The sequence below is a fragment of the Bufo bufo genome, chromosome 6 (assembly GCF_905171765.1).
Source record: "Bufo bufo chromosome 6, aBufBuf1.1, whole genome shotgun sequence".
Classification (NCBI taxonomy): domain Eukaryota; kingdom Metazoa; phylum Chordata; class Amphibia; order Anura; family Bufonidae; genus Bufo; species Bufo bufo.
This window is the reverse complement of record NC_053394.1, coordinates 122,497,794-122,569,882: the sequence shown is the minus strand read 5'-3', so window position 1 is coordinate 122,569,882 and position 72,089 is coordinate 122,497,794. Positions and strand designations below refer to the sequence as shown.

Genomic DNA, 72,089 nt, shown 5'->3' with positions numbered 1-72,089 from the left:
GCAACGCCATCTGTGGCAAGGTCCACCTAACCACAGATACGTGGACCAGTAAGCACGGCCAGGGACGCTATATCTCCCTAACTGCACACTGGGTAAATGTAGTGGCGGCTGGGCCCCAGGCGGAGAGCTGTTTGGCGCACGTCCTTCTGCCGCCAAGAATCGCAGAGCAACATTCTTTGCCTCCTGTCTCCTCCTCCTCCTACTCAGCTTCCTCCTCCTCTTCTTCCACCTGCTCATCCAGTCAGCCACACACCTTCACCACCAACTTCAGCACAGCCCGGGGTAAACGTCAGCAGGCCATTCTGAAACTCATATGTTTGGGGGACAGGCCCCACACCGCACAGGAGTTGTGGCGGGGTATAGAACAACAGACCGACGAGTGGTTGCTGCCGGTGAGCCTCAAGCCCGGCCTGGTGGTGTGCGATAATGGGCAAAATCTCGTTGCAGCTCTGGGACTAGCCGGTTTGACGCACATCCCTTGCCTGGCGCATGTGCTGAATTTGGTGGTGCAGAAGTTCATTCGCAACTACCCCGACATGTCAGAGATGCTGCATAAAGTGCGGGCCGTCTGTTCGCGCTTCCGGCGTTCACACCCTGCCGCTGCTCGCCTGTCTGCGTAACTTCGGCCTTCCCGCTCACCGCCTCATATGCGACGTACCCACCAGGTGGAACTCCACCTTGCATATGCTGGACAGACTGTGCGAGCAGCAGCAGGCCATAGTGGAGTTTCAGCTGCAGCACGCACGGGTCAGTCGCACTGCGGATCAGACACACTTCACCACCAATGACTGGGCCTCCATGCGAGACCTGTGTGCCCTGTTGCGCTGTTTCGAGTACTCCACCAACATGGCCAGTGGCGATGACGCCATTATCAGCGTTACAATACCACTTCTATGTCTACTTGAGAAAACACTTAGGGCGATGATGGAAGAGGAGGTGGCCCAGGAGGAAGAGGAGGAAGAGGGGTCATTTTTAGCACTTTCAGGCCAGTCTCTTCGAAGTGACTCAGAGGGAGGTTTTTTGCAACACCAGAGGCCAGGTACAAATGTGGCCAGACAGGGCCCACTACTGGAGGACGAGGAGGACGAGGATGAGGAGGAGGTGGAGGAGGATGAGGATGAAGCATATTCACAGCGGGGTGGCACCCAAAGCAGCTCGGGCCCATCACTGGTGCGTGGCTGGGGGGGAACACAGGACGATGACGATACGCCTCCCACAGAGGACAGCTTGTCCTTACCTCTGGGCAGCCTGGCACACATGAGCGACTACATGCTGCAGTGCCTGCGCAACGACAGCAGAGTTGCCCACATTTTAACGTGTGAGGACTACTGGGTTGCCACCCTGCTGGATCCCCGGTACAAAGACAATGTGCCCACCTTACTTCCTACACTGGAGCGTGATAGGAAGATGCGCGAGTACAAGCGCACGTTGGTAGACGCGCTACTGAGAGCATTCCCAAATGTCACAGGGGAACCAGTGGAAGCCCAAGGCGAAGGCAGAGGAGGAGCAAGAGGTCGCCAACACAGCTGTGTCACGGCCAGCTCCTCTGAGGGCAGGGTTAGCATGGCAGAGATGTGGAAAAGTTTTGTCACCACGCCACAGCTAACTGCACCACCACCTGATACGGAACGTGTTAGCAGGAGGCAACATTTCACTAACATGGTGGAACAGTACCTGTGCACACCCCTCCACGTACTGACTGATGGTTCGGCCCCATTCAACTTCTGGGTCTCCAAATTGTCCACGTGGCCAGAGCTAGCCTTTTTTGCCTTGGAGGTGCTGGCCTGCCCGGCGGCCAGCGTTTTGTCTGAACGTGTATTCAGCACGGCAGGGGGCGTCATTACAGACAAACGCAGCCGCCTGTCTACAGCCAATGTGGACAAGCTGACGTTCATAAAAATGAACCAGGCATGGATCCCACAGGACCTGTCTATCCCTTGTGCAGATTAGATATTAACTACCTCCCCTTAACAATATATTATTCTACTCCAGGGCACTTCCTCATTCAATCCTATTTTTATTTTCATTTTACCATTATATTGCGGGGCAACCCAAAGTTGAATGAACCTCTCCTCTGTCTGGGTGCCGGGGCCTAAATGTGTGACAGTGGCCTGTTCCAGTGGTGGGTGACGTGAAGCCTGATTCTCTGCTATGACATGAAGACTGATTCTGCGCTGACATAAGGCCAGATTCTCTGTTACGGGACCTCTCTCCTCTGCCTGGGTGCCTGGGCCTAAATGTGTGACAGTGGCCTGTTCCAGTGGTGGGTGACATGAAGCCTGATTCTCTGCTATGACATGAAGACTGATTCTGCGCTGACATAAGGCCAGATTCTCTGTTACGGGACCTCTCTCCTCTGCCTGGGTGCCTGGGCCTAAATGTGTGACAGTGGCCTGTTCCAGTGGTGGGTGACGTGAAGCCTGATTCTCTGCTATGACATGAAGACAGATTCTGTGCTGACATAAGGCCAGATTCTCTGTTACGGGACCTCTCTCCTCTGTCTGGGTGCCGGGGCCTAAATATGTGACAGTGGCCTGTTCCAGTGGTGGGTGACATGAAGCCAGATTCTCTGCTATGGCATGAAGAGACTGATTCTCTGATGACATGATGCCAGATTCTTTGCTATGGCATGAAGAGACTGATTCTCTGCTGACGTGAAGCCAGATTCTCTGCTATGGGACCTCTGTCCAATTGATATTGGGTCATTTTTATTTTTTTAATTTTAATTTTAATTCATTTCCCTATCCACATTTGTTTGCAGGGGATTTACCTACAAGTTGCTGCCTTTTGCAGCCCTCTAGCTCTTTCCTGGACTGTTTTACAGCCTTTTTAGTGCCCAAAAGTTCGGGTCCCCATTGACTTCAATGGGGTTCGGGACGAAGTTCGGTTCAGGTTCGGATCCCGAACCCGAACATTTCCGGGAAGTTCGGCCGAACTTCTCGAACCCGAACATCCAGGTGTTCGCTCAACTCTACTGCCGAGCACTTGTTATTGCCTACCACATCTATGCTTTTTGCTTAACTTTAATAATTTAATTTATTTTAATTTTGAGGGATATCTTTTCCATTCCATTCCATTCAGTTTTGCGGAACTGGTGCAGACCCATTCATTTTCAATCGTGCCGGAATGTTCTGTCCGCATCCACATTTGTGGATCCACATCCGTGCTTCTGTTTCAGCAATTGCAGACAAGATTAGGCATTTTCTATTATAGTGCCCGCGATGTGCGGTCCTCAAATTGCGGAATGCACATTGCCGCTGTCCGTGTTTTGCGGATCCGCAAAACACTTAAGGACATGTGAATGGACCCTCATTGTAACATTATTAAAAGTTACATTTTATCTTTATGTATATTCTAATGGATTGCCTTCCTTGTACAATGTTATAATATACTTTCTACGTTAGAAAGTATATTATAGTGCATTTGTATAGAGTTGTGTGCAGTTCTGCTGCGATACTGCAGGTAAATAGAGGGACAAGCGTTTTTGGAACAAATAATTTCTACTGGTGTGATATACCAGTCCCCCCCAAAACAAAAAAAACTGATTGAAGCGGGGTGTTATATACCAATATACTTTCTTTATAGTGCATTTGGGTACTGTATAGTGCATTTGGGCATGCGCGTACGCAAAAATTATATTGCCTATATTTCGCATTGAAAAAAATAATGAATGGAGATCGCAAATTCGAATAATACATCTGGTATGTCACTGTCTATGTTGTGGGACTATTTGTGCAGTTCTAGTAATTATTTCTTGGCTGCAAATATGAGCTGAAGGTTTTTCAGGTTCACCTGCCATTAAAATGAATAGGACCCGCAGCGAACTTGTGGTTCGCGAACATTTGATCGCGTTTGCGAACCGTCCCGGCAGATGTTCGTCCATCACTACGCCACACTATGTCACCTTGCTACTCTGTGGCCTCCTGATGCTGTTGCCACCTTCAGATTATGTCACCTTGCCACTCTGTTGCCTCCGGATGCTGGTGCATTCTCCAAACTATGTCACCTTACCACTCTGTGGCCTGCAGAGGTTGCTGCTACCTCCAAGCTATGTCACCTTGCCACTCTGTGGTCTCCTCATGCGGCTGCCACCTCCACACTATGTCACTTTGCCACTCTGTGGCCTCCTGATGCTGCCACCACCTCCAAACTATGTAATCTTGCCACTCTGTGGCCTCTTGATGCTGCTGCCACCTCTACACTATGCCACCTTGCCACTCTGTGGCCTCCTGATGCTGCTGCCACCTCAAAACTATGTCACCTTGGCACTCTGTGGTCTCCTCATGCTGCTGCCACCTCCACACTATGTCACCTTGCCACTCCAGGTGGATGGGAGCTGTCATGCCCTGCTCAGGCTATGTGCGGAGGTCTGCCAGAGTAGCAGCACGTGTATAGCCTTTTGTTTTGTTTTGGAATCAAGCTAGATCCGTTTCCCTTCAGGTGCACTGGGTGGGGTCGTTGGTTTCAGTTTAAATCACACCCACTCGCAGTGTTCCCTGCGGGTTATAGCTTCTGTCTGGATCTGTGTATGCAAGGAAGGAAGGATTGGCTGTTCCTGCTCAGAAAGATAAGTTGTTTTTTTGTTCTATTGTGGTTTGCTGTCTAGGCTGTTAGAGAGACGCCTGCCCCTCCAGGTTCTGAGGGAGCAGGCTGCCTCTATTCCCCTTTCACCATCTCAGGGATTTTAGGGTATTCTCAGTCCAGGCACGAGGACACGTTATTCCCAAAGGGTCTGAACGTGGGCATAGCAGTATAGGGAGAGCTGGTAGGGATTTGTCAGGAGGTGACCTTGATCCCCAGCTTCTCGCCTAGAGACTTGTTTGTTTATCTTTCTGTGTATCTTATACCCTGTCCGCCGTGACATTATAACCCGCCAATACTTTGACTGCCATTGCTCAGCGGTTTTTAGATGGAGTCAATTGATGTGCTAGTTGATCTCATGCAGGGATTATCCCTAGAGGTTGCGGATCTGCGTAATTCGGTCACACGGTGTCAGAATGCTCTGGCATCAGGTGCAAGTCAAATTTATGGGGAGCCTCAAGTCGCTCTCCCTGATAGATTTGCAGGGGGTGTGGATGACTTTATCCGCTTTAAAGAATCATGCAAGTTGTATTTTCGGCTGCGTCCATGTTCCTCTGGTGATGAGAGTCAGAGGGTTGGTATAATCATTTCTCTGCTTAAAGGGGACGCGCAATCCTGGGCCTTTTCTCTGCCGCCCGGTTCTCTGGCCCTTTGGTCGGTGGAAGAATTTTTTAAAGCCTTGGGATTAATATATGATGATCCAGATCGGGTCTCGATGGCGGAATCTAAATTGCGCAATTTATTACAAGGTGAACATACTGCAGAGGCTTACTGCGTTGGGTTTAGGAGATGGGCTACCGAGTGAGAGTGGGCTGACCCCGCGTTACATAGTCAGTTTTGTCAGGGGTTATCTGAGAGATTGAAAGATGCCCTTGCCTTTCATGAATACCCAGATACAGTACAGACCAAAAGTTTGGACACACCTTCTCATTCAAAGAGTTTTCTTTATTTTCATGACTATGAAAATTGTAGATTCACACTGAAGGCATCAAAACTATGAATTAACACATGTGGAATTATATACATAACAAACAAGTGTGAAACAACTGAAAATATGTCATATTCTAGGTTCTTCTAAGTAGCCACCTTTTGCTTTGATTACTGCTTTGCACACTCTTGGCATTCTCTTGATGAGCTTCAAGAGGTAGTCCCCTGAAATGGTTTTCACTTCACAGGTGTGCCCTGTCAGGTTTAATAAGTGGGATTTCTTGCCTTATAAATGGGGTTGGGACCATCAGTTGCGTTGAGGAGAAGTCAGGTGGATACACAGCTGATAGTCCTACTGAATAGACTGTTAGAATTTGTATTATGGCAAGAAAAAAGCAGCTAAGTAAAGAAAAACGAGTGGCCATCATTACTTTAAGAAATGAAGGTCAGTCAGTCAGCTGAAAAATTGGAAAAACTTTGAAAGTAAGGGCTATTTGACCATGAAGGAGAGTGATGGGGTGCTGCGCCAGATGACCTGGCCTCTACAGTCACCAGACCTGAACCCAATCGAGATGGTTTGGGGTGAGCTGGACCGCAGAATGAAGGCAAAAGGGCCAACAAGTGCTAAGCATCTCTGGGAACACCTTCAAGACTGTTGGAAGACCATTTCAGGCGACTACCTCTTGAATCTCATCAAGAGAATGCCAAGAGTGTGCAAAGCATTAATCAAAGCAAAAGGTGGCTACTTTGAAGAACCAAGAATATGACATATTTTCAGTTGTTTCACACTTGTTTGTTATGTATATAATTCCACATGTGTTAATTCATAGTTTTGATGCCTTCATAGTCATGAAAATAAAGAAAACTCTTTGAATGAGAAGGTGTGTTCAAACTTTTGGTCTGTACTGTACATTGGAGAATGCAATGTCTTTGGCAGTACGGTTAGATAGACGTATTAGAGAGAGGTGTAAAGCTCCCTCCGCGCAAGGGATCCCTCCTGTTAGTGGTTTCGTCTCACCTGTTCCCCAGGGTGATATTACATGTAACTCTGGGGTAGGGGAGGAACCCATGCAGCTGGGTCAGGTATCTTTCCGTTCTGGTAGTAGAGACTTTAGGAGGTTTCATAAACTATGTTATTACTGTGGAAAAAGTGGTCATTTTATTTTTGCTTGTCCTTTTGTTAAACCGCATGTTGATGAGAAAGAATCACAAAGAGGTTTACTTAAAGAGAAAAAGAAAACATGCCTGACTCTTGGGAGTGTGAATGGAATAGGTGGAGCAAGTAGGTATGCAAGCTCCCTGTAGTACTCGTTTTCTCCTTCCAGCTATGGTGGCGCTAGACTAAATAAAAATTTTTGTTGAAGTATTCATTGACTGTGGTGCAATTGATTCTTCCCCTCTTTCTCAAAGAAATCTCAGTCATATTGCTCATGGTATTCTGTTAAGAGTGGGTGATTCACATGTTGAGATTATGTCTTGTTTTGTCATGAAGGACTTGCCCGCTCCTATAGTCTTAGGGTTACCATGGTTGACAAAACATAACCCAATTATAGATTGGCAACCAAGACAGATCATTGGTTGGAGTGAGTTTTGTTCGGATAATTGTCTTGGCACATCTATCTCTGGTGTGTCTACTACGGCTCTACCTCAGTATCTCTCAGATTTTGCGGATGTCTTTTCGGAGGGTGGGGCTCAGGAATTGCCCCCTCATCGTGACTATGATTGTCCAGTTAATCTCATCCCAGGGGCTAAGTTGCCAAAGTCTCGGCTTTACAATCTTTCTCAACCTGAAAGAGAGGTCATGCGGAAGTATATTGCCGAGAGTTTGGCAAAAGGTCATATTAGGCCATCTAAGTCTCCAGTGGCAGGGGGTTTATTCTTTGTAAAGAAAAAGGATGGATCGCTGAGACCTTGTTTGGATTTCCGGGAATTGAACTGTATTACTGTCCGTGATCCGTATCCCCTTCCTTTAATCTCCGATCTTTTTGATCAGATTGTTGGAGCCAAGGTGTTCTCCAAGTTGGATTTAAGAGGGGCCTACAATCTGATCAGAATCAAGGAAGGGGATGAGTGGAAAACGGCCTTCAACACGCATGAGGGTCATTTCGAGAACCTGGTTATGCCTTTTGGGTTAACGAACGCGCCAGCGGTATTTCAGCGATTCGTCAATTATATTTTCCATCATTTTGTGGGGAGGTTTGTTGCAGTTTACTTGGATGACATTTTAATTTACTCTCCTGATCTGAAGACCCATCAGGATCACGTGAGACAGGTTTTGACGATCCTTCGGGAGAATAAATTATGTGCCAAATTGGAGAAATGTGTGTTTTCTGTGCAGGAGCTTCCGTTTCTGGGATTTCTGCTTTCTGACTGTGGTTTTCGTATGGACCCCGAAAAGGTCCGGGCGGTTCTGGAATGGGACCGACCGGAGAATCAGAAAGCTTTGATGCGGTTTTTGGGGTTTACTAATTATTATAGAAATTTTTTTTCGAACTATTCTACCATTGTAAGACCTCTGACCGATATGACTACCGTAAGAAGGGCGCCTTTGTCTCTGTCTGGTCGGATGAGGCATTGAAGGCTTTTTTGACTATTAAGGAATGTTTTGCGTCTGCTCCCATTCTGGTGCAGCCCGATGTGTCTCAACCATTCGTGGTGGAGGTGGATGCATCAGAAGTGGGGATGGGAGTGGTGCTGTCGCAGGGTTCATCTCCTGGCAAATGGGTTCCGTGTGCTTTTTTTTCCAAGAAGCTCTCGGTCGCCGAGAGGAATTATGATGTAGGAGATAGAAAATTGCTGGCCATCAAATTGGCCTTTGAGGAATGGCGTCACTGGTTGGCGGGGGCATCTCACCCCGTTATAGTATATACGGATCATAAGAATTTGGCTTACCTACAATCTGCCAAGCGTCTGAACCCTAGACAAACCAGATGGTCACTGTTTTTTACCAGGTTCAATTTTGTGGTTACTTTTCGCCCGGGGGTTAAAAACGTTAAGGCAGATGCGTTGTCTCGCAGTTTTCCTGGGGGATGTGATTCAGAGGATCCTGCTCCGATTTTGGCTGATGGGGTGGTGGTCTCCGCTCTGTACCCCGAATTGGAGATGGAGGTGTTGGGAGCCCAGGAGGGGGCTCCTGGTTCTTGTCCCCCAGGGAGGTTGTTTGTTCCTGATGGACTTCGATACAAGGTATTCAAGGAACATCACGATACTGTCCTTGCTGGACATCCTGGTGGTAAGTCCACCTTTGATCTTATGTCTTGGAGGTTCTGGTGGCCCGGGTTACGTAAGAGCGTTGAGGATTACGTGGCAGTTTGTGAAACCTGTGCACGGTCAAAGGTTGCTCATACTCGACCTGCTGGTTCACTTCTTCCTTTGTCTATTCCGTCTCGTCCTTGGACACACTTGTCTATGGACTTTATTACGGATCTGCCGAGTTCCTCCGGGAAGACAGTAATTTTGGTGGTTGTTGATCGTTTTAGTAAAATGGCTCACTTTATATCGTTAGCTAGTCTGCCCAATGCCAAGACTCTTGCGCAGATTTTTGTGGATAATATCGTGAAATTGCATGCTATTCCTTCGGATGTGGTTTCTGATAGGGCACACAGTTTGTCTCCAGGCTTTGGAGGGCGTTCTGCTCTCGGCTTGGCATTCAACTTTCGTTCTCTTCGGCTTTTCATCCGCAGTCGAATGGGCAGACAGAGCGTACTAATCAAAACCTGGAGACCTACTTGAGGTGCTTTGTGGCTGAGAATCAGGAAGACTGGTCCTCATTCTTATCCCTAGCAGAGTTTGCTTTGAATAACCGTAGGCAGGAGTCCACGGGTAAGTCGCCATGTTTTGGCGCATACGGTTTTCATCCTCAGTTTGGTACCTTTTCTGGGACTAGTTCCTCTGGGATGCCAGAGGAGGAGAGATTTTCTTCTGCCTTGTCTTCTATCTGGCGGAGGATCCAAGTGAATTTGGAGAAGATGGGTGAGAGGTATAAGCGAATGGCTGACAAGAGACGTATGACTGGTCCGGACCTGTGTGTGGGTGATCTGATGTGGTTGTCTACTAAAAATATTAAATTGAGAGTACCATCTTGGAAACTGGGTCCAAGATTTATTGGACCGTACAAAATATCTGCGGTGGTCAATCCAGTAGCGTTTCGGCTGGATCTTCCGCAGACTTGGAGGATCCATGATGTGTTCCGCAGGTCTTTACTGAAAAAATATGTGAAACCGGTGGAACCATTGCCTCCTCCTCCTGTTCTGGTTGATGGAAATTTAGAGTTCGAGATCTCCAGGGTTCTTTACTCAAGAGTTCTTCGGGGTTCCCTTCAGTACCTGGTACACTAGAGGGGATACGGCCCTGAGGAAAGGATGTGGGTTCCGGCTCTGGATGTTAGTGCCAGCCGACTGGTGAAGGCTTTTCACAGATCCCACCCGGATAAGGTTGGGCCGGGGTGTCTGGAGGTCACCCGTAGAAGGGGGGCACTGTCATGCCCTGCTCAGGCTATGTGCGGAGGTCTGGCAGAGTAGCAGCACGTGTCTAGCCTTTTGTTTTGGAATCAAGCTAGATCCGTTTCCCTTCAGGTGCGCTGGGTGGGGTAGTTGGTTTCAGTTTAAATCACACCCACTCGCAGTGTTCCCTGCGGGTTATAACTTCTGTCTGGATCTGTGTATGCAAGGAAGTAAGAATTGGCTGTTCCTGCTCAGAAAGATAAGTTGGTTTTTTGTTCTATTGTGGTTTGCTGTCTAGGCTGTTAGAGAGACGACTGCCCCTCCAGGTTCTGAGGGAGCAGGCTGCCTCTATTCCCCTTTCACCATCTCAGGGATTTTAGGTTATTCTCAGCCCAGGGACAAGGACATGTTAATCCCACCTTAAGGGTCTGAACGTGGGCATAGCAGTATAGGGAGAGCTGGTAGGGATTTGTCAGGAGGTGACCTTGATCCCCAGCTTCTCGCCTAGAGACTTGTTTGTTTATCTTTCTGTGTATCTTATACCCTGTCCGCCGTGACAGGAACACTCCAAATTGCTATATGTAATTTCATTTCATTTTGCACTATTTATTGTATTTTCCTGTTAAATTCCCATTTCAGGCTGGTTTAATGCACTACACATAACCACCACTAGGTTTCACTTCAACATCATTTATATAGGTCAGACTCAGGAAGTTAGAGATTAGATTAGGAGTGAGGAGTTAGGAGAGAAGAGGAGCCAGACTTGTCTCTGTCCTCCTGGGCCTAGCCCAGGGAGTGAAGCTGCTTCAACCTTTGTAGTCCAAGACTAGGACTTATTGATCCTTTACTGTAATACCCCTTCCAGGGACCCTTCTGGGGTTTAAAATCATAATTGCTGTATCTTGTGCAACCTTTTCAACGAATGGAGCAGAGAGTTTGCCTGCCATGAGGCAGACCGCCCTTGGGTTGCTGAATCACTGAAGCACTGAATATTGCTGAATTGCTAAGTGCAGAATAGAATTTACAGAGGATCCAAACTATTTTTGAAAGGCTGAGTAACCAGAGCAAGATCAGGAACCAAGTACAAGTAATATCATCATTTTTATACAGTTGAGCTGTAACCTACATGCACCACCTCACTGAACCTGTTATTGGGATTTACAGCTTTACCATCTGTATTTATGACAAAGTGCTGCTGCTTTTAAATGATACTTATTGCAAGTACTTACTGCTCCCCCGGTTATAGACACGCTACAGTGTTTGGGTTTGGAGCATTTCCATCCATTTAATTTTTTTCTTTCTGTATGAAATGTGCCACTTAATTTTGTTGGTAACGTTCTTTTGGTAGCTTCTGTGTCACATGGCCTGTTGTGGGTGCGGCTCACAGCTTTATTCTACCTCAGTGCATTGGTGATACTACTATGGAGACATGTGAGAGTCTGGCTATGAGTTGGATTCTAGCACTGTTCGGACACTGTTCACACACCACGGGTAGTTTAGTGGTAGGACCCCATGCTTGATGAGACACTGTGACGTGGTGCATGAGGGGCTCTGATATGTTCCTGACTGGAAGATATTGTCAAAGTTCTCAGCTTTTAACATCGACTCGAGGTATTAGCTAGTATTGTCAGTTGTGAATCATTTTGGTGCATTTTCTGCAGTGATTTTTGTATTTATATTTTTTCATCTGCACAATGTATCATTTTGTGTAAGATGTCCTTGTGGTGCATGTGGTCTGCCCCGGCATCCTCCATTGTACGCATTATTTGCTGGGTATTGCCATTATCTCCGGACCACATGCGGAGGAACTGCTCCCCCGGTTATAGTCACGCTACAGTGTTTGAGTTTGGAGCATTTTCACCCGTTTAGGCCACTTTTTTTCAGTGAGTTTTTTATTTATTTTTATATACTTATTGATAGACTACAATTTACAAGTAAAGTTCCTGTCCTGTTTGGTTCAACTACTGCCTCTCTCATCATTCTACTCTATCTCCTAATTGCACCTTGCGGTGCTGGCGTCATTAACACAGGGGCCCAGCCATCAAAGCACCTTAAACACCTACACCATCAAGGGCAACTCAACTTCCATCTGGCTGGTGTGCCCTGCAACAGAGAGTGCCGCGGAGGATTTAGTGCGGTCTTCCTCAAAAAAGTGAGTACAACTACTTCCTGAAAAGTGAGTACAACTACTGCACCCATTCGGCACACCACCACTATCTCTCACTCACTACACCCCTGTGGCCTGGTGGCTGCTGACACCTCCACACTTTGTCACCTTGCCACTCTGTGGTCTTCTGATGCTGCCGCCACCTCCACACTCTGTCATTGTGCCACTCTGTGGCCTCCTGATGCTGCCGCCACCTCCAGACTCTGTCATTGGGCCACTCTGTGGTGTCCTCATGCTGCTTCCACTTCACCACTATGTCATAGGGCCACTCTGTGGACTTCTCAAGCTGTTCTCACCCTAACCACTTCATGACTCGGCCACTATTTAGCCTTTTTGGCTTGGCTGACATCATCATTTATTTGACCCTTCTTCTGATCTGTCAGAAGGAAGGAAAAATGAGACGCACAATGGATCCTAACTGTGTAGCAGCTGTAAGGCCTATATGGTCCCATCAGAATTGGCTTGTGATTTGGTAGCCAAAAGCAGGAGTGGGTACAAAACACAGAAGACATGCAAATATTCCGTTCACGTGTCATCTCTGTTTTCGGATCCACTCCTGTTTTTTTTGGCATTAGCAATACTGATGGATTATTGACCAAATGCTGACTGAGTGAAGGCGGATGCTCCAAAGACAGGATCCGTTTTTTGTGGGTTATTGTTCTGACGGATCAGAGGAAGGGCAAATTAATCAGTGACGTCTGCACAAACATACTGCTGACACCCTCTTCACTCGGTCGGGGGGGGAGTATACTGTGAAAAAAGGGTTTTAAAAGGCTTACATTTTTTTTTATATATTTACCTCATCCTAATTGTTCGCAAAACAGACAACAATAGGATATGTTGTTTTTTTTGCTGTCCACATTTTTTGAGACCATATTGAAATGAATGTGTCTGCATCAGATCCGTGGATGCGAACTGGAAATACACTAGTGTGCATGAGGCCTAAGAGGTACCTTGCTACCAGTACTTCTTTTTGTATCCTATAGGCATCAGCCAGGTGCCACGTTGGGAACTGGTTGATAGGGAGTTCTCTCATTTGTTCATTTCATTGGTGGATTTTACTTTTATACTTATTTTACTCTAGACTTAACATTCAAGTCTATGTTAAATCTATTTTTCCCCGAATCATAGAATTCATGAGTCAAAGATAAATATACTGTAGGTAGGATAAAGAGACCAGTGTTTTTACACATCAATAAACTGGCTTAGGCTACTTTCAAACCTGCGTTAGGTGCAGATCCGTCTGGTATCTGCACAGACGGATCCGCACCTATAATGCAAACGCTTGTATCCGTTCAGAACGGATCCGTTTGCATTATTCCATATTGTGTCAGTGAAAACGGATCAGTCCCCATTGACTTACATTGTAAGTCAGGATGGATCCGTTTGGCTCTGCATCGCCAGGCGGACACCAAAACGCTGCAAGCAGCGTTTTGGTGTCCGCATCCAGAGCGGAATGGAGGCGGAACGGAGCCAAACTGATGCATTCTGAACGGATCCTTATACATTCAGAATACATTGGGGCTGAACTGATCCTTTTTGAACCGTTTGTGAGATCCCTGAAACGGATCTCACAAATGGAATTCAAAACGCCAGTGTGAAAGTAGCCTAAGGCTAATGTCACATTCTAAAGCAGAAAGATGGCTAGTGACCAAGTAAAATTTTGTGGTCAGATGACAGACAAATGGGCAAAAAAGCTATGTATGGTGCAAATGCTGCCTATTCCTCAGCAAAAACCATCCCAACAGTGAAGTAAAGGAGCTAGAGACAAGCAAATATATTCTAATTGTATTGGTTTAAACCCAAATTGTGTAAAAATTATAATTGCATCCGAATCTGAATTTTAACTGATTTTATACTGGTGAATTTCAGGGAGAAAGAGAGAGAGAAATAATAATAATACAAAAAATAAAGTCCTAGGACACCTAAGTGTCATAAACAAATTTTGAGAGATGGAGAGAGATCAGAATGACAGCACAGCTTTTCATGGAGACTTTCAATTCGAGTATAATCGATTTGAGTCTGAATTGAAACACACCACCGATTTAGACGAATATGGTCTAAAAGAAATGTTCAGAAATGCCTTAATTATCATTAGTCATCCTATATGTTGACTAAGTAGATAATTGCAACATGTTTAATAGGTGGTATAAGGAAGAGAGAAGTACATTTACATTTCCCCTGTAGCCTCAATGTGAATTTACATGAGTAACAATAGGAAATTCAAATACAGACTTGCCATTATGAAATTATTTCTTACCTTTCTTATTGCACAACACATGGCATGTTGCATACAATGCCACATTAAATTAATTATAGACTTTGCCTAACTAATTATTGTTGTCATGTATAGTATAATAACCCACATAAATAAGAATGGATGTTCTTTGAAATTACATTATATGGAAATATTAAACAAGATTTTAACCCGTTCAGGACCCTGCCATTTTTCACCTTAAGGACCAGGCCGTTTTTTGGAAATTTGACATGTGTTACTTTATGTGGTAATAACTAGGGATGAGCAAACCCCTGGAAGTTCGGGGTTCGCCGGGTTCTGCTGAACTTCAGATCAAAGTTCGGGTTTGGGACCCGAACTTGACCCAAACTACACCCCGGACCCCATTTAAGTCAATGGGGACCGGAACATCACTTTATTATTTTCCATTATAACATGGCTATAACGGAAAATAATAGCATTCTTAAAACAGAATGCTAAATAAAATTTCTGTTGAGGGGTTAAAAAAAAACCTCACCTCATCCAATTGATCGCGCAGCCGGTATCTTCTTTTCTTTAGGACCTGCAAAAGGACCTTCTATCTTCATTCAGCAGGACCTGCGATGACGTCACCGCAGGTCCTTTTTCAGGTCAAGTGGATGAGGTGATTTGAATTTTTTTTTTTTAACACTCAATAGACATTTTACTTAGAATTCTGTTTTAAGAATGCTATTATTTTCCGTTATAACCATGTTATAAGGGAAAATAATAAAATCACCAGAACACCGAACCCAAACCTGAAATTCAGTGAAAAAGTGTGGGTTCGGGTCCGGGTACCCGAACTTGCAAAGTTCGGTACAACCCTGAACTTTGAATCTGAACTCTAGTAATAACTTTTGAACGCTTTTACTTATCCAAGCCATTCTGAGATTGTTTTCTCGTGACACATTGTACTTCATGATAGTGGTAAATGTAAGTCAATATTTTTCATTTTTATTTGTGAAAAAATAGCAAATTTACCAAAAAATTTGAAATATTTGCAACTTTCTAAATTTCAATTTCTCTGCTTTTAAAACAGATAGTGATACCTCATATAGTAGTTATTACTTTACATTTATCATATGTCTACTTGACGAGGGTATTGGTTATCCATGTTCGCCTCGACCACTACTTTCATACCCACCTTACTCACCTCTAACCACCATTACACTTTTCCACCCCAGAGCCCTAATCCCAATAAAACTCGGACCACCAATTGGAAATGTAATGGCCACAGCAGCCGTTTATTAAATAACATTACAACCATAACATAACATAATACAGTATAAAACCCCCATGGGGGGAGGTCCTTGAAGCCCCAAAACATCGAGCTGTCAAACCAGGGTGAGCCATTCTTGCCTCCAGCCGTACCGCCCAGCTCAAAGGCACCATCGAATGACCCCCCCTCGATTCACCACAACCGCTCGGTCCACCTGGGAGTCCAGCCCCCACCGTGGGGCCCCCCCAATTGTCCTCAGATTCCACCGTGCCCAACTCCAAGGACCCCCCCCACCGCCACAAGCCACCGTGACAAAAACCCACTCCCCACAATAAATCCCAGCACCACAACCCCGCTCCCCTCCATTCCAAAACTGCCCAACAAAAAAGGGAAGGGTGGGTGGGAGCTTTTCTTTCTACCTAAAATGGCCCCTAGCCTTCTTCTTCCCTGCCTATTTAACCCCTTAACTCCACCCCCTCACACCCCTAACCTATCCTAACCTATTCTCCCTGCCAAAGCCCCCTCCCTCTCCCCTAGCCCGACCACTCCCCCCCCCCCCCGCTCACTGAAACCAAACCCCCGTCATGGGGGCCTCCCCTAAAGGGGGCTCCGCCCCCCCCTCAGTCCGGCCACTGCTTGACGAGGGTATTGGTTATCCATGTTCGCCTCGACCACTACTTTCATACCCACCTTACTCACCTCTAACCACCATTACACTTTTCCACCCCAGAGCCCTAATCCCAATAAAACTCGGACCACCAATTGGAAATGTAATGGCCACAGCAGCCGTTTATTAAATAACATTACAACCATAACATAACATAATACAGTATAAAACCCCCATGGGGGGAGGTCCTTGAAGCCTCAAAACATCGAGCTGTCAAACCAGGGTGAGCCATTCTTGCCTCCAGCTGTACCGCCCAGCTCAAAGGCACCATCGAATGACCCCCCCTCGATTCACCACAACCGCTCGGTCCACCTGGGAGTCCAGCCTCCACCGTGGGGCCCCCCCAATTGTCCTCAGATTCCACCGTGCCCAACTCCAAGGACCCCCCCCACCGCCACCAACGACCGGACTTGACCACCTCAACTCCGGGCGTTCCTCCACAACCTGAGGGCCACCTCAATGCCTTCCTGCAACGCCAAACTCCACATATCCAACCCCACCGCATTCAAATGCACTCCGTCCGATCTCCAAAAAGCCCCCGTTCCCGCCTCCAAATCCCTATGCCTGACTACCACTGCCCCGTTCCTAGCCATAAAACGCCCAACTGCCCTGTTCACCTTTACCCTCGCCTTATTCACCGCATCCACAGACCTAGCCTCCCTCCACACCTGCCGGGGGACAATATCCGACCATATGGTCACCATATCCGAAAATAACGACCACAACCGTAAGAAATCCCACTTGATCTCCTTAATCAACTCCCGGATAGGCTTCGCCGCCAAATCATTGCCCCCCGCATGTACCACCAAAACCTCCGGTGCCCTATCCATCCTCACGAACCTATGAATTTCAGGCAGCACCCCTTTCCAAACCATACCCCGCCTCCCAATCCACCTTACCACCGCAGACTCCCTGTCAAATCCTAGCTGTTGACCGTCCGGCCGAACCGCTGCCCGGACGGCCCCCCAGAAGACATAGGAATGCCCCACAATCCACACCAGAGCGGGCGCTGTATCTGTAACGAGAGAACAAAAAAGAACAATACCGCAGCTTTGCACCAACACAATAAACCTAACACCAACCAACCCTCCACACTTTACAAGCGATCCAAACGCACATAAGATTTAAACCTCGCCGATTCCCAACGGCCAATCCTTTTAATAACGTCTTCACCCATACCCCATCTAGCCGCTTCTGTCGCTGCCCCGATTCTAAAGGAGTGGCTAGAATACCCCACCTTATCCACCCCCACCCGGCTCAAACACCTCGAAAAAATAGCAGAAAACTGAAAGCGAGACAAAAAGGTGCCATCCATATGAACCAACAATGGGGACCCGTCCCCCCCCCTTAACCCATAATCCTGCAAACATTGAACCGGGCACATGTCACAATCCTCCACCCGGAAAAGCACCACCTTCTTCCCTTTACCCAACGTATCCGTTTTTGACCGCCGAATAATAAACTCTACCCTATCATCAAACAGCTCAACATCCCTCCTCAAAAGTCCCCCAACCCGACTCACCGACGGACAAACCAACTCCCCCACCCGCATAGCCCCAAAAAAGGCCAGCGAAAAAGCCAACCTAAACAACCTCGTCTCCCCCTCTGATCGACAAACCGTCCGCAACTGCCCCCCCAACTTAAGCAACAACCCAAACGAGACTGGCCTCCTCCCGTCCACCCCAGCACCCATCCTCCTCCAACCTTTTAATGCCTGCACCACCAAAAATGACTTTGTCACATCCACCATCCGCCGAGCCTTAAAACCAAAAGCCAACCCGGCCATGTAACTGTTTATCTTGCTAACCTACCAACCCTGCTCCCTACCATGACCCAAAAACATTAGCAAAACCAACTCCGGCTCCTCAATCCCTCCTCCCAAAGCGGCACACCAGTCCTCCCACACCCTCCAAGCCCTCATATACGCATCCCACGTACCCGGAGCTAAGGACGCCCGAATAAGCCCCATCAATGCTCCTCCAGCAGCTCCCACAGGCAACCCGGACACTCCAATCCAATCACCTCCGCCTCCGGAGCCAACTGCCGAAAACGATTCCACTGCGAACGAGAAAGGGCGTCAGCAATACAATTGTCAACCCCCGGCACATGCACCGCCACAACCCAAGCATTAAGTGACAAGCACTCTAACACTAACCGCTGCAGCAGCCGCACCACCAATGGCGACGATGCCGACAGCCCATTTATCGCTTGAACCACCCCCATGTTGTCGCAGTGAAAACGAACCTTTTTATCCCGGAACCGCTCTCCCCACAACACAACCGCCAGCACAATAGGGAACAACTCCAACAAAGCCAGATTCTTCACCCAGCCCCGTTCCACCCAAACAGCTGGCCACACTCCAGCGCACCATTGACCTCCACAAAAAACCCCAAAACCTGAACCCCCCGCCGCATCCGTGAATAATTCAAAATCAAACGACTCAACAACTTCCCCCATGAACAGCGAGCGACCATTGTACTGGTCCAGAAAAGAACTCCAAACCTGTAAGTCCGCCCGCAGCTCCCTACCCAACCGAATATAATGATGCGGAGCCACCACCCCCCCAGTTGCCTGCGCCAACCGCCTACAAAACACTCGCCCCATGGGCATTATCCGGCAAGCGAAATTAAGCTTCCCCAACAGCGACTGAAGCTCCCTCAACTGCAACTTTTTTGCCCAAATCACCCTAGCCACCAAGCCTTTCAGATCTACCAGCTTATCGCCCGGCAACCGACACTCCATCCTCACCGAGTCAATCACTATGCCCAGGAAACTCAATTCTGACACTGGCCCCACTGTCTTACCCTCCGCCAGAGGGACCCCAAACCTCTCAAAAACCGAACTCAACGTTGCCAACAATAATGCGCAAATCGGCGACCCCGGGGGGCCTATACACAAAAAATCATCCAGGTAATGAATCAGCGATTCACAACCCGACGAGTCCACCACTGCCCACTCCAAAAACGAGCTGAAAGTTTCAAAGTAAGCGCACGACAATGAACACCCCATGGGTAAACACCGATCCACAAAGAACCCCCCATCCCAAAAACATCCCAACAAATGCTGACAATCCGGATGAACCGGCAACAACCGAAACGCCGCCTCAATATCCGTCTTTGCCATCAACGCTCCCGCCCCAAAACGCCTCACCCAACCGACCGCCGCGTCAAACGATGTATATACTACAGAACAAACCGCCGGGTCAATACCATCTTTGACCGAGGAGCCCCTCGGGAACGACAGGTGATGAATCAAGCGAAACTTATTCGCCTCTTTCTTAGGTACAACCCCCAGCGGTGACACCCGCAAATTGTAAACCGGTGGCTCTAAAAACGGACCCGCCATCCGCCCCAGCATCACCTCCTTCCCCAACTTCTCCCCCACCACCTCTGGATGCTCCCTAGCAGACCGCAAATTCTTCCTGAGCAACACCGCCTCACCCGGAACAAACGGAATTCGAAAACCTTCCGCAAAACCCAAAACCAACAAACCCGCCGCCTCCCTATTGGGGTACCTATCTAAGTACGGTTGCATCCTTTCCAGCCGAACCGGCGTCACCCCCTTTACCAAAACCATCCCCCCCTCTCTGCTTGCTTCCCTTAAAACACTGCGCTGCCCCGTGATTCCCTCCGCAGCCTGAGCATTCGTGCTTAAATTTACATTTAGGCCCGAACCTACAGGTGCCTTCATTGAAGGCAAAACACAGTCCCCTCGCTGAGGCAACCGCTGTATTGCCCGACCCCCCACTACTACCTTCCCCACGAAAGGGCTGCCCCGAACGCACTGGGGCCGTAACCTTCAGCCATAAAGCAATATCCTTATGGTCCCACCGCATCTCAGGGCGAACCGCCTTCCTCTGCCGGAACTGTTCGTCATACCGCAACCACGCTACTCCCCCATACACCCGATACGCCTCCCCGATTGCGTCCAAATAACAAAACAACCCCGAACAAGCCTCCGGCGTCTTCTCCCCAATCACACTCGCCAATATCGCAAACGCCTGCAACCAGTTTGCAAACGTCCTCGGTATTAACCTATACCGGCGCTTCTCCTCCTCCTCCCGCTTACCATCTTCCCTCCGCACCCTATCCAGATTGAAGCGTTCCAAAGGAAGCAAGGAAAATATCTCCACATATTCCCCCTTCCAAATCCTCTCCCTCACCTCCGACTTCAAATGCGCCCCCAACGGACCCTCAAAGCAAACATAAACCTCCCCTTTTGCTTTATCGTCAACCCGCACAGAATCCTCGTCCCCCTCCGTTCCCGCCTGCGTCTGTACCGACACCCCCACTCCCGGCAACCCCCGCTGCGGCTCCACCGACGACCCTGCGCTCGCAGCCAAACCTTGCACGCCCCAGGCCTACAACGGTGTCTCCCCACTCAACCCCCAACTAGCAACCAACCCCGCCAGACCCCCCAACAATTGCCCCAGGCCCTTACTCAACTCTAACTGGGAAACACCCCCCACCCCAGCCCCCACACCCTGCACTACCTGCGCAAGTGGACCCCATGCAATCTCACCTGGCTGCCTGGGCGCTGTGTTCCCATCAGCCGCAAGTCCTGACTCCTGAAGATCCCTCCTCTGCGTCACGCTGTCGCCGTCTCTCTGTCCCCTGGACCCGCTGGGACCAGGGACGTCATCTCCCGGATAGACCATGCCGCTGGAACCTTCATCCTCACCCTGCCTCCTGGCAGGGCAGGAACGCGCGTTGCAACAGGATCCCTCCACGGTCCGGACCTCCTCACATCTCCTGGGCTCGGTCGGCTCCTGTCCCCTGGCTCTATGCAAACCAGGGACACCGGGGTTAACGATGTCATCATAGCTGCTCCTGGGGGCGGAGCCTCTCGAGCTGTCTGCAACCTGGGGCCTGCTGCTACCACCGGATCCACATGCAGCAGCCCCGCGCTGAATGCCTGACCTCCCACGCCGAGGGGCCGCCCCTGTGCCAGGAGTTACAGGGGCGCCCGCAGTACCCGGTCCCACTCCCACGCCGTCGCCGCTTGCAGGAGTGGACGGCCGGGCCCGGCCGCCCACAAGGCTCCGCCTACATTGAGGATTCCTCCCACGCCTGGGCCTAGTAGAAGCTGGTGTCGGCGGCACCCGACGTGGAGGGTCCCGAGAGGGGCTCCTAATACGGCGCTGAGCACTAGGGGGGGAAGTCGATGGGGAAAGGCGCGCCGGCGGCCTGGCCCGCCGCGGCCGTAATACCGGTGAGTGAGGCAAGACAGGCACCTCACTCGGCCCCCCCAGCAGCAGCTGGATCTGCTCCTGAACCCACGCTGGGCCTCTCACCTCAGCCGCTGCCTGCAACTCGCCGATCATGGCCTCCAGACTTTCCATCTCTCAGGTGATGTACCAGCTTTTCTTTCTACCTAAAATGGCCCCTAGCCTTCTTCTTCCCTGCCTATTTAACCCCTTAACTCCACCCCCTCACACCCCTAACCTATCCTAACCTATTCTCCCTGCCAAAGCCCCCTCCCTCTCCCCTAGCCCGACCACTCCCCCCCCCAGCTCACTGAAACCAAACCCCCGTCATGGGGGCCTCCCCTAAAGGGGGCTCCGCCCCCCCCCCTCAGTCCGGCCACTACTTTATGTTTGGATCATTTTGTGATTGCCATTTTATTTTTTGGGAACGTTAGAAGGCTTAGAAGTTTAGAAGCAAATCTTGAAATTTTTCAGAAAATTTCCAAAACCCACTTTTTAAGGACCAGTTCAGGTCTGAAGTCACTTTGTGGGGCTTACATAATAGAACCCCCCATAAATGGCCCCATTTTGGAAACTACACCCTTCAAGGTATTCAAAACTGATTTTACAAACGTTGTTAACCCTTTAGGAGTTCCACAAGAATTAAAGGAAATGTAAATGAAATTTCAGAATTTCACTTTTTTGGCAGATTTACCATTTAAATTTTCTGGTAATAAAGCAAGGGTTAACAGCCAAACAAAACTCAATATATATCACCCTGATTCTGTAGTTTACAGAAACACCCCATTTGTTATTGTAAACTACTGTACGGGCACGCGGCAAGGTGCAGAAGGAAAGGAGCGCCATGTGGTTTTTGAAGGGCAGATTTCACTGGGATAATTTTAAGTTGCCATGTCACATTTGAAGACCTCCTTATGCACCCCTAGAGTAGAAACTCCAAAAAAGTGACCCGATTTTGGAAACTACGGGATAAGGTGGCAGTTTTTTGGGTACTATTTTAGGGTACATATGATTTTTGATTGCTCTATATTACACTTTTTGCGAAGCACGGTAACAAAAAATAGCTGTTTTGGCACTGTTTTTATTTTTTATTATTTACAGTGTTCATCTGATAGGTTAGATCATGTGGTATTTTTATAGAGCAGATTGTTGCGGACGCGGCAGTACCTAATATGTATACTTTTTTTATTTTATTTAGGTTTTACACAATAAAAGCATTTTTGAAACAAAAAAAAAACATGTTTAAGTGTCTCCATAGTCTGAGAGCCATATTTTTTTTTATTTTTTTGGGAGATTGTCTTAGTTAGCATCTCAGTTTTTGCGGGAGGAGATGACGGTTTGATTAGTACTATTTGGGGTGTGTATGGATTTTTGATCGCTTGGTATTACACTTTTTGTGATGTAATGTTTTTTATTTTTTTACAGTGTTATGTCATGTGATATTTTTATACAGCAGGTTGTTACGGACACAGCAATGCCTAATATGTATCTTTTTTTATTTACGTTTTACACAATAAAAGCATTTTTGAAACAAAAAAATCATGTTTTATTGTCTCCATATTATGGCACCAAAAATGGTAAAAGGCAGAGTGGACCCGGCATGCATGTGGATCCAACACTTCCTATATGGTGGCCATTATGGTGCATAACAGGTAGTATTTAGTGTTAGGACCCGTCTTACAGAGATCGCCTTGACGTTCGGCAGATGGGCTCAGATGGTTTTGAACAAAATGCATTTGCCAAGCATCTCACTTTATAAATAGGCGTAGCATTAGCACTATAATATTTTTTGTCACTGTGGCATTATTGTACTTTATCTGGTATGCAGGGTGCTGTTGCATTGTCTTTTTTTCTCCATATTCTGAGAGCCATAGTTTTTTTTATTTTTGGGCGATTGTCTTACTGTAGGTAGGGTCTTATTTTTTGCGGGATGAGATGATGGTTTAATGGGTACTATTTTGGGGTGCGTATGGCTTTTTTATCGCTTGGTATTACACTTTTTGTGATTGTAAGTTGGCTTTTTTTGACAGTTTTTATTTATATTTTTTTACAGTGTTCACCTGAGTGTTTAGGTCATGTGATATTTTAATAGACCTGGTTGTTATGGACGCAGCGATACCTAATATGTCTACTATTTTATTTTATTCACTTTTAATACAATAAAAGCATTTTTTTTAGAAAAAAATCATGTTTTAGCGTCTCCATATTCTGAGTTTTTTAATATTTTTTGCCCAATTTTTTTTATGTAGGGGCTCATTTTTTGCGGGATGAGGTGACAGTTTGATTGGTACTATTTTGGGGGGGGGAAAACGCCTTTTTGATTGCTTGGTGTTGCACTTTTTGTGATGTAAGGTGACAAAAAAATAATTATTTTAGCACAGTTTTTATTTTATTTTTTCTAAGGCGTTCAGGTGAGGGGGTGGATCATGTGATATTTTTATAGAGACAGTTGTTACGGACGCGCCAATACCCAATATTTCTGGTTTTCTTTTTTTTACAATTTTATGTGTTTTATTTTGGGAATTTATTTATTTATATTTTTTTTACTTGAAACTTAATTTTTTTAATTATCAAAAACACAGTTTTTTATTTATTTTTTACTTTTTAAGGGCTGGATCTCACAGGCTTCCGTAGAAGGCATGCCCCGATGCCTATGGAAGGCATCTGGCTGCCTTCTCTGTCATCAGTTCTGACCACTGCAGCGCAGAGACCCGATGGGGAAGCGGAGGGCACACGTATCTTCCGCGAACCCTCTGCATACTGCAGTCAGCTTTGACCACGGCATTCAAAGGGTTGATACGCCAGCATCTGTGTTTTCCCCGATGCCGGCGTATGCAGCAGGAACCTAGCCGTCAGTGACTGCTGGGTCCGTGCTGTTGATCAGGCGGGCACAGCTCCTGCATCCGCCCGATCAGCCCGCTTTACATGCACGGCACTGGTCCTCAAGTCACGTTTACAAGCGCCGTACATGTACAGTACAGCGAGGGTCCTCTACGGGTTAATATATATGATAGCCGAAGTTACTATATAGAAAAAACGATTGAGAAAAGCTCTTCAAAAAAGCAGCATGGTGGCTCAAGAGTTACTACTATTGCTTTATAGCCCTGTGATCCTGGGTCTGAAGTCAGCTAAGGGCAATGGGTAACATTTGTATGGAAGTTGTATATCCTCCGGGTGTTTGCATGGGTTCCCTATGTGTTCTCTGGGTAAGAGTCTCACTATGTCTGATAAAAGGGCCTTATATCTTGAAGTGCCTTGTATTTGAGACCAACAATAAATATACATTCATCAGTATTTCTGGACTTGAGGTTCTTGAAGTCTAAATCACATACATATATACTGTAGTTATTAGAAAAACAAAAAGACAGGTCTATCATGTTCAGCCATTTTATACTTACAAGTTGATACAGAAAAAGTCAAAAAACACTCTTATAAAGGGAACCTGTCCCTATGAAAGTATAATGTAAGTCACAGGGACAGTGTCGGACTGGGGTGCCTAGGGCCCACCAGTAAAATTTATTTTGGGGGCCCACCGTATGGACACATTAAAATATTACCTGCTCACACAGCAGCAAGATGCTACCAGATGATTGAATATGGGGGTCCCTGCAACAACTTTGAGAAGGTAGGACCTGGGGAGAAGAGGACACTGGCAGCTTTCCTCTATACCTAGAATCATCTCAGCTCTGATCATGTCTATAATAATAAACTGGGGAGTTTCTTTAATAATCTATGAAGTTTTATTTATGAGCATAGGCTGGTTGAGGTGGTGTGGTGTACATTGAATATACATATGTAGTGCAGTAAGTGTTCTGTGTTATGTGGTATTTGTGCAGGGGGTGGTATTTGTATTTTATTATATTTTGCCCCTGAGACACCTGGCAATCATGTGATTGTCTGGTCCAATAGAGGAAGTAGCCCAGCCTCTTCCTCTATTCACTGCATAGTGGTCATTCAGCTCTATGAATAAAGGACTGAAGAAAGCAGAAGAGGTAATGAAGCACTTCTGTCTTCTCCTTCGGGTTTCTAGCTGGGACTCGACCTGCTCCTGCTAGATTGCAGAATCATGAGGTTTAGGCCTCGTCCACATTTCCAGTTTAACGTCCATGAAAAAAGCATAGGTGTTTTATCCGTGAAGATATCCATGAAGGATCCGTGTTTGGTCCGTGTGTCCGTTTTTACCCTCCATGTGTCATCTATAATACATGACACTTCTTAACTGAAAATTAATTTCCAAAGCATCTCCTATCAGTGTTCAGTGAAAGACAAACGCAACAAGGATGTCGCCCCTGTTGTGTCCGTGATTTTCACAGACCTACATAGACTTCAGTGGGAGTGTTTAGGCCGCATCACAGACCAAAGTAGTGCATGTCTCCATCATTTTTTTTACTGACCCATGGTCAGTAAAATAAATACTCATGTGTGAACAGACACATTCAAATTAGTGGGTATGTGTGCTGTCCGCAGAAAATGCTGATAGAACACGTCAGTGAAAAATGGAAATTTGGAAGAGGCCTTAATCCAGCACCGCAGATTAAAGACCAGGAGCAAGCACCATAGATGTGAAAGTTATAGAGGCTGTCAGATTTTTTTTCTCTTAATGACCTATCCTCGGGATAGGTCATCCATATCAGATCAGTGGGGGGGCCAACTCTTGGCACCCCCGCCGATCAGCTGTTTAAAGAGACCGCTGCATTTATACCTTCTCTTCAGTGTTTACCTGCTCGCCATCATAACTGCAGCGCTGAGCAGGTGTAATTACAACTATAGCGTAATTGTCTCCATTCACTTCAATGTGACAGCTCCTTCCTACTCAAGTGAATACTACAGAGCCGTCCCATTGCAGTGAATGGGACGGCTGAGATGTAATTACCCCTGCTCACTGCTGGCACATTGGGGCACATTTACTAAAGTGCTTGCGCCTGTTTTTAGTCAAAAAAAAGCTGTTTTAGACAGTCTTATTTTTTTAGTTACATTTACTACTGAAATTGAGCATGTTTTGGAGGCCTTTGTGCCTTGTTTGACTATTTTGATTTTTTTTAGACTAATTCAGACATTTTCAAACTTTTGCGACTTTTTTCTGAATTATTTATGTACATATGCCTTTGTTGCAACTGAATTTGTAGCAATAACAGTCTCATTTCTACACAACACCAGGGCTGGTGTACATTTCTTCATCTGATTTCGGCCTCATGCACACGACCATTATGCGTTTTGCGGTCCGCAAAACACGGATGTCGTCCGTGTGCGTTCCGCAATTTGTGGAATGGCACGGAGAGCCATTTATATAACTTCCTATTCTTGTCCTCAAAACGCGCACAGGTTATATTTTTTTGCGGACCACGGAACGGACCAACGGAGTGCTGTCCGCATCTTTTGCGGCCCCATTGAAGTGAATAGGTCCACATCCAAGCCGCCAAAACTGCGGCTCGGATGAGGACCAAAACAACGGCCGTGTGCATGAGCCCCTCATTGGTGATGTGCAACATTTATCTTTTACATTGAAAATTGCACATTTCTGGAGACATGCGACTTTTCTTCTCAACGATACAACTTTTTCAAGTGCAAATAAATGAAACCAGTCTAAGTCAATATGAACCTGTCTAACTTAAAAACAACCACCACGACAGAAAAAATATATATGTCTAGCCTAATTCGTCAACGGCTATGCGACTTTGAAGAAATACTCGGCAAAAGAAAGACAGCCGAATGAAATATGCTTGCCTAATTTTACGGCCATAAACAGGCGAATACAAGAATACCCTGAGCATACCATTACATTTTGCTTAGATCTCCATGGACACACATCAAGCATGTACGTATGTGTCTATAATATCAGAAATATCAGAGAAGACTAGTCAGAAAAGCAGCAGTTTTGTTCATATGCCCTGAATAGCTTATGTCCAAATACACTTTCATGAAATCTCTCCGATGAACAAATTAAAAGTGATCACCCAACAGGTGTCATCTGAAATACGATAACCAATTACTCATAGCATCTTAGACAAAATAGGCTTTCGCCCTTTTTGATTAAAAGAATCAGACTGTTGTCAAATATTTGGAGACATTAATGGATTATAAATCAGTGTGTGAAGATAAAACATTGCACATATTCCTGGTCGGAAAGACACTGGTGCTGGTTGGAGCAGGGGACACACCTGTTTGAGAACGTGAAGCTTCTGTGTTATTTACCATTTCGTCCACTTCAGCATCATTACACTACAAAGGCCATCTCCCGAGGTTCCCAGACATACTATGTATTATCACCTGAAGGGAAAAACCCACTGTGCACACACCTGCATGTAGCAATTGTTTAAGGGAATGGCATGTTTCAGATTTTCCCAATCTTCTTTGTAAACATATGTGTCAGATAATTAATTACCATCGCTCACACAGTATAAATAGCATCGTCTGAATGCTCTGGAAACTACACCTATAGCAACTGCCCTGCTACAGCTACCATGGTAAGTCCACTGTCTGCCATGACATTGCGTCCCATGCCATCTATTGCTATGTCTTGTACTATTGTTTTTATAGAGTTATAGTATAGGGACTAGGAAGATATTCTGAAAACCAAGGTTCCTTGTGTTTCCCAAACCTGGGAACTGTTCCCAATGGCAGCAGAACTCCATTTCCTTATATAGCCAGTCACTGCTTCTGTTGTCTAATAGTTTTTTATGTTCAAAAGTAACTGCAGTTTCATAAAACATTTGACATAATCAGTGGGGTACTGACAGGGTTTCCAAGCGTCCAGAAATTTCAGACAGTCCGTAAAAATTAGGCAGCTTTTCTTCGTCTGTCCGTTAAAAAAATAGACGTGTCCGTGATTTTTTTTTTTTTAAAGTGTAACTGCCATTCTATTTTTATTTGTGTAATGTACAGGATAGGGGCAGTGATGCTGACCATTTTTGGAATGTACCATGATTACTGAAATCGTACATTTCTATTAGAAAAATAGCTCTAAAGTGCCCATTTTGAGCCTTAGCAATGCTCCTCTGTCGTCTGTTTTACATAATACAGTCAGTGTTAGCAAGTCTCCACTGTTACAGTTAGGTCCATATATATATTTTGACGACATTTTTCTAATTTCTGTTCTATACATTACCACAATGGATTTTGAACAAAACAATTCAGATGCAGTTGAAGTTCAGACTTTCAGCTTTAATTCTGTGGGTTGAATCAAATGATTGCATAAAAATGTAAGGAACTAAAGCATTTTTTCAACACAATCCCTTCATTTCAGGGGCTCAAAAGTAATTGGCCGAATTAAATAATTGTATATACACGTCAATGGGTCAGTGAAAAAACACGGATGCACACAAGATTGGCATCCGCGTCCGTGGTCGTAGGCTACTTTCACACAGACGGATCCGCTGATCCGTCTGCATAAAAGCTTTTTCAGAGCTAAGTTTTCACTTTGTGAAAACTCAGATCCGACAGTATATTCTAACACAGAGGCGTTCCCATAGTGATGGGGACGCTTCTAGTTAGAATATACTTTAAACTGTGTACATGACTGCCCCCTGCTGCCTGGCAGCACCCAATCTCTTACAGGGGGCTGTGATCCGCACAATTTACCCCTCAGGTGCTGCACCTGAGGGGTTAATTGTGCGTATCATAGCCCCCTGTAAGAGATCATGTGCTGACAGGCAGGAGGGGGCACACCCCCCTCCCTCCCCAGTTTTAAATTCATTGGTGGCCAGTGGGAAAGTTGTATTTAACACATTGGTGGCCAGTGCGGCCGCCCCCCCCCTCCGTCCCCTGTAGTTATCACATTGGAGGCCAGTACGGCCGACCCCCCCTCCCTCCCCTGTAGTGAACACATTGGTGGCCAGTGCGGCCGGCCCCCCCTCCCTCCCCCTTTAGTACTGTAGATTCATTGGTGGCCAGTGGGCCCCCCCTCCCTCCCCCTCCTAATTAAAATCTCCCCCCCTATCATTGGTGGCAGCAGAGAGTACCGATCAGAGTCCCAGTTTAATCGGTAACCATGGCAACCAGGACGCTACTGCAGTCCTGGTTGCCATGGTTACTTAGCAATCTTTAGAAGCATTATACTTACCTGCGACCTGCGATGTCTGTGACCGGCCGGGCGCTCCTCCTACTGGTAAGTGACAGGTCTGTGCTATAAGCAATGCGCCGCACAGACCTTTCACTTACCAGTAGGAGGAGCGCCCGGCCGGTCACAGACATCGCAGCTCGCAGGTAAGTATAATGCTTCTAAAAATTGCTAAGTAACCATGGCATCCAGTTGCCATGGTTACCGATCGGACCCCCAGCGATTAAACTGGGACTCCTATCGCTACTCTCCGCTGCCACCAATGATAGGGGGGGAGATTTTAATTAGGAGGGGGAGGGAGGGTGGGGCCCACTGGCCACCAATGAATCTACAGTACTACAGGGGAGGGAGGGAGGGGGGGCCGGCCGCACTGGCCACCAATGTGTTAACTACAGGGGAGGGAGGGGGGCCGGCCGCACTGGCCACCAATGAGTTAAATACAGGGGAGGGAGGGGGGGTCTGCCCCCTGCTGCCTGGCAGCACCTGCCAGGCAGCAGGGGGCAGTCATGTACACAGTTATTTTAGTATATTCTAACCTGAAGCGTCTCCATCACCATGGGAACGCCTATGTGTTAGAATATACTGTCGGATCTGAGTTTCACGATCTAACTCAAATCCGATGGCATATTCTCACATAGAGGCGTTCCCATGGTGATGGGGACACTTCAAGTTAAAATATACCATCGGATTGGAGAAAACTCCGATCCGATGGTATAAAAGGGACTCCTGACTTTACATTGAAAGTCAATGGGGGACGGATCCGTTTGCAATTGCACCATATTGTGTCAACATGAAACGGATCCGTCCCCATTGACTTGCATTGTAATTCAGGACGGATGCGTTTGGCTCCGCACGGCCAAAAATCAAGGAAGACCCACGGACGAAAAAACGGTCACGGATCACGGACCTACGGACCCCGTTTTTGCGGACCTTAAAAAAAAAACGGTCGTGTGCATGAGGCCATACACAGAAATAATGACTTTAGAACAGATAACTGCACCGCTGAGCGGCAAATATATTTTACTTTTGCCACTAATGCACGACTCAAAAGGGCTGTATTTTCGCACTTCACCACACAACGGCTAATAAGCCCTTTTTTTTCCCACTAATACAAGCCAAAAAATGCTTTAGACCATATAACTGCACGCTGAATGACAAATAATACTTTATTTGCCACTAATACACACCAAAAGAGACTTTAGAACATACAGTACAGACCAAAAGTTTGGACACACCTTCTCATTCAAAGAGTTTTCTTTATTTTCATGACTATGAAAATTGTAGATTCACACTGAAGGCATCAAAACTATGAATTAACACATGTGGAATTATATACATAACAAACAAGTGTGAAACAACTGAAAATATGTCATATTCTAGGTTCTTCAAAGTAGCCACCTTTTGCTTTGATTACTGCTTTGCACACTCTTGGCATTCTCTTTATGAGCTTCAAGAGGTAGTCCCCTGAAATGGTTTTCACTTCACAGGTGTGCCCTGTCAGGTTTAATAAGTGGTTTTTTTTGCCTTATAAATGGGGTTGGGACCATCAGTTGCGTTGAGGAGAAGTCAGGTGGATACACAGCTCATAGTCCTACTGAATAGACTGTTAGAATTTGTATTATGGCAAGAAAAAAGCAGCCAAGTAAAGAAAAACGAGTGGCCATCATTACTTTAAGAAATGAAGGTCAGTCATTTAGCCGAAAAATTGGGAAAACTTTGAAAGTAAGGGCTATTTGACCATGAAGGAGAGTGATGGGGTGCTGCGCCAGATGACATGGCCTCCACAGTCACCGGACCTGAACCCAATCGAGATGGTTTGGGGTGAGCTGGACCGCAGAGTGAAGGCAAAAGGGCCAACAAGTGCTAAGCATCTCTGGGAACTCCTTCAAGACTGTTGGAAGACCATTTCAGGTGACTACCTCTTGAAGCTCATCAAGAGAATGCCAATAGTGTGCAAAGCAGAAATCAAAGCAAAAGGTGGCTACTTTGAAGAACCTAGAATATGACATATTTTCAGTTGTTTCACACTTGTTTGTTATGTATATAATTCCACATGTGTTAATTCATAGTTTTGATGCCTTCATAGTCATGAAAATAAAGAAAACTCTTTGAATGAGAAGGTGTGTCCAAACTTTTGGTCTGTACTGTATAACTGCACCGCACAAGGGCAAATAAAATGTAGAAATATTTCCTTGTAATAACCCCTGTTAATGGCTGTATCAAACGACACTTGCACCCTAATAAGAACAGTTTGCTGGAATTACAGAACTGTGTAATGGCGATTTGGATCCCCAGTCAGTGCTGCAAGGTGTAATATGATTTTTTAGCACAATGATGTTTTTTCTATCACTGTCCCTAGCGCCTGCTGACGTCTCTCCCTGCACTAAGTACACTGGTAAATTGCAGAATCTAAGATGGCTTCTGCTGTTTATAGGGATGTGACATCACAGGGCTGGCTGGCTGCTGATTGGCTGCATGCATGGCATTATTGGTGATCCCGCCTTTCCAGAGTTTCTTTCTCCATGTCTTTACACGTGCAGCAGCCATTTTAGGAAAAAATGTGATTCGTTACCATGAAGTGCGAGGAAATTCGCATTTGGTGAGAATCCAATTTTTCCTGAAATTCGGAACGAATTCCACTTCGTCAGCTTCGATTCGCTCATCTCTAACTATGATGTGTCACAAGTTTTTTGAAATGGCAATTTTTGTGTGTACAATGTAACCTAATAACAACTTGTCCCTCATTTGTTGACTCTTCTATGGTATTATATCTTATGTCATTATAATTAAAGGGATGATTACAGAGATTGATGGTATTTCACTAGGAAATGCCATTAATGTCATATAGGTGCAGGTCCCATCTCTGGGACCAGCTGCTATCTCCAGAGCGAGCCCCCCGTAAATTGAAGGAGAGCACACTGTGCAAGTGCGGCCGCCCTCCATTTACCACTATTGGAGTTCCAAAAATAGCCAAGCGCTGGCTTGGTCTTTTCCGGCAGTCCCATAGTACTGCAAGTCTTGCATGTGTAGTGTGTTCTACTGTACTTTGGGGGACTCGTTCCTCAGATAGGTGCGGGTCCCACCTCTGAGACCTGTTCCTATCTGACACGTATGTCCTAGCCATATGCCATCAATCTCTGCAAAGGGAATATCTCTTTAAATATGATTAAACAAATCTTATTAGGATTAAAATAATGATTAATTACTCGATTACACAAATTTCTGATGACACAGTCCCTTTAAAGGGGTTGTCCGAGTGTTTTTTACTGATGACCTATCCTCAGCATAGGATCGGACGTTGCGGTGCTCACTGGAGCTCTGCAGCCTCTTCAAACAGCTGATCAGCAGGTTGTGATGGGTGCCTGACCCCCCACTGATCAGATACTGGTGTCCTATCCTAAATATTTTTATCAGTTATGTCTAGAGATGAGCGAATCGAAGCTGACGAAGTGGAATTCGTTCCGAATTTCTGGAAAAATTTGATTTGCACCGAATGTGAATTTCCTCGCGCTTCGTAGCAACGAACCGCATTTTTCCTAAAATCGCTGCTGCACGTGTGAGGATATGGAGAAAGGAATTCTGGGAAGGCTAGATCACCCATACTGTCATGCATGCAGCCAATCAGCAGCCAGCCAGCCCTGTGATGTCACAGCCCTATAAATATGGCAGCCATCTTAGATTCTGCCATTCACCAGCATACTTAGTGCAGGGAGAGACGTGTCTGCAGGCGCTAGGGACAGTAATAGAAAGATCGTCATTCTACTCGGAAAAAAATAAGATTTTCAAGTGTAGGGAAAAGATAGGGAGGAATCATTGCACGGCATTACTGTTGAACAGGGTTCATTCGGAAAGGTGACAGCCTGGGTAATAGGAACATTCCTATTAGACTTTGCAGCACTGACTGAGCACCCAAATTGCCATTATACAGTCAGGTCCATAAATATTAGTTCATTAACACAATTCCAACATTTTTGGCTCTATACACCACCACAATTGATTTGAAATGAAACGAACAATATGTGCTTTAACTGCAGACTGTCAGCTTTAATTTGAGGGTATTTACATCCAAATCAGGTGAACGGTTTAGGAATTACAACAGTTTTCATATGTGCTTCCCTCTTGTTAAGGGACCAGAAGTAATGGGACACTTGGCTTCTCAGCTATTCCATGGCCAGGTGTGTGTTATTCCCTCATTATCCCAATTATAATGAACAGATAAAAGGTCCAGAGTTCATTTCAAGTGTGCTATTTGCATTTGGAATCTGTTGCTGTCAACTCTCAAGATGAGATCCAAAAAGCTGTCACTGTCAGTGAAGCAAGCCATCATTAGGCTGAAAAAACAAAACAAACCCATCAGAGATAGCAAAAACATTAGGCGTGGCCAAAACAACTGTTTGGAACATTCTTAAAAAGAAGGAATGCATCGGTGAGCTCAGCAACATCAAAAGCCCCGAAGACCATGGAAAACAACTGTGGTGGATGACCTAAGAATTCTTTCCCTGGTGAAGAAAACACCCTTCAGAACAGTTGGCCAGATCAAGAACAGTCTCCAGGAGGTAGGTGTATGTGTGTCAAAGTGAACAATCAAGAGAAGACTTCACCATAGTGAATACAGAGGGTTCACCACAAGATGTAAACCATTGGTGAGCCTCAAAAACAGGAAGGGCAGATTAGAGTTTGCCAAACGACATCTAAAAAAGCCTTCACAGTTCTGAAACAACATCCTATGGACAGATGAGACCAATATCAACTTGTACCAGAGTGATGGGAAGAGAAGAGTATGGAGAAGGAAAGGAACTGCACATGATCCTAAGCATACCACCTCATCAGTGAAGAATGGTGGTGGTAGTGTCATGGCGTGGGCATGTATGGCTGCCAATGGAACTGTTTCTCTTGTATTTATTGATGATGTGACTGCTGACAAAAGCAGCAGGATGAATTCTGAAGTGTTTCATGCAATATTATCTGCTCATATTCAGCCAAATGCTTCAGAACTCATTGGACGGCGCATCACAGTGCAGATGGACAATGACCAAAGCATACTGCAAGAGCAACCAAAGAGTTTTTTAAGGGAAAGAAGTGGAATGTTATGCAATGGCCAAGTCAATCACCTGACCTGAATTCGATTGAGCATGCATTTCACTTGATGAAAACAAAACTGAAGGGAAAATGCCTCAAGAACAAGCAGGAACTGAAGACAGTTGCAGTAGAGGCCTGGTAGAGCATCACCAGGGATGAAACCCAGCATCTGGTGATGTCTATGCGTTCCAGACTTCAGGCTGTAATTGACTGCAAAGGATTTGCAACCAAGTATTAAAAAGTGAAAATTTGGGGGGGCACATGCGCGCGGCTCACGAGGAGGTCATGCTTCAGTGAGCTCCGCTCCGCACATCGAGAAAACCCTATCCATAGCGCCTTTTACCGGGCTCCATTAAGCCTTAAATTTGATGCAGGGGACCCCGAAGATGACCCTCACCAAGGGGAAAACTAGAATACCGGGTACTCCCGTCCCGTCGCAGACTTTGCCGGAGATCTTCCGACAGACCAGGCAGACTGTCATGGCGGACGCGCCAGCAACTCCCGCCAGCCCAGCTTCATCAGATGGCGGAGAACCTTCTACAGAAGCAGCGGACCGACAGGTTGGTCAGGACGATCTGTACAAGAATATAGCGGCACTATTTAAAGCAGTGCTGTCCCAAGATGTTTCGGACTTTACACGCCAGATACAAGATCTAGGCAACAGGGTCTCAGACTTGGAGACGAGGACGGATGACCTGTCTGACGCTTTAGGCCGTGACAGAGAGGATATTAACTCTCATGAGAGCCAACTGGCAGAGTTGGAGCTTAAAACAGAGGACCTCGAGAATAGGTCCCGGAGGGGTAACCTAAGAGTCAGAGGTCTACCCTAATCGTTCACTGACCTACACTCCACTCTGTCTGCGCTGTTTACTGCCTTACTCCCTCAGACAGAATTGAATTCCCTGAAAATGGATCGTGTCCACAGGTCTCTGGGGAAGCCTCGGAATCCGGACCTTCCTAGGGATATAATCCTCAAGTTTCATCATCCAGACATGAGGGATAAGGTTCTCGCAGCAGCAAGGGACCTTTCTGACCTTCGTGGACTTCCACCATCAGTCCACCTTTATGCTGACCTAGCGCCATCTACTCTGCGTAGGCGTAGAGAAATGCGGCCGGTCACACAAGCCTTACAAAAGGCTAATATAAGGTACAGATGGGGATTTCCCTTCAACCTGTCCTTTCAACTGAACTCCCGCTTTCACACAGTTCACTCAGCGGCAGAGGGACTGGATGCGCTGCAGCGAGCAGGGATCCCGTGCGAACACCAGGCCCTGCCATCTTCCTCACCGAAACCGCAGAGACCAGCAAGGGTCTGGACCAAAGTTCCACCAGCCTCTGGTGGTCCGACCAGATTACGGAACACTTGACTCAATCGTTGTCCTCACCCTGAGAGCGGTAACAGTTAAACTTATTCTCATAGGTCTTTTTTTTTTTTTAGGGACTCCTGTTTTTCACCCCTAAACACTGCACCGGGCCAGTTTTATTAATATTGGGGTTCGATGATGCGGACTTTCATGTTGTCCCTGATTATGGGATGTTGCGAGAGAGTGCAGCTAGCCGTCACTAGGCTGATACCTCTCTCCTATTTCCCGCCCTTTTTAGCTCCTTGTATGGGGCCTATTAGCTCCACTTTATATTTCATGTTCATTCAGGTTGTTATGATGCTCAAATGTACTGATGTTCTTCTCTTGGATGGTATTATCACGATTACCAATGTGTCGGCAGGATTGAGAGGGAGGGCTGGGGTGGGGGTGTTTCGGGGAGCGGATGACGTCGGGCGTGTTTCCACCTTAAAGAATTTGTCCCTATATTATTACTATGTGTAAACTGCTAACCCATAATGTAAGGGGTTTCAATTCCCCTAGGAAAAGGAAGACAGCCTTTGCAATTTACCTTAAGCATACGCCCGACGTCGTCTGTCTCCAAGAGACACATTTCACGCCCACATCACACCCGAAGTACTTCCACCCGCAATACTCCTGCTTTTATTCGTCCACCTTCACATCTAAATGTAGAGGGGTTGTTACGCTACTGAGAAACTCTTTCCCTTTTACTGTCACTCAGACATGCATTGACCCTAATGGGAGGCATGTTATTATTGTAGGGATTCACAAAGAAGAATCCCTCTGCATAGTTAACTCCTACGCGCCTACAGACAACCCTATTTGCTTTTTAGGAAACATGAACCGGGTTATTGAGACACTCACATTTCAAAAATTGATATGGTGTGGGGATTTAAATTTCACTTTCCATCCTATATTAGATCGTTCTATCCCCCCCACGACCCCACGTCCTGCAACCCAGGTAACTGTAATCAATCGGGTTCTGCAATCCCTGTCTCTGGCAGATACTTGGAGAGAACACAACGGCCCGCAGAGGGATTATACATACTATTCACCAGCTCATCAGGTCTATTCACGTATTGACGTGATCTTGGCGTCCACCTCACTTCTCCCCTGTTTGTCTTATTCTAGGCATGTTGTGTCGTCATGGTCCGATCATGATATGGTTATTTCTGAGTTTATGACCCCCCATCGAACGAATACCTCATCCCACTGGAGATTAAATGAATCTCTCCTTACTAACCCAACCATACTTTCCCAGCTGCAGGAGGATCTATCAAACTTCCTCACCGAGAACAATACCTCTGAAGTCGACCCTATGACACTTTGGCTGACTCACAAAGCCTACATGAGGGGTAGATTAATAAGTATTGCCTCCAAGAGAAAGAGAGATCGGACTCAAGCCCATGTAGGTTTGGAGGCCAAACTAAATAGGTTAGTCTGGGCCCACCAAAGATCCCCTTCACTGTATCTGCTCAAAGCAATAAAAGAGGTTAAACAACAATTGAACATGGTCCTCACGAACAATACAGAAAAGGCCCTTAGGTGGACCAATTCCTTCTATTATAAATATGCTAATAAACCGGACAAGCTATTAGCCAACCAACTTAAAACCAAGCAGAAGATCGACCATGTATTTCAAATACATACACGGTCAGGCCAATCCACCTCTAATCCGGACACCATTTACACAACCTTCCAAAAGTACTATAGATCCCTTTATTCCACCCCTGATGGTGACACCAATACTCAGATTAATAATTTCTTATCGTCAATACGACTCCCCTTACTAACCCCAGAAGCCCAGTCTGATCTAGGTAATCCTATTACAGCTGAGGAAGTAACTCATGCCATCAAATCCCTGAAATTAGGGCAAAGCCCCAGGTCCGGACGGTTACTCTGCATTATATTATAAGAAATTTGCACCTTCAATTATCCCCCATGTAACGAATTACTGTAATCACCTAATGCAAGGGTCCACCCCCCTAGATGAATTCCTCAAGGCATCAATTACGGTTATCCCTAAACCCAATAGAGACCCTTTACTTCCATCTAATTACAGGCCAATTTCACTGCTAAACATTGACAATAAATTTTTTACCTCCATATTAGCTAATAGACTCAATAAAATCCTCCCATCCCTCATTCATAAGGACCAGGTCGGGTTTATACCAAGAAGGGAAGCCCCTGATAATATTAGGAAGATTCTAAACATTATACAATCCTCCAATAAAAATAAAGCCCCATTAACACTTCTGGCACTTGACATTGAAAAAGCTTTCGATATTGTCACCTGGGCCTATCTTTACAAAGTCCTTTCAACAATGGGTATTAAGGGCCCCTTCCTGGCGGCTATCCAAGCTCTCTATTCTAACCCAGAGGCCTACCTTAAAAACTCCCTACCACAAAGCCCTCCCCTATTCCCATCAGAAGAGGTACGAGGCAGGGGTGTCCTCTCTCCCCAGCATTATTCGCCCTCGCTATGGAACCCCTGGCAATTCACATTAGAGCCCATGCTGACATTACAGGTTATTCAATCGGGGGATCAGAGTGCAAATTAAGTCTGTTTGCAGATGATCTACTATTGTCTATCACCAACCCCATTATCTCCCTCCCCTCCCTCTTAAAACTTCTGGAAGCTTAAAGCATCAGGCCTATGAATTAACCATGCCAAATCCGAATTACTTCTGTGCAACACACCTACCTCCACTAGGTCGGTACTGCTGCATAGTTTTCCCTTTCAACACAAACCTCAACACATCTCTTACCTAGGGATCCTGTTGCCAAATAGCCTTGACTCAGTTTACAAGATAAATTACTTACCTTTGTACCGCAAGATACGACAAGACTTAGTGTCGTGGCAAACCTTGCAGACGTCTTAGGTGGGTAGAATAAACATAATTAAAATGGTGATTCTCCCTAGAATACTCTATCTATTTATGGCACTACCGATACCAATCCCTATACGGGATCTTAGATCTATACAAAGTGATGTGTTGAGGTTTATTTGGGTGAACAAACGACACCGCATATCCAGGACGCCCATATGCAGACATAGATCTCAAGGGGGTTTGTCAGTCCCTGATTTTGTGAAATATTACAAAGCTGATAGATTGGCCCAAATGTTCCTGAACCATCTTGATCCACGTGAACATCCTCTTTGGATTGGATTAGAGCTCACCAACCTTAAACCTTATACCTGGAAAGCATTGATATGGTCAGCCTCTCCCATTCCTCAGGTTGTACGCAATAACTCTGTTTTATCGTACTATTCGCTACTGCTTTGGAGATCGGTCAGATTTAAGTTCGCACTCCAGTCTAAACCCTCACCGTTGGAACACCTGGTGGGAAACCCTGCTTTCCTACCGGGAACCCAGCCTCACAACCTGGATTGGTGGTCGACCAACAATTTGTGTTCATTACTTAAATTCCTGATTAGAGGCAAATTGATTTCCATTACGGATTTCAAAGAGAGGTTCTCTCCCCCTACTAGGGAATACCTCACCATGAATCAAATATTTTCCTTTTTTAGATCATTGCTTCAGTCTGATCGATCTGTTGAGCTAACACCATTTGAACGTTCCATTAACTATTCGCTATATAGACAGGGTTTGCTATCCAGAATGTACGAGGCCCTCAACTCGGTTCCTGAAGGTCATAAATTACCCTATATGAGAGCCTGGGAGGAGGAGTTGGGTCAGGAATTCACATCCTCCAAATGGTCTGAACGCTCCATAACCCTTACGAAAGGTTCTTGGCAACTCATATTGGCCGAGACCTCTATAAAGGTTCTTCACAAAACTTACATGGTTCCCGCCCATCTACATTATATATACCCAGAAGTATCCCCACTGTGCTTTAGAGGTTGCGATGAGGTAGAGTCCATGTTGCATACGTGGTGGTCATGCACAGTGGTTAAACGATTTTGGGTCAAAGTAACTAATCTAATATCATCAGTACTGAATTGCAAATACCCCATGACATTACCCTTATGCCTCCTGGGAGACAAACCTCACTGGCTACCTTATCACAGATTCAAACTATCCCAATTTATTCTTCTGGCAGCTAGAATCCACGTTGCCTTTAAATGGCGCTCTGATTCATTGTCTTTCCAAGCTGTTATAGACAGGATCAACAAAATCCTACTATTTGAGAAGCTATCAGCTATCCGCACTGATACTTTTGACACCTTTGAGAAGGTGTGGGAACCTTGGCTTTCTTCCTCCCACTCTCCAGATATACGTTATAGCATTTCCCTTTGACAATATTAAATACTAGCCGGAAATGGGGGTTTGACACATTTCCTCTCCATGCTTGAAAATTTTCCATTCCTCTAAAAGTACATTGATTAATGTGATATTTTCCATGTATATCACCAAGAGACATATTTGTTTTATGTTACTTATTTTATCAACTACTTATGTAATTGTTTTTCTTTTCATTGTGCAAAAACCAATAAATGCTTTTTGAAACTTAAAAAGTGAAAATTTGATTTAGGATTATTATTCTGTCCCATTATTTTTGTTCCCTTAACCACTACAGGACCGCCGTACGCAGGATTGCGTCTTTGCGGCGGCCCTGTTATTCCAAGTGGACGCGCCGGCGCGTCATCTCGCGAGACGCGAGATTTCCTGTGAAAGCGTTTACAGGAACTGCAGGTAATCGAGTGGATCAGCAGCCTGCCAGCGGCGATAATTCGCTGGCAGGCTGTAGATTCGATTTTTTTTTTAACCCCTTAAAGGTATATTAGACGCTGTTTTGATAACAGCGTCTAATATACCTGCTACCTGGTCCTCTGGTGGTCCCTTTTGCTTGGATCGACCACCAGAGGACACAGGCAGCTCTGTAAAGTAGCACCAAACACCACTACACTACACCCCCCCCCGTCACTAATTAACCCCTTATTAACCCCTGATCACCCCATATAGACTCCCTGATCACCCCCTGTCACTGATCACCCCCCTGTTAGGCTCTATTCAGACGTCCATATGTGTTTTGCGGATCCGCGGATCCACAAAACACATACGGACGTCTGAATGGAGCCTGACAAGGGGGTGATCAATGACAGGGGGGTGATCACCCCATATTAGACTCCCTGATCACCCCCCTGTCATTGATCACCACCCTGTAAGGCTCCATTCAGACGTCCGTATGTGTTTTGCGGATCCACGGATCCGCGGATCCGCAAAACACATACAGACGTCTGAATGGAGCCTTACAGGGGGGTGATCACCCCATATAGACTCCCTGATCACCCCCCTGTCATTGATCACCCCCTGTAAGGCTCCATTCAGACGTCCGTATGTGTTTTGCGGATCCACGGATCCGCAAAACACTGACACCGGCAATGTGCTTTCCGCATTTTGCGGATCCGCACATTGCCAGAACTATATAGAAAATGCCTTTTCTTGTCCGCAATTGCGGACAAGAATAGGACATGTTCTATAGGCTCTACAAAAAACGCCGTGTTTGCCCGATCAGGCCTGATCTTGAGCGCACAATTGCGTTCAGTCCGCCAAACCGCAGGGACAGAATTTTTTTTTTATGATCACTGCAAAAACACCGTAAAATCACTGTGGCGCTATAAAAAGATCACTTTTGAGGGGCATGGCGAGTTCATAGAAGATTTATTTTTTTTTGTCACAAGTTAGCGGAAATTGATTTTTTTTGTTTTTGTTTTTTTGTTTTTTCTTACAAAGTCTCATATTCCACTAACTTGTGACAAAAAAGAAAATCTCACATGAACTCACCATACCCCTCACGGAATTCAAATGCGTAAAATTTTTTAGACATTTATATTCCAGACTTCTTCTCACGCTTTAGGGCCGCTAAAATGACAGGGCAGTATAAATACCCCACAAGTGACCCCATTTCGGAAAGAAGACATCCCAAGTTATTCGCTGAGGGGCATATTGAGTCCATGAAAGATTGAACTTTTTGTCACAAGTTAGCGGAAAGGGAGACTTTGTGAGAAAAAACTAAAAAAATCAATTTCCGCTAACTTGTGCCAAAAAAAACCCCAACTTCTATGAACTCGCCATGCCCCTCACGGAATACCTTGGGGTGTCTTCTTTCCAAAATGGGGTCACATGTGGGGTATTTATACTGCCCTGGCATTTTAGGGGCCCTAAAGCGTGAGAAGTCTGGTATCCAAATGTCTAAAAATGCCCTCCTAAAAGGAATTTGGGCCCCTTTGCGCACCTAGGCTGCAAAAAATTGTCACACATGTGGTATCGCCGTACTCAGGAGAAGTTGGGCAATGTGTTTTGGGGTGTCATTTTACATATACCCATGCTTTTTTTGCAGCCTAGGTGGGCAAAGGGGCCCACATTCCAAAGAGCACCTTTCAGATTTCACAGGGCATTTTTTACACATTTTGATTTCAAACTACTTCTCACGCATTAGGGCCCCTAAAATGCCAGGGCAGTATAACTACCCCACAAGTGACCCCATTTTAAAAAGAAGACACCCCAAGGTATTCTGTGAGGAGCATGGCGAGTTCCTAGATTTTTTATTTTTTGTCACAAGTTAGCGGAAAATGATGATTTTTTATTTATTTATTTTTTTCTTACAAAGTCTCATATTCCACTAACTTGTGACAAAAAATATGAACTTCCATAAACTCACTATGCCCATCACGAAATACCTTGGGGTGTCTTCTTTCCAAAATGGGGTCACTTGTGGGGTAGTTATACTGCCCTGGCATTTTAGAGGCCCTAATGCGTGAGAAGTAGTTTGAAATCAAAATGTGTAAAAAATGCCCTGTGAAATCCTAAAGGTGCTCTTTGGAATGTGGGCCCCTTTGCCCACCTAGGCTGCAAAAAAGTGTCACACATGTGGTATTACCGTACTCAGGAGAAGTTGGGCAATGTGTTTTGGGGAGTCATTTTACATATACCCATGCTGGGTGAGAGAAATATCTCGGCAAAAGACGACTTTTCCCATTTTTTTTTTTATACAAAGTATCATTTGACAGAGATATTTATCTCACCCAGCATGGGCATGTTTAAAAAGACTTCTCCTGACTTCTCCTGAGTACGGCGATACCACATGTGTGACACTTTTTTGCAGCCTAGGTGGGCAAAGGGGCCCACATTCCAAAGAGCACCATTAGGATTTCACAGGGCATTTTTTACACATTTTGATTTCAAACTACTTTTCACACATTAGGGCCCCTAAAATGCCAGGGCAGTATAACTACCCCACAAGTGACCCCATTTTGGAAAGAAGACACCCCAAGGTATTTCAAGATGGGCATAGTGAGTTCATGGAAGTTTTTATTTTTTGTCACAAGTTAGTGGAATATGAGACTTTGTAAGAAAAAAAAAAAATCATCATATTCCGCTAACTTGTGACAAAAAATAAAAAGTTCTATGAACTCACTATGCCCATCAGCGAATACCTTAGGGTGTCTACTTTCCGAAATGGGGTTATTTGTGGGGTTTTTCTACTGTCTGGGCATTGTAGAACCTCAGGAAACATGACAGGTGCTCAGAAAGTCAGAGCTGCTTCAAAAAGCGGAAATTCACATTTTTGTACCATAGTTTGTAAACGCTATAACTTTTACCCAAACCATTTTTTTTTTACCCAAACATTTTTTTTATCAAAGACATGTAGAACAATAAATTTAGAGAAAAATTTATATAGAAATGTATTTTTTTTTTTTTTAAATTACAACTGAAAGTGAAAAATTTCATTTTGTTTTGAAAAAATTTCAGTAAATTTCGATTAATAACAAAAAAGTTAAAATGTCAGCAGCAAAGAAATACCACCAAATGAAAGCTGTATTAGTGAGAAGAAAAGGAGGTAAAATTCATTTGGGTGGTAAGTTGCATGACCGAGCAATAAACGGTGAAAGTATTGTAGTGCAAAAAGGGTGTTTAAGCTAGGGGAGCTGAGGTGGTTAACAAGTGGGAGGCACATATGCAAACTGTTGTAATTCCTACACCGTTCACCTGATTTGGATGTAAATACCCTCAAATTAAAGCTGACAGATTGCAGTTAAAGCACATCTTGTTCGTTTCATTTCAAATCCATTGTGGTGGTGTATAGAGCCAAAAATGCTAGAATTGTGTCGACGTCCCAATATTTATGGACCTGACTGTACAGCTCTGTAATTCCAGCAAACCGTTCTTATTAGGGTGCAAGTGCTGTTTGATACAGGCATTAACAGGGGTTATTACAAGGAAATATTTATATGTCTTATTTGCCCTTGTGCGGTGCACGTATCTGTAGTAAAGGCTGTTGTGGGGTGTTTTAGCAGGAAAAGAAAAAATATATTTGCCGGTCAGCAGTGAAGTTATTTCTTGTTAAGCCTTTTGTGATGTGTATTAGCACAAAAAGAAAAAAATACCTTTTCCTGCTCTGCAGTGCAGTTAATTTCTTGTTAAGCCTTTTGTGACGTGTGGAGTACATTGGAGCACAAGCAATGTGTAGCGAAATGGTTGGAGGAGCAGGAGCAGCCGGAGGAGCAAGAGGGAGATGAAGAAGATGAGGCAGATGACCCAGGCACACCGTGGCAGTATGCAGTGGTGATGGAGGCATGAAGTCCCTTCGAGTCACTTGTTTAAATGGCCCGCTGCATGCTTACTTGCTTGGGTAGTGACAGCTGAATTGTCACCATTTGGCAGAGGGATGACTCCTGGCTCTTCACCTTGTTGGACCCTCGCTACCGGTCCAAAATGGGGGCATTTTTTACACCCGCTGAGAGGGAGGACAAACTGAACTACTATAGAGACATACTATGTAGTCATTTGGTTGCTGCCTATCTGAGCCTCGTCCATCCTCTCACAGGTCTGACCGTGGGGGCTCTCTGCGCTCACATTCCACTGCCATGGCTGCTGGGGAAGCGTGGAGTGGCAGGAGCAGTACCAGCTCCATCAGCAGCAGCCTGAGTCTAGAGTCGCTGATGAGCAGCCTCCTTCACCTGCATAGTGAAAAAACTACTCACCAGCAGCTATACATAGAGCAGGACCTGAACCAGCGGGTGGTGGCATACTTGGAGTGCACCCTACCAACCCACATTGAAGATGCGCTGGACTACTGGGCAGCCAAACTGGATTTGTAGCCGCAAATAGCAGAGTTTGCCCTGGAAAAGCTGTCCTGCCCAACCAGTAGTGTGGCATCAGAGCAGGTGTTTAGTGCTGCGGGGGCCATAGTTACCCCAAAAAGAACTCGCCTGTCCACACAAAATGTGGAGAGACTGACCTTTGTCAAGATAAATTAGGCGTGGATCAGCCAGGATTTCCACCCACCAATGCCTGACGCAACAGACTAGATCATCCTTGGTGCCACACCAACACTTTGACAAAAGAGACCGGTTTCTTCTGGCTACCTGCCTCAGCTACAATTCTGATGCTGCCACCTGCCTGATGCCACACATCTGATGCCAAGTGCTCCTTCTTTTACCCACCATCTTCAGCTGGAACTGGTATTGCCACCAACCTCCCCACTCTGTCAATGTGTCATTCTGTGGTCTCCTGATGCTGCTGCTGCCACCTCCACACTGTCATTGTGCCACCCTGTGTCCTCCTGATGCTGCTGCTGCCACCTCCACACTGTCATTGTGCCACCCTGTGGCCTCCTGATGCTGCCTCCACCTTCAGACTCTGTTATTGGGCCACTCTGTGGACTCCTTCTGATGCTTCTGCCACTTCCGCACTCTGTCATTGTGCCACTCTGTGGCCTCCTCATGCTGCTGCCACCTTCATACTATGTCACCTAGCGACTCTGTGGCCTCCTGATACTGCCACCACCTACAGACTCTGTCATTGGGTCACTCTGTGGTCTCCTCATGCTGCTTTCACCTCACCACTATGTCATAGGGCCACTCTGTGGACTTCTCATGCTGTTCCCACCCTCCCCTCTTCATGACTGGGCCAATATTTAGCCTTTTTGGCTTGGCTGACATCATCATTTATTTAACCCATTTTCTGATCTGTCAGAGGGAAGGAAAAATGAGACACACAACAGATTCTGTCTGTGTAGCAGCTGTAAAGCGTGTGTGGTCCCATCAGAATTGGCTTAGGATTTGGTAGCCAAAAGCAGTAGTGGGTACAAAACACAGAAGACATGCAAATATTCCGTTCACTTGTCATCTCTGTTTTGGATCCACTCCTGTTTTTTTTGGCATTAGCAATACTGATGGATTATTGACCAAATGCTGACCGAGTGAAGGCGGATGCTCCACAGACAGGATCCATTTTTTGTGAGTTATTGTTCTGACGGATCAGAGGAAGGGCAAAATAATCAGTGACGTCAAAACATACTTACTGCTGACACCCTCTCCACTCTGTCGGGAGTCTCTTCTTGTATAAGCGTTTAATAGAGCAGGTTCTGTAGATATCTATGTGGAATCAGCTGACGACGGTGTAAAAGGAGTGCGCTTCTGCCTGTCGCTAACATCGACCTATAAAGCTGAGGCTATGCTTGAATTATTTGGTCAGTTTTGGCCCCGTGACTGCCCTAATAAGTGAAGTGATTCTAAGTAAGAAGCCTGTCATCTGCATGTCATACGGACTCAGTATTATTTCACTACCAAAGCAGACTCCCTACTCCTGATACTGCAAGGCACAGTGTTCTACACCACTAGAAAGGCTCTCTGCAGCTAGGAAAAATCAGTTTTTTAACGTTATTTGGCGCAAATTTATTTGGATCGAACCAAATTTTTCCCAAAAATTTGGCGAAACGACAAATGGAATTTTTGAAAACTTTGCTCATCTCTAGTTAAGCCCATCCTGATCTCCATATCATTTTGGAAACAATGCAAATATTCTTTTATTTCAAAGCTTAGTGAAAATGCTAAATAGTGGGATCCAATCTTGTGTATTGGGAAATGTGTTCAGTACACATTTGTTATCTTCATTCTCCCCTGCAGAAAGTACTTTTGGCTCTCGGTGTTGTGCTCGCAGTCTCTGTTGCACTGTCCAGCGCTTTCTGCTCTACGGATACATTGAAACTGGATTTGAAAACAGGACAAGCAGGTAATAAATTTACTTTTGACACCCCTACACTATATGCATTCACACAATTATGGTTACCTATTTGAGTTCTGGGGCCCTACAGTATATAACCTCCTCCCCAACAAAACTCAGAATTCAGACGTAGTCAGAATAATGAACTAAAAAGTCAAATTTCTGACTGTCTCAAAAGTTGGGCTATTTTTCATTGATTTTACATGGTTCCTGGGCACTTCTGTACTTATTTACTCCCATTTATTGGCGGAACTACCGCTGTAGCAGCCGAGCGACTGCTACAGAGCCTCAGCAGTGGGCCAGGGCTATTACCAGGGGCGTAACTAGAAGTGCCTGGGCCCCACAGCAAATTTTTGTATGGGGCCCCCCCAGCCCCCTGCCCAATTTTTGATATACTATTTTTACCCCCACCTGTCCTTTTTATTTTTGATAAAAATCTTTTTTATTTATATGCAAATTACCTTCCTAACGTGCCCAAAGGGCTGTCCCTCCGGCTGTTTGTGCCCAGCTGCGTCCATCATTGCCAAGCCCAGCGCCGTCCCGCTATTAATTATTCACTGCTGTCTTTTTTTCTCACTTTCTAAGTGAGTAACATGCGCCGATGTTACTCACGTGCGGGCCCGCACGGTGTCCTGGCAGCAGCCTCAAGTAATGTAATCGCGCATGCGCCAGAAAGCGGAGAAAGCTGGCGCATGCGTGATTACACTACTTGAGGCTGCTGCCAGGACACCGCATGGGCCCGGACGTGAGTAAAATCAGCGCATGCGCGAGACTACAGCGCACTTAGAAAAAAAAAAAGACGAGGACAGCAGTGAATAATTAACAGCGGGGCAGTGGTGGGCTTGGCGATAATGGGCGCGGCTGGGCACAAACGGCCGGAGGGACAACCTCTAGGGCACGTTAGGAAGGTAATTTGCATATAAATAAAAAAGATTAAACTTGACTGACACGCTGTCGGGCGCCAGGCCCCTTGTCAGCCCGGGCCCCGAAGCAGCCGCTTTCCCGGTAGTTACGCCACTGGCTATTACTCTTGGGCCTATAACTACTGTGCGGTGGCACTAAGTGGGCATTCTAGTATGAAGGTGCACTAAGGGAGAAAACTGTGTGCGGCACTAAGGGGACATAACTACTCTGTGAGTGCTGAAACCTGCTTGGGGAGGCAAAAAGGATGGTAGTGGTAGTTGTGCCACTGATGGGAGTGGTGGTTCACAGTGGCTGTCCTCATTCCAGCAGTCCCTTAGAGCATGCTGTATTCGGAGGTCACACCCTTTTGTTCCCTCGGGGGACACCCTGGACTTTGTGGGGGCTCCTGCCTGGTGTTAAGTAGGGTAACCCTGGATGGTGAATGGTTTACAGGGTGCAAGGCAGGAAAGCAGGTGTAGTGGGCTGACATTTGTACTACATGATGGTGAAATCAATGACTAGGTCTCTTTGGTTTTAATAAAAAACGTAATGGATGTAGTGGTACAAAGAGCCGCAATAGGAATGGTTTAGTAGTAAGTTACACAGTAACGCTCTTACTAATGGCTGTTTATAAGCAGTGACAATGATGGCAGTAATCTTCCCTGAGTCTCTCTCTAAATATGATTCTCAATTTTCATTAACTCTCTCTGCAATCCCCAGTCTGAGAGTTGCAGATGCTAGATCGGTTGGCTAGATAGTTAACCCTTTCCAAGTGTAGTAAAGTCTTAGTGCCATTAACAAGTGGTACCTTAATGTCTGTCCAAAGCATAACCTTGCGAATCTTAACCAACAATGGAATCTGGTCTCTTTCTCTCAGTGGTATTCTCTCTGCGTTCAGCTTCTCTGGCATCACAGTCACAGGGATAGAGCTTCCCTGGATCTGACCTAGTTGTAAGGACCTCCAGGCTGCAAAACTCTTCTCAAGAGGCAGGTCAGCCCATCTCCTAGCAATGAACTACAAGACTGCCAGACATAACTTTACACTGCCTATAATCAACCATTTAGAATACATAAAGCATAGGAAAATATGTATTTTAACCAGAAATCACAACATTCAACTCAGTAGCATTAAATTAACCCTTTGCAGTGATCTACTGGGTCACTGCATGGAGGCATTAAGGAGGCATTCTACTGTGTGAGGGAGCTAAGGAGGCATAGCTACTGTGAAGGGTACACAAATAGGAAAAGGGGGAGTAACGTCTGTATGGGGCACTAAGGGGTATACAAGGCCTGGGCGGCAAGCTGTAAAGTAAACTCTTGACTCCTCTTTCTGTCCAGTGCTTGTAAGTGTTTTATTTTCAAATTTTATATAGGAGTGGGTAGGGGCTTGTATGTCAGAGAAAACAAATCCATCCCCATTGACTTGCATTGTAGGTATTGATGGATCCGTCTCGCTCCGCATCCCATGACGGAAAGATAACTGCAGCATGCTGTGGTTTGCTCTCCGGTATGAGAACGCAACATAACAGAATGGAATGCATTTTGGAGCATTCCGTTCCGTTTATTTACATTTTGTCCCCATTGACAATGAATGGGGACAAAACGGATGCGTTTTTTTTTCTGGTATTGAGACCCTATGATGGATCTCAATACCGAAAAATAGAAACGCTAGTGTGAAAGTAGCCTTATTGCTGCACAGTTACATGGCTGCTTTGATATTGCCGTCCTGATATTGCCAGGGAAGTTGCAGCTGCCTTACATATTTCCCACAGGAGAAATGCAGTACTGCATGATTTCCTTTCAAATCAATTGGTACCAGACCAGCTGTAGAGGGCGCAGAAGTAGAATGTGCCCCTGGATCCTAGTGCCTGATGAAGTCCAAAGATTAAGACCATTTGCCATATAAATCCAATTTCAGACATACCTGTCCACTGCAGAAAACATGCTCCTTGTGAGAGAGTGATTTCCTGTTACTGGCAATGCTCCTTTGACAGGACCACAAAACATTATAATAATTTATAATGCTGTGTGTCATTGCCCAACCCCACATTTACTGAATTATACTGACATAATACTGTCAGTACAATGCAATCTCAGGTAGGGCAGGGACCCACAGCACTATATACAGTATGTTCAGGTCATACCGTAGTGTCAGAGATTTTATTCCATCTGTGTAACATTTTATATCTGTGTTAGGTATACATTTTATGTCTACGGTTATGCAGGATAATACTTTCTTTTTCAGTTTGGTATCAAATTTCACTTACCTTTCTTTCAGCCTGTGAGAAAGGAGGAAAACAGTACAAAATAGGCAGCACTTGGACTTCAAGATGTATTAAATGCTCATGTTCGAAGACTGGCATGACATGTTGTTCACTGTAAGTTATAAAGCTTTTCAAACTTTGGTTTCATTTTAAAAGAGCATGAAATGAAAAAAAAAAAAGAAGTTAGTAAGTCATGTTTCAAGGCTTTCTATAGGGTTGCACAGTAAAGAGAATTAGCCAATTGTGGCTGAATTCTTGCATAATTTGCATCATAATTTGGTGCATTTTTGGCACATCTCAATTTAAAACTTCTGACACATTGACTGCCTAGAATTATAACCCTTTACCCCACCTTTAAATGCCTTCTTTGTTGGGTGAGAGTCGGTCACAGCTTTATTAATGATTTTTCTCCAACAACCAACTTTTCAATATTAAAACTTATGGAACAAAACTCGGAGTATCAAGAAGCAGTATGCCCCACGGAATCCCCCGTGGGAAAGTCCGCCTTCTTCTCCCTCTTGATTTAACTCACCGACCTCTGCTGTGACTTATTGCATAAAGATTGAACTAAATTAACACCAACAGCGAAATAAACTGAAAAAACAGTCAAACCAAGGGCAGGCAGGTGGGACCGCATGAGGTGACGGAGACAAAAGAGACCGGGCACATGCCTACTGTATCCTTTAATGCCACGGCCCAAACCACTACCCCCTAGCCAATCAGAACCGAGGGGGGGGGGAGGAGCAATGATAGCCAGCTGCAGCCCCATAACCATAAATCCAGCTAAACAACACCCACGCGGGCTGAACCATTAACCCTTCTCCTGCCCTGACCCTCTCTGCAGTTAAGGACGCCTTCATTTAATCCTCCGCGTCCACAAAAAATGCAAATTTAGGCACAGAGGTGTCTATACCTCTATCTAGGGGGGTGAGTACTCTTATAATTAGAGATGAGCGAATTTCTCAAACATTCGTCCAGTTTGCCAAATTTTCAGAAAAAAATTGGTTTCATCCAAACTTATTTGTGCCGAATCGCGTTAAAAACTGCTATTTCTGGCTTCAGAGAGAATGCATAGCGGTGTAGAACACTGTGGCTTGCAGTAACACGCATAGGGAGTCTGCTATGGTAGTGAAACAATACTGTGAGTCAGTATGACATGTAGATGACAGGTGTCGCTCTTAGAATCACTGCACACTTCACTTATTTGGGCAAAACTGACCAAATAACTCAAGTGTGAACTCAGCCTAACAGATCAAAGTTAGCGCCAGGTATAAAGAACCATGCAGAGGCTCAAGATCCTGCTGTAGAGTGAAAGAGCACACTCCTTTTACACAAATTCACTGATTCCACATAGATTTCTACAGAACCTGTTACATTAAACGCTTATACAAGTAGAGACGCCCCTGACAGAGTGGAGAGGAGGTCAGCAATAAGTTTGTGTCACTGATTATTTTGTCCTTCCTCTGATCCGTCAGAACAATAACACACAAAACAGTGCTGACACGTGAATGGAATATTTGCATGTCTTCTGTGTTTTGTACCCACTCCTGCTTTTGGCTACCAATTTGCCAATTCTGATGAAAAATAGGGACCATGTCATGCAGGCCTTACAGCTGCTACATAGACAGGATCAGTTGTGCACCTCATTTTTCCTTCCTTTTGACAGATCAGAAGAAGGGTCAAATAAATGATGATGTCAGCCAGGCTGAAAGGCAAAATAGTGGGGAGGGTGGGAACAGCATGAGAAGTCCACAAAGTAGCCCAATGACATAGTGGTGAGGTGGAAGCAGCATGAGGAGACCACAGAGTGGCCCAATGACATTCTGGAGGTGGCAGCGGCATCAGAAAGGGGGCCACAGAGTGGCACAATGACAGTGTGGAAGTGGCAGCAGCAGCATCAGGAGGAGGCCACAGAGTGTGAAGGTGGCAGCAGTGGTGTCAGGAGGCCACAGAGTAGCACAATGACAGTGGGTGGAGATGGTGGCAGCAGCAGCATCAGGAGTGGCACAATGACAGTGTGGAAGTGGCAGCAGCAGCATCAGGAGGAAGCCACAGAGTGTGAAGGTGGCAGCAGTGGTGTCAGGAGGCCACAGAGTAGCACAATGACAGTGGGTGGAGATGGTGGCAGCAGCAGCATCAGGAGGCCACAGAGTGGCACAATGACAGAGTGTGGAGGTGGCAACAGCAGCATCAGGAGACCACAGAGTGGAACAATGAGATTCTGAAGGTGGCGGCAGCATCCGGAGGAGGCCACAGGGTGGCACAATGACAGTGTGGAGGTGGCAGCAGCATCAGAAGACCACAGAATCACCCGTTGACAGAGTGAGAAGATGGGTGGCAATACCTGTACCAGCTGAAGATGGTGGGTAAAAGAAGGAGCATTTGGCATCAGATGTGTGGCATCAGGCGGGTGGCAGCATCAGAATAGTAGCTGAGGCAGGAAGCCAGAAGAAACCGATCTCTTTTGTCAAAGTGTTGGTGTGGCACCATGGATGATCTAGTCTGATGCGTCAGGCATTGTTGGGTCAAAATCCTGTCTGATCAATGCCTGATTCATCTTGAAAAAGATCACCCTCTCCACATTTTGGGTGGGCAGGCGAAATCTTCTTGGGGTAACTATGGCCCCCGCCGCACTTATCACCCGCTCTGATGCCACACTACTGGCCGGGCAGGACAGCTTATCCTGGGCAAATTCGGCCAGTTGCGGCCACAAATCCAGTTTGGCTCCCCAGTAGTCCAACGGATCTTCAATGTGGGGTGGCAGGGTGCTGTCCAAGTATGCCACCACCTGTTGGTTCCGGTCCTGCTTCAGGTCTAGTTGCTGCTGCTGGTGAGTAGTTTCTTCACTATGCGGGTGAAGAAAGTTGCTCATCAGCGACTCTAGACTCATAGACTCAAGTTGCTGCTGATGGAGCTGGAATTACTCCTATCCCCCAGGAGCAGGAGCATCAGGACTAGCAGATGATGGGAAGGACAGGCAGCTCCCTTTAGCTGAGGTGGTGGAGCCTTAACTGCCTGAAATCGGGTGCATGCCACTGGGTGATGTAGAGTCTGCTGCGGCATGCTGGACCACCACATCGGAGTCACCATTCTCCCAGGCCACTTTATGGTGATGCTGCATATGTTGACGCAGGGCCATGGTGCCAACCTTGGCACCCTGGCCACACTTCACCGGCTGCCCACAGATTCTACAAATGGCTATGTTCACCTTACCCGGCGGATTAAAAAAAACTGCCACATGGCCGAGTAGGTGATTTTACCCTCAACATTCCGCACTGACTGCTACTGCCGCTGCTTCCGTGAACCCCTGCACCACTACTTTCCAGGCAGGTAGGCTTCTGCGAAGCGAGTGGTCTACCACGGGCGCGTTTGGCTCCCGACCTTCCACTGCTGCCACCCTGCTGACTCCCGGCCACGCTAGCGACTTGATGGCACCACCGCTGTCTCACGGGCAAGCTCCTGACCATTCACAACACCAGTAGTGGTGGGGCGCGAATATTTGAATCGCAAATATTAATCTCAAATATCGGCACTTTGAGAATTCGTAAATATTTAGAATATAGTGATATATATTCGTAATTTCGAATATTCTAGTTTTATTTTTTTGCACAGTACACATGATCCCTCCCTGCTTCTAGCTTGACGGCCAATGCGAAGGCTGCAATATCTCTGTCATAGTTTAGCAACATCCCTAGCAACCAATAGGAAAGTTGCCTACCCCTTACTATATAAGAACCTCCCCAGCAGCTATTTTCTAAAGTCTATTGCAGTTATGAAAGAGACAGCAGTGTCATTGCTGTGCTCTGTGCTTTGTTGTATTACATTAGACAGTAAAGGACAGAGGCAGGTTGAGGACAGCTGAGGGCACAGGGCCTGCTCCCGGGCCATGCCAACTAAGTGTTGTGTCTGATGAACCCACCGACTCTTGGCTGGGGGTGTCTGATGTCACTTGGGACGAAGTGGATGACCGAGTCAACCATTTAAGAACCGCTGGGTTGTTGGTCAATAGGGATGAGCGAGTCGAAGTTGACGAAGTGGAATTCGATTCGAATTTCAGGAAAAATTCTATTCGCACCGAATCAGAAATTCCACACGCTTTGAGGTAACGAATCGCATTTTCTTTCCTAAAATGGAACTCTGGGAAGGCGGGATCACTCATAATACCATGCATGCAACCAATCAGCAGCCAGCCAGCCCTGTGATGTCACAGCTAGGGATGAGCGAATCGACTTTGGATGAAACATCCGAAGTCGATTTGCATAAAACTTCGTTCTAATACTGTACGGAGCAGTATTAGAATGTATTGGCTCAGATGAGCCGAAGTTATTGCTTCGCGAAGTCTTGCGGAACTTCGCGCAATCCCTTCATACATTATTTTTTACTGTAAAAAAACATTTCCCGTAACTTGGAACGAGACCCGATTTCAGAAAATGTTTTTTTACAGTAAAAATGTATTTATGAAGTTATTGCGCAAAGTTCCACAAGACTTCGGGAAGCAATAACTTCGGCTCATCGGAGACAATACATTCTAATACTGTGCGGAGCTCCTGCTCCATACAGTATTCGAACAAAGTTTTATGCGAATCGACTTCATATGTTTTATCCGAAGTCGATTCGCTAATCCCTAGTCACAGCCCTATAAATAGCCTCAGCCATCTTGGATTCTGCCATTTTCCAGTGTACTTAGTGCAGGGAGTGATGTCACCAGGTGCTGGGGACAGTGCTAGAAAAAACTTAATTGTGGTAAAAAACAAAAAAATAAAACGGAACAGACAAGGAAAGAAAATACGTTCATGTGCATAAGCCCTTCACCATTGTATTACAGCTCACCCCCATTTGTTTGACAGCTCATGTGTGCAACAGTTTCTAATCTCATAAGCCCCCTCTTAAAGGGTAGACATCTATAGACAGCAAAAAAGTAGCATCTATCTAAAAGTGATGAACATGACAATATTGAGAAATTACAAAATTATGTTCACACCCATTTCTGTAATGTTTAGTGCACAGTAAGATCTAGCTTCTGCCTTGCATTTTGACAGATAAGATTTAATTTCATTGCTGGTAAAATTATAGACACATGATGAGTATACTAGATAAAAATTACATTTTCATTTAGTGGCACCAATTATAAAACATTACAAAAAATGCTAAATTGTCCCACATATACAGTGCATTCAGAAAGTTTTCAGACCCTTTAACTTTTTCACATTTTGTTATGTTGCTGTCTTGTGCTAAAATAAATAAAAAATTCAAACTTTTCCCCATCAGTATGTACACAATATCCCACCAATGAGAAAACAAAAACAGAATTTTCGAAATGTTTGCAAATGTATAAAAAAGAAAATTGCTATGGCATTTGAAATTTAGATCTGGGGGCCTCCCATTTCTCATGATCATCTTTGAGATTTTTCTGCACCTTGATTGGAGTCCACCTGTGCTAAATTCAGTTGATTGGATATTATTTGGAAAGAAACACCCCTGTTTATATAAGGTCTCACAGCTGACAATACATATCAAAGCAAAAAGCAGGTTGGGAGGAAAGAACTGCCTATAGAGATCATAGACAGGATTGTGTAGAGGTACAGATCTCCAAAAGGGTACAAAATATTTTTTTTCTGCACTGAAAGTTCCCAAGAAAACAGTGGCCTCCATAATTCTTAAATGGAAGAAGTTTGTAACAACCAGGAGTCTTCCTAGAGCTGGCCACACCAGCAAACTAAGTAATCAAGTGGAAAAGGCCTTGGTAAGTGAGGTGACCAAGAACCCAATTGTCACTTTGGCTGAGCTCCAAAGATCCTGTGTACAGATGTAAGAAACTTCCAGAATGTCAACCATCACTGCAGCAGTCCACCAATGCTGGCTTTTTTGCAGAGTGACCAGAAAGAAAGTCTCTCCTCAGTAAAAGACAAATGAAAGTTCACAAAAAGGCTCTCAAACTGTGATAAACAAGATTCTCAGGTCTGATGAAACTAAGATCAAACTTTTTTAACTCAATTTTAAGCATCATGTTTGGTGGAAATCAGGCAGTGCTCATCATCTGTCCAATACCATCCCTACAGTGAAGCATGGTGGTGGCAGCATCATGCTGTAGGGGTGTTTTTCACCAGTGGAGTAGGAAGACTGTTCATTGTTGAGGGAAAGCTGAAAGGAGCAAAGTACATAGATATTCTTAATGAAAACCTGATCTAGAGGGCTCTGGACCTCAGACTGGGTCAAATGTTCACCTTTCAACAAGACAACTCTTTGAATGCCCTTGAGTGATCCAGCCAGAGCCCTGACTTGAACCCAATTTAATATCTTTGGAGAGACCTAAAAATGGCTGTCCACTGACTGTCCCCATCCAACCTGACAGAACTTGAGAGGATCTGGAAAGAAGAATGGCAGAAAATCTCCAAATCCAGTTGTGCAAAACTTGTGGCATCATACTCAAAAAGTGCTTCAACTCAGTCCTGAGTAAAGGGTCTTAATACTTATGTCAGAGCAAGAATTTAGTTTTTCCTTTTCAATAAATTAGCAAAGATTACGAACATTGGGGCACATTTATTAAGACCGGCATTTTAGACGCCGGTTTTAATAAAGCCTTGTAATGGTGATGGATCCGCCACACTTATGTAGAGGTGCCGGCTGGTGGATCCACCTCCACTTCTAAATGTAAGACCGCTTCCTAGCTGTCTTATATTTAGACTATTTTTTTACACCTAGAAAATGGTACATTAGACGGATCGGCAGCTTTCCCTGTCTATGCCACGCCCGCTTTTTTTACCTGGCGTGAGAAATCGCAGTTTGTGGCACAAAGTTCTTTTGAGCCACTATCTGCGCCAGAAATACGCCTAATTTAGGCGTATTTCTGTTTAATAAATGAACCCCATAAAGTTTTCACTTTCTCATTATTATTTTTTTTCTTAGCACAATGCTGCAACATTACAAAATGTGAAAACTTTCTGAATTAATTGTACATAGTTTTATGCAACTTCAGTGTAAAAAATACTATGTCACAGTACCATTTTTATGATTTTATTTATTGTTTCTCATATATAGCACCAGCATATTCTGCAGAACTATACACAGATTATCAGGGGCATAGCTATAGGCATAACTATAGGCTTGAGCCTCTGAACAACTTCTCCTCATGCTTGCCAGCTGCAGCCCATCCATACTTTATTTCTATTTTTATTTTATTTTTTGCTGCATTGCTGGGTCTCTTAAAGGGAACCTGTCACCAGTTTTATGGTGTCCTAACTAAGGGCAACATAAATAAGTGACTGATTCTCTTAGCAAAATGTTGGGTCACTTTCTTTAATTGACCTAGTCAATCTGCCAACATCTTGTATTGAAAAGCTCCAGCTGATAATGATGAGTCATGAATATTCAGGAGCTGCTGACTTTCCCCGCCCACCTGCTGCTGAATGACAGTTATTTTCCATATGAATCAGCAGCAGGTGGGCAGGGGACTGGCTATAGCTCTGAATTAAATATACGCTGGACTCAATGACATCACGCTGGACTCAAATCAGCTCATTAGCATGCGGCATCTTTGTGTGTATATTATGAGGTAACCATCTGTCACACCAGTAAGTGAATACATCTAAGGCACTTTTTAGTAGTTAATGATTGTATATAATTAGTTAGATTATAATCAAATATCCCTTTAAGTGAGCCATTGATGCAGCACTAGCAGCCAGTGATTACAGTTCAGTTACATCTTATTTGAATGTAATCGCCTACCTCCTAAAGGCTCATGCACACGGCCGTTGCTCGGCCGTGGCCTTATTGCGGTCCGCGGTGTTTCTGTCCGTGCCTCCCCACAGCAAAAAAATAGAACATGTTCTATATTTTTATGGTGCGGATGGGTCACGGACCTATTCAAGTTGAATGGGTCTCGATCCGTCCCGGCCACCGCATGGATGTTCCCTGTGCATTGGGGACCGCAAATTGCGGTCCTCAATGCACGGAACGGCCTTGTGCAGGAGACCTAATAGTGAATGCAGCGTCTAAGTTTTTTGACCACATTGTGCTTTTTATACAGTTATATGTATGCAATTGCTCTCCAGTAATAAGTGCATGGCAGCCCACTTTAATCTACTTTTGGTCCTGGGTGGGGTTGGAAAATTATCTCCAGTGCAGTTCAGCATCTCTTCCATATGACATGTAACTCTCTCAGCCACCTGTCTGCAATTTCTCCACAACCTCACTTTCTTGCCTATATGCTGCCTAACTGCTATTTCTGGAACTAAAAGATGAATGATCTTCTTTCTGACAGTGGGATATGCAATATAAATCTTCTTTCCCTGTCTCCCTTACTCCAGAATCTCAGATTCACAATACATAGAATGCCAGACATCAAAGAAGATCAAAAAGGAGATCAAAGTAGTACAATCAGCCTGTGTAGCAATATGTGCTTGTGAGCCTGGTAGCCACTGCTGTAGCCCCATAGTTAAGACACTGTAGATTATAATCATATCAATCCCAGTGGAACAGTGTTGTGTCTACTAAGTAGTTGTAATCTATTACGTAACATTCCGAATTTACATTGTTTGACAAAGTCTGTCTACTGTAGTCCTAGCCTTATTTACTGTATTCTTCAGGTGTGTGATTTAATTTATTTATTTTTTTGCCGTGTTTTATACACACTCATACATTGACATTTTTATCTTTGTATAGGGTGAACGTCCCAACTGATTATGATAAAGAGAACTGTGTCGCTATTTTCAATAAAGAAACCTGTAGCTACAGAGTGACCAAAAAGGATAACCCATCTGAAGAATGTGAAGTCAAGGGAATGGTCGGCTAAAACATCTCACAGCATCCTTCAGTCAAGCATATGGGTGTATTAACATGAAACAAAACAAGTTTTTTTTTTATCTCTGGCGCAGTTGTGAAGTGGCAAAAAATTACTTTATGTACTATGCTCTGTTTCCACCATCTTTCTAATCACCATTATTTCTTCCTGTTTGACTTGAATCGACCAGTTATTCCAGCTTTCTCATACTGAAAAACAATAATGTACCTAATAAGCCTATTCAATAAATCTCAATCATCTAATTGGTTTAGATTTTCTAGCCCCATTAAATTTCTCAGTTTTATAAAAAAAAAAAAAAGTTATTCACATTATGAGATCTAGTGTTACAACTGGAAAGTTGTAAAAAAATTCAAAGAGTAGCCACCACCTTTTCTTTTCTGTTTTATCTTGATTGGGGGCTGACTAAAGAGTGTATCAGGATTGTCAGGACTACAGCATACATCTTTAGACACAATTCGGGACAATTACTGTATTTTTTGCTCTATGAGACGCACCTGACCATGAGAGCCTATGTAGTGCACATAGCTGGACATGCCTGTCACATCTGGATGACCCCCTAGATGACAGCTTTTGTTCGGACAGTGCCTGATGATGATGATGGCTATTTCCCAAAAATTTGAATCGGCCATTTCGCCGAATTTCCCAAAAATATTTGATCCAAATATATTTGTGGCGAATCGCGTTAAAAAACAGTGATTTCCTGGCTGCAGAGAGCCTGTATAGTGCTGTAGAACACTATGCCTTGCAGTAACACGCATAGGGAGTCTGTTGTGGTAGTGAAACTATACTGTGAGTCAGTATGACGCGCAAATCGCTCTTAGAATCACTGCACACTTCACTTATTTGCACAGTTATGGGGCCAAAACTGACCAAATAACTCAATTGTGAACGGCGCCTTACATGCTTCGATGTTAGCGTCAAGAAGAAGAGCACTCCTTTTACACCGTCGTCAGCTGATTTCACATAGATGTCTACAGAACCTGTTCTATTAAACACTTATACAAGTACAGCCCCCTGACAGAGTGGAGAGGATGACAGCAGTAAGTTTGTGTTGACATCACTAATTATTTTGCCCTTCCTCTGATCCGTCAGAACAATAACCTGCCAAAAAACGGATCCTGTCTGTTGAGAATCTGCCTTCACTCTGTCAGCATTTGGTTAGTAATCCATCAGTATTGCTAAAGCCCAAAAAAACTGGAGCGGATCCAAACAGAGATGACACATGTATGGAATATTTGCATGTCTTCTGTGTTTTGTACCCACACCTGCTTTTGGCTGCCAAATCATAAACCAATTATGATGCAAAATAGGGACCATGTCATACAGGCCTTACAGCTGCTACATAGACAGGATCCGTTGTGTATTAAATTTTTCCTTCCTTCTGACAGATCAGAAGAAGAATCAAATAAACCATGTCAACCAGGCCAAAAAGGCAAAATAATGGCCCAGTCATGGAGTGAGGAGGGTCGGAACAGCATGAGAAGTCCACAGAGTGGCCCAGTGACATAGTGTGGTGGTGGCAGCAGCATGAGGAGACCACATAGTAGTGATGTGGCAACAGCATGAGGAGACCACAGAGTGGCCCATTGACATAGTGTTGAGGTAGCAGCAGCATGAGGAGACCACAGAGTGGCCCAGTGACATAGTGTTGAGGTGGCAGCAGCATGAGGAGACCACAGAGTGGCCCATTGACATAGTGTTGAAGTAGCAGCATGAGGAGAGCACAGAGTGGCCCAGTGAAAAAGTGGTGAGGTGGCAGCAGCATGAGGAGACCAGAGTAGTGATGTGGCAGCAGAATGAGAAGACCACAGAGTGGTGAAGTGGCAGCAGCATGAGGAGACCTCAGAGTAGTGACGTGGCAGTAGCATGAGACCACAGAGTGGTGAAGTGGCAGCAGCATGAGGAGACCACAGAGTAGTGATGTGGAAGCAGCATGAGGAGACCACAGAGTGGCCCATTGAATAGTGTTGAGGTAGCATCAGCATGAGGAGACCACAGAGTGGCCCAGTGACATAGTGTGGAGGTGGCAGCAGCATGAGGAGACCAGAGTAGTGATGTGGCAGCAGCATGAGGATACCACAGAGTAGTGATGTGGCAGCAGCATGAGAACACAACAGAGAGGCCCGTTGACATAGTGTTGAGGTAGCTGCAGCATGAGGAGACCACAGAGTGTCCCAGTGACATAGTGTGGAGGTGGCAGCAGCATGAGGAGACCACAGAGTATTGAAGTGGCTGCAGTATGAGGATATCTTAGAGAGATAATGTGGCCGCAGCATAAGAAGACCACATGGTAGTCATGTGGCAGCAGCACCATGAGGAGACCACAGAGTGGCCCAGTGACATAGTGTTGAGGTAGCAGCAGCATGAGGAGATCACAGAGTAGTGATGTGGCAGCAGAATGAGGAGACTACAGAGTGGACCATTGACATAGTGTTGAGGTAGCAGCAGCAGCATGAGGAGATCACAGAGTGGCAAAGTGACATAGTGTTGGGGTGGTAGCAGCATGAGGAAACCACAGAATAGTGATGTGGCAGCAGCATGAGGAGACCACAGAGTGGTGAAGTGGCAAAGGCACGAGGAGACCACAGAGTAGTTAGGTGGCAGCAACATGAGGAGCCTACAGAGTAGTCCATTGACATGGTGTTAAGGTGGCAGCAGCATGAGGAGACCACAAAGTAGTGATGTGGTAGCAGCATGAAGAGACCATAGAGTGATGAGGTCAAAGCAGCAAAAGGAGACCACAGAGTGTCCCAGTGACATAGTGTTGAGGTGGCAACAGCATGAGGAGACCACAGAGTGGTGCAGTGGCAGCAGTATGGGGAGATCACAGAGTAGTGATGTGGCAGCAGAATGAGGAGACTACAGAGTGGCCTATTGACTTAGTGTTGAGGTAGCAGCAGCAAAATGAGGAGATCACAGAGTGGCAAAGTGACATAGTGTTGGGGTGGCAGCAGCATAAAGAAAACCACAGAATAGTGGTGTGGCAGCAGCATGAGGAGACCACAGAGTAGTGAAGTGGCAAAAGCATGAGGAGACCACAGAGTAGTGAGGTCGCAGCAACATGAGGAGCCTACAGAGTGGTCCATTGACATGCTGTTGAGGTGGCAGCAGCATAAGGAAACCAGAGTAGTCACGTGGCAGCAGCATGTGGAGCCTACAGAGTGGTCCATTGACACAGTGGTAAAGTGGCAGCAGCATGAGGATATCATGTGGAGCCTACAGAGTGGTCCATTGACATGCTGTTGAGGTGGCAGCAGCATAAGGAAACCAGAGTAGTCACGTGGCAGCAGCATGTGGAGCCTACAGAGTGGTCCATTGACACAGTGGTAAAGTGGCAGCAGCATGAGGATATCACAGAGTGGCAAAGTAACATAGTGTTAGGGTGGCAGCAGCATGAAGAAAACCATAGAGTAGTGATGTGGCAGCAGCATGAGGAGACCACAGAGTGGTGAAGTGGCAAAATGATGAGGAGACCACAGAGTAATGATGTGGCAGCAACATGACGAGCCTACAGAGTGGTCCATTTACATGGTGTTGAGGTGGCAGCAGCATGAGGAGACCACAGAGTAGTGATGTGGCAGCAGCATGAGGAGACTATAGAGTGGTGAGGTCAAAGCAGCATGAGGAGACCACAGAGTGGCCCAGTGACATAGTGTTGAGGTGGCAGTAGCATGAGGAGATGACAGAGTGGTGAAGTGGCAGCAGCATGAGGAGACCACAGAGTAGTGATATGACAGCAGCATGAGGAGACCACAGAGTGGCCAAGTGACATAGTGTTGAGGTGGCAGCAGCATGAGGAGCCTACAGAGTGGTCCATTGACATAGTGTTGAGGTGGAGGCAGCATGAGGAGACCACAGAGTAGTGATGTGGCAGCATGAGGAGACCACAGAGTGGCCCAGTGACAGAGTGTTAAGGTGGCAGCAGCATGAGAAGACCACAGAGTGGCCCATTGAATAGTGTTGAGGTAGCAGCAGCATGAGGAGACCACAGAGTGGCCCAGTGACTTAGTGTTGAGGTGGCAGCAGCATGAGGAGACCACAGAGTGGCTCATTGACATATGTAGTGTTGAGCTAGCAGCAGCATGAGGAGACCACAGAGTACCCATTGACATAATGTTGAGGTAGCAGCAGCAGCATAAGGAAATCACAGAGTTGCCCAACGACAGAGTGGGGAGGTGGGGGGCAATACCAGTACCAGCTGAAGATGGTGTCTGGCAGTAGGAGCACATGGCAGCAGGTGTGGCATCAGGCGGGTGGCAGCATCAGAATAGCAGCTGAAGCAGGCAGCTAGAGATGTCGCGAACATAAAATTTTCCGTTCGCGAACGGCGAACGCGAATTTTCGCAAATGTTCGCGAACCGGGCGAACCGCCATAGACTTCAAAAAACCCACAGGGACTCTTTCTGGCCACAATAGTGATGGAAAAGTTGTTTCAAGGGGACTAACACCTGGAATGTGGCATGCCAGAGGGGGATCCATGGCAAAACTCCCATGGAAAATTACGTAGTTGACGCAGAGTCGGGTTTTAATCCATAAAGGGCATAAATCACCTAACATTCCTAAATTGTTTGGAATAACGTGCTTTAAAACATCAGGCTTCACTGTGACAGACCAAACTCCCCGTTTAACGCACCGCAAACAACCGCAAACAGTTCATTTGCACAACCGCAAACTCCCCATTTGCACAATGTCTCGTTCCTTGTCCTCACTGATGTCATTGAAGGTCTCTTCCTCCACCCAGCCACGTACAACACCAAGGGTCCCCGAACGGTGACAACAAGCCCCCTGGGACGCCCACTGTGGTTGGTCTTCCACCTCCTCAAAGCCACCTTCCTCCTCTGACTCTTCTTCAGACTCCTCTCTCTGCGTTGACTCTCTCTGCTTTATTATAAGGTGTGTTAAGTAGTACTATTCCTATCAGTTTAATCCCTGTTACGCCCCCTATCAGGGGACGTGTATATGGAATTAATTTTAGGAACCGGGAGATGGAAAAAGATGCTTGGTCGGTCCTCCTACGTCCAATTTGGGGCATTGCGCTTGCAATCTACTGTGCCACCAGATAGGAGTGGTGTGTTAAGTAGTACTATTCCTATCAGTTTAATCCCTGTTACGTCCACTAGTATTATTATTATTTTTATTATTAGAAGGTGTGTTAAGTAGTACTATTCCTATCAGTTTAATCCCTGTTACGTCCCCTTCAGGGGACATGTATGGAATAGATTTTAGACAACCGCAAAGAGTTGTCAATAGTTGACACACTCATGACATAAATTTTATACCTCTATGCGTCAATCTTGGTGTCGTGATGACTGTGCTCGTGCGCAAGTTTGGGAGATTGCAGGCGATGGGGTTTTTTCAAAGCCTATGGTCGTGCTGAGGTAGTTCAGTGACAGTTAAGTGACCCAGAAAACAATGATTCTGCAGTGTGGGCCAATTGTTGGCTTTAATGATCACCTTAGATGATCACAAAGAAAATTTATGTTTTTTCTATGCAAAATTATCCAGCCGATCGCTTTTGGTCTGTTCACAAGGAAGCAACGACCTTATTATCTGGGGTGTGTCAACATTGCCATTGTCAACACACTCATAGAGGTGGTCGCTTCATTGTGATACGCAAGCCCCTTCACCACAACAAGGTAACGATCACGAAGGGGAATTGACACATGTATGTGCCTTTTTTTTGTTTGGTTTTTGAAGCCACAGTGCAGCACCAGAGGACAGAAAAATTAGGCATGTACACATGCCTGAAAAATTAGGTATTGTTGCAGAAAAATGGATGTTTCCCAGGCAGAAAGTGCCCTAAAACATTGCGGCTTGAACCCTAGTTGGTGGCGGATAAGTCAAGCAAGTCATCCAGCATTCAGAGATAAAATACAGCAGCGTGTGGACCATTTTTAGCCCAAGGCAGCTCATCTCATCAGGCCTTTTTTAGTCGAATGTATCGCCCACTGTCAGTCCCTTCGGGATCCATCCCTCATTCATCTTAATAAAGGTGAGGTAATCTAGACTTTTTTGACCTAGGCGACTTCTCTTCTCAGTGACAATACCTCCTGCTGCACTGAAGGTCATTTCTGACAGGACACTTGAAGCGGGGCAGGCCAGAAGTTCTATCGCAAATTGGGATAGCTCAGGCCACAGGTCAAGCCTGCACACCCAGTAGTCAAGGGGTTTATCGCTCCTCAGAGTGTCAATATCTGCAGTTAAGGCGAGGTAGTCTGCTACCTGCCGGTCGAGTCGTTCTCTGAGGGTGGACCCCGAAGGGCTGTGGCGATGCTTAGGACTTAAAAAGCTCTGCATGTCCTCCATCAACAACACGTCTGTAAAGCGTTCTGTCCTTGCCGGCGTGGTCGTGGGAGAAGGAGGATTACTTTCACCTCTTCCCCTGTTAGATTCCCGTTGTGCTGTGACATCACCCTTATACGCTGTGTAAAGCATACTTTTAAATTTATTTTGGAACTGCTGCATCCTTTCCGACTTGCGGTAATTCAGTAACATTTCAGGCACTTTCTGCTTATACCGGGGGTCTAGTAGCGTGGCAACCCAGTACAGGTCGTTCTCCTTCAGCCTTTTTATACGAGGGTCCCTCAACAGGCACGACAGCAAGAAAGACCCCATTTGCACAAGGTTGGATGCCGAGCTACTCATGTCCCGTTCCTCGTCCTCAGTGATCTCACTAAAGATATGTTCTTCCCCCTAGCCACATACAACACCACGGGTACCAGATAGGTGACAACGAGCACCCTGGGATGCCTGTTGTGGTCCTCTGACTCCTCTTCCTCACAATCCTCTTCCAGCAGGTCCAGCAAGCGATAAGGCTGTTTCTGGTGGTGATGGTGACCACAACTCTTCCTCTTCACGCTCATCTATGGCCTGATCCAGCACTCTTCGCAGGGCACGCTCCAGGAAGAAAATAAATGGTATGATGTCGCTGATGGTGCCTTCGGTGGGACTGACTAGGTTTGTCACCTCCTCAAAAGGACGCATGAGCCTACAGGCATTGCGCATGAGCGTCCAGTAACGTGGCAAAATTCCCAGCTCCGCAGAGGCTGTCCTAGCACCCCGGTCATACAAATACTCGTTGACGGCTTTTTCTTGTTGGAGCAGGCAGTCGAACATTAGGAGTGTTGAATTCCAACGTGTCGGGCTGTCGCAAATCAAGCGCCTCACTGGCATGTTGTTTCGCCGCTGGATATCTGAAAAGTGCGCCATGGCTGTGTAGGAACGCCTGAAATGGCCACACACCTTCCTGGCCTGCTTGATGACGTCCTGTAAGCCTGGGTACTTATGCACAAAGCATTGTACGATCAGATTACACACATGTGCCATGCACGGCACATGTGTCAACTTGCCCAAATTCAATGCTGCCAACAAATTGCTTCCGTTGTCACACACCACTTTGCCGATCTCCAGTTGGTGCAGAGTCAGCCACTGATCCACCTGTGCGTTCAGGGCGGACAGGAGTGCTGGTCCGGTGTGACTCTCTGCTTTCAGGCAAGTCAACCCCAAGACGGCATGACACTGTCGTATCTGGGATGTGGAATAGCCCCTGGGGAGCTGGGGGGTTGCCGTTGATGTGGAGCAAGACGCAGCAGCAGAAGAGGACTCAGCCGAGGAGGTTATGGAAGAGGATGGAGTAGGAGGAGTAGAGGAGGTAGCAGCAGGCCTGCCTGCAAGTCGTGGCGGTGTCACCAACTCCTCTGCAGAGCCACACATTCCATGCTTGGCAGCCGTCAGCAGGTTTGCCCAATGCGCAGTGTAGGTGATATACCTGCCCTGACCATGCTTTGCAGACCAGGTATCAGTGGTCAGATGGACCCTTGCCCCAACACTGTGTGCCAGACATGCCATGACTTCCTTTTGCACAATGGAGTACAGGTTGGTGATTGCCTTTTGTGCAAAGAAATTTCGGCCGTGTACCTTCCACTGCGGTGTCCCAATAGCTACAAATTTTTTGAACGCCTCAGACTCCACCAGCTTGTATGGTAAAAGCTGGTGGGCTAAGAGTTCAGACAAACCAGCTGTCAGACGCCGGGCAAGGGGGTGACTTTGTGACATTGGCTTCTTACGCTCAAACATGTCCTTGACAGACACCTGACTGTGGGCAGATGAGCAGGAACTGCTCAAGGCGAGAGATGGAGTGGCGGATGGTTGATAGGGGGCAAGGAGGACAGCAGTGGTTGACGTGGCTGAAGATTCTGGACCAGGAGGAGGATGGCGGCTTTGAGTTTGTTTGCTGCTTGTACTCATGTGTTGATCCCATAGGCATTTGTGATGTGCGATCAAGTGCCTTCGCAAAGCAGTTGTACTTAGGTGGGTGTTGGACTTCCCACGACTCAGTTTCTTTTGGCACAGGTTGCAAATGGCATCTCTGTTGTCAGAGGCAGACACACAAATAAAATGCCACACTGCTGAGCTCTGCAATGACAGCATTCTGGTGGTGGCAACAGCATGCGTTGATTGGCGTGCTGTCTGGCTAAACCCGGGTGCCGATGCATGCTGTCTGACTGTGCCACTAGCTCCTTGCGACGACCTCCCCCTGCTTCTACCTCGTCTCGTCCTCCTCTCTGTCTCCCCATCAGAACTTTCCCCCTGTTCTTCTTCTCTTCGAGCAGGCACCCACGAGACATCCACGGACACATCGTCATCATCAACCGCTTCACTTGTATCTGACAACTCAGCAAAGGAAGCAGCAGCGGGTACAACATCATCATCATCACACCGTACGTCCATGTGTGTAATGCTGCCTGACTGAGACATATCCCTGTTATCTACATCCTCTGGCAACAACGGTTGAGCATCACTCATTTCTTCCAACTGATGTGTAAATAACTCCTCTGACAGATCAAGTGAAGCGGCTGTGGTGCTAGTGTTGGTGGTGGCGGCAGGCGGATAAGTGGTAACTTGAGAGGTGCCCGAAGCTGAGCTGGAGGAGGATTGTGTGTCAAGGTTCCGAGCGGAAGCTGTAGAAGATTAAGTGTCCTGTGTTAGATAGTCAACTATGTTCTCAGAACTTTTCGAGTTCAGGGTACGTGGCCTCTGAACACTGAGTATTATTCTAGGGCCAAAGGGAATCACAGCACCACGAAGGGCCCTGCGGGGTGTCCTGCCTCTGCCTGTCATTTTTTTTAGATTTGTTAAGTTGTACTATGCGTGCAAGCTACTGTGACACCAGATATGAGTTGCGCTGGTGACACTATGCATTTGCAGCTGGGCCTTAAACAAACACGTGTGTGCAACTGACTGCTATTTATTCACAGTCAAAATTGTTGTTTTTCTTTAAATGGAATCAAATGTGACACCAGATATGAGTTGCGCTGAATTGACACTATGGACTTGCAGCTGGGCCTTAAACACACAAACACGTGTGTGCAACTGACTGCTATTTATTCACAGTCAAAATTGTTGTTTTTATTTAAATGGAATAGAATGTGACACCAGATATGAATGCCGATGAAGTGACACTTTGCGCTTGCAGCTGGGCATTAAACACACAAACACGTGTGTGCAACTGACTGCTATTTATTCACAGTCAAAATTGTTGTTTTTATTAAAATGGAATCGAATGTGAGACCAGATATGAATGGCGCTGAAGTGACACTATGCGCTTGCAGCTGGGCCTTAAACACATAAACACGTGTGTGCAACTGACTGCTATTTATTCAGTCAAAATTGTTGTTTTTCTTTAAATGGAATCGAATGTGACACCAGATATGAGTTGCACTAAAGTGACACTATGCGCTTGCAGCTGGGCCTTAAACACACAAACACGTGTGTGCAACTGACTGCTATTTATTCACAGTCAAAATTGTTGTTTTTCTTTAAATGGAATAGAATGTGACACCAGATATGAGTTGTGCTGAAGTGACACTATGCGCTTGCAGCTGGGCCTTAAACATAAAAACACGTGTGTGCAACTGACTGCTATTTATTCACAGTCAAAATTGTTGTTTTTCTTTAAATGGAATCGAATGTGACACCAGATATGAGTTGCTCTGAAGTGACACTATGCACTTGCAGCTGGGCCTTAATCACATAAACACGTGTGTGCAACTGACTGCTATTTATTCACAGTCAAAATTGTTGTTTTTATTTAAATGGAATAGAATGTGACACCAGATATGAATGGCGATGAAGTGACACTTTGCGCTTGCAGCTGGGCATTAAACACACAAACACATGTGTGCAACTGACTGCTATTTATTCACAGTCAAAATTGTTGTTTTTATTAAAATAGAATCGAATGTGACACCAGATATGAATGGCGCTGAAGTGACACTATGCGCTTGCAGCTGGGCCTTAAACACATAAACACGTGTGTGCAACTGACTGCTATTTATTCACAGTCAAAATTTTTGTTTTTCTTTAAATGGAATCGAATGTGACACCAGATATGAATGGCGCTGAAGTGACACTATGCGCTTGCAGCTGGGCCTTAAACACACAAACACATGTGTGCGACTAACTGCTATTTATTCACAGTCAAAATAGTTGTTTTTATTTTAATGGAATCAAATGTGACACCAGATATGAGTTGCATTCACACAATGCCTGTTTATCCATTTCTCCTCTGGTAGTCTTTTTTAATTTCTTACTTTTTTTTACTAATTATCTCTTGTGTATAGAATGTATTGAATATTTAAGAAATGGCCAAGATATAAAGATTAAATATTAGAAATCCATGCCGGGTTTCAGGTGGGTTTTTGAAACCCGGAATATAAAAAGAACGGGGTAGTAGCACTCGCATTATAGCCAATGAGGAAGAGGGTGAACCCTCGAAACGCGTCTGGCTGGTCCTGCGAGTGATAACTACCCATCTGAACCCGAGTAAAGACCTACTCAATATAGTACGGGTCATTACAAGATAAGGATTTCCATACAGATCTAAGCGCAAGTAAAAGAGAAGTTGGTTTGACCTATCGCGAGACAACGCGAATTCTGCAGAGTGCTTCCTGGACGGTGACACGCAAAGAGGAAACCACGTGGAACGCCGAGAGACCAGAGAGCAGCGAGCAGAAAAAAACAAAGTATCGGATCCCGTATGCCACTTCGGGAGATACGAAGAACGTAGCAACTACTGGAGCAGTAACCCTATTAAGGACAGCCGCCGCAGTAGAATATTTACCTCAAAGGGCAAGGTAAGAGGGTTTGTAATAGGGGGACGCCCCAACTACAAAACCCGACCATCTCTAATATCCATTACCTAACCTTTATTGCGGACTCTGTATCGAATTGAGACACAGAATACCAATAGAAGAATCTCTTTGATCTGTATTACGCATATTCGGCTACAACAGTGTTACATTGGATGGATACAGTGTGGATACTATATCTATTAATATTTCTTTACAAGAAAGAGGTGTTATAAGGTTTCCTACAGGATTCTTTCTACAGGACATCTTCACAGGATACTTATCTCCTTCACAGGACATTGATTTTTTTTCACAGGATATTTATTTTATATATTTTTTCACAGGACACTTGCACTTTTGAATACGTTTTTCCGCACAGGATATATATGTTTTAATTTTATTACTTTTATGCAAATTGGTTATAGACAGGAATCCAGTAAGAAACACATCATATGATCCATCCTGATATTATAATATGCAGTGAGTGGGAATCGGCTAACATATATGTATCAATATTAGATATTACAGTGCAGTGTATTTTATCTTCATTTTTACCTTTATTGTATTTTATGTATATTTTATGTGTAATTTTACCATTATATTGAGTAAAGATACCAACCACAAATATACCAGGTGGTGAGTGCCTGTTTTTATTTAGAATTGGATTACATATATATATATATAAATAAGTGTTAAAAGTATTAAAAAAAAAAAAAGGGGGGAGGAGGCCCACAGCAGAAAACATCATAAAAAATTGTTATTTAATACTTAGTGTACTCTAAACTTTCGTTTAAACCAAAAGGTGTCAGCGTATTCAAGCGGTAGATCCAGAACATTTCTTTTCTGGCCAGATTCTGAAAAGAGGATGGGACCCATTCAAGTGGAGTGACCCTCAGGATATATGGATTTCCTTCATGTATTTCCGAAAAATGTCTGGATACACTGTGGGTTAATACTTTTCTTTTTATATTTGACCGGTGTTCGTTCATGCGTTCTCTGACCGTCTGTGTCGTTCTGCCTACATATTTGAGTTGGCAGGGGCATTCTAGTAAGTAAATGACGTCTTTCGTTCTGCAACTCAAATAGTGTTTAAAAATAAAGGATTATTGTGTGTCAGGGATGTTTATTTCTTTCCTCCCGTGTTCAATCATCCTACAACACTTGCACCTTTTTCTATTACATTTAAAGATGCCTAGGGGGTCATCCTTACTACCATGGATCCCACCAGGTGTCTTTGGATATTTGTTTGTATTTTGGGATATTTGTGCGTATTTTTGTGCGTATTTTTCTTTCAATTTTGGGCAAGAAGGGGCTAGCATGATTTTTAAGGTTGGGGCTCGTCTAAATGTTAATGATGGAGTAGATGGAAGGATTTTCCCTAGTATAGGATCTTTCTGTAGGATAGGCCAATATTTGACTAGTATCCCCCTAATCTTTTTGTGTTCTACATTATATCTCCCTTATTTAGTCGGCTCTGTTTGTTCTTCTGGATTTCTGCACATGTGGCATGTTATTCTAACGGTTGTTTCTTTGCAGGTGCAGTGAGACTGACCGTATGGCTGGTTGGTCATTCGTACATATTTTGGGCTGCACAGAGAGCTGAATGCCGACCTGGTGGGAGATTCCTTGGCTTCCGCGAGGTGGGGGTGTCATGGAGGGGCATTCATGGCCTTAGATGGTCTCAACTTCTTTCGCAGGTGGTTGAGATCGGTATGCAAGCAGGCGGTCCAGTGATTTTGGTTGTCCACGCAGGTGGCAACGATATTGGGTCCATGCCGTTGATGGAGCTCTTAACATCCGGCTGGACAGGAAGGGGCGGTTAGTGTTCTGAGCATATAAAATGCTCTGTCCCGCCCCTCATCTTCCTCTTGGCAGAAGCGCTGTGTCCCTCCCTCCCTCCCTCATGTGGATGCGTTTGAAGAAGGTTTTCTCGGTTTGTAGGTTTTATGTTTCACAAGGTTTTGGATGTCATGTGTTTATGGCCCGAACTTCGGGGAAGATTTTATAAGTCACAGCTGGCGGCAGGTAAAGAAAAGTTAAATGTTGGAATGAGAAAGTTGGCGTAACTGCCCGCTGGGA

At 45.5% G+C, this 72,089-nt stretch overlaps 1 protein-coding gene across 1 annotated transcript; it reads left to right on the top strand.

Annotated features, from left to right (window-relative positions):
- Positions 1–27,806: 27,806 nt before the first annotated feature.
- LOC121004876 (beta-microseminoprotein-like) lies at positions 27,807–59,043 on the top strand. The gene is made up of 4 exons (XM_040437284.1): positions 27,807–27,927; positions 46,818–46,923; positions 50,096–50,195; positions 58,743–59,043. Exons 1-4 carry the CDS (start codon positions 27,925–27,927, stop codon positions 58,870–58,872), a joined length of 339 nt encoding a protein of 112 aa, XP_040293218.1. The 5' UTR covers positions 27,807–27,924; the 3' UTR covers positions 58,873–59,043.
- Positions 59,044–72,089: the final 13,046 nt, after the last annotated feature.

Bases quoted from the DNA above. Each gene is read 5' to 3' on its own strand.
- LOC121004876 (XM_040437284.1), top strand. The intron at 46,924-50,095 runs GTAATAAATTTA...CCTTTCTTTCAG, and splicing joins TTTGAAAACAGGACAAGCAG to CCTGTGAGAAAGGAGGAAAA. The intron at 50,196-58,742 runs GTAAGTTATAAA...ATCTTTGTATAG, and splicing joins GGCATGACATGTTGTTCACT to GGTGAACGTCCCAACTGATT.